We start from the raw sequence: 72,089 nt of genomic DNA, 5'->3' as shown, positions 1-72,089 counted from the left end.
TTCCTTTACAAAAATTCATGAGTAAACTGAAGAGTGGCTATTACCAGTAAATCAGTAATATAACAATAGACCTGTTGTCATCTTGAGTTAATCGGTTTAAATTTTCACATAGCTTTTAGTTGTCTCATAGTTTTTTAGTTGTGGTTTGTTAATTAAACTGTAAAATTTAAAACTTTATACCTGATGGGAGTGGTGTAGTGCAGGCTATTTCTGGAGAACTTTATTTCTGATATTTTGCTCTATTCCTTTCTTTAACATATTTACTTTGTTGGTCCACTTCTCCTTTATATGTCGCTTGTTTCTTAAAGAAAGAAACAATACATACTTCTATGAACCTCGATGCTAATTCATAGGCACAACTGTGTTATTGTTTCCTCTTAAGACTACAAAAGGAACTTCATTGGTTAGATTTCTCCAAGAGCATTGTGGAAGCTGTATCACAAGATGAATGACATTCTTTTGAAAAAGAGTGACCAGCTTCTTTTTAAGAAAGCACCAACATTTTAAGTGGAATTTATGGCTGGGCACACTATTAGGATACAACGCTGCATCAATATGTATCTTAAAACAGCGGCGCGTGTCCCGCCTTTTCTCAAGTATGCTTAGCCATCCCTCTGCTTTTGTGGTTATTATGGATTCTGTCTTCACTCTATTTTACCCTGTTTCAAATCGTCCTCAGGTTATTAGCTCATTCATATTTATTGGGAGAGAATGAATTGTGCTTCCGGGGTGAGTTTAGTTCATACTAATTCGATTCCATATATTTTCCTTTTGGTTTTCTGCTGCGTTTGATTTATGTAATAGTGAAGTTTTATACTTTAAAACCTCATAGCATAATAATAATTCCATTTAAAAAGATTTGTGCTTTTGCCGATTAAATTTTAGAATAAAAAGGGTTCGGCATCATGTTTTAGACAATTTACCTGTAGTTCAGCAGCTGCTCTAATAAAATACATCTTTTCCCTGAACCAAATAATTTAACATGCTAATTATAAAGTCATTTATACCTATTTGGCACTTTCTGTTTCAGTAATTGTTACTGCTGATGGTTTAGGTGCACTATTTGATGGAGAATTTGTGATGTTTGTAGCAAAAGTACTCAAGTAAGAACTCTAAGAGGCAACAGCTGAAAGAACGATGATTTTGGTCAATTCGATAATTTTCTACGTAGAAAACTACTTGGTTCTTCGTGAAATAAGAAAGCCTGTGAAAAAATGAATTATGGTTTCTCTGATGTCTAGAGTTATTAGTTAGCTCTGCCCTGTCCTACTATTATATCCTCTGTTGCTCACATTATTGGTAGCGGATTTTTCTCATTTATGTTTCTTCTGACATATTGCTCCAGTGCCATCCACACCACTTTTGATTTTTTTTCCTATGTTTTATCCCTCCTTTCAGTATTTGCTGCTCAAGATGATTATGCTAACTTGCCAATCTAAAGGTGCTTAAACAGTTTCATCTATGGCACAACATAAATTATCATTTGGAGTCGAGATATCCATCAGTTCAACAACACAACCATGAAGGTAAGTGTCCCTGTTAGAAGTTAGAATTGTATACTCATGCTTTCTAACTTTTGAGAGGGTTATAATTTCTTCATTAGTTTAAACGAGGAATTTTTCTCTGTTCTTCCCTTGAACAAATAATTTTGTTAAAAACAAGGTTTGGTTTCGACCATATAACCATTAGTAAATATGGCCCTTCTAGATTACATCTCATCAGACAAATTGAAGTATGTTTGGATCTCGATGACCACCTTGATGACATCAGCAAGTAAGAGTGCTATAATATAATCGGACTGAACTCTCTAATATCCCCATTCTTTCTAAAAGTCACATGCTTTTCTGCTTTTGCTCATCTATTGATAGGGACCGGGTGAATATAATGCTCTTCAATTGAAGTTTCTGTGTGGAATTGGCTATTGTCCTGTTGGTGCCCTCTCATGGGAGGTGAAAACAACTTCAGGAAAACTGGTACTCGTTTCAAGACTTCTCACATGGACATATCTGCTATCTCACCTTAGACCAAGTATTAGGTGATTAAAACCCAAATGTTTTTATTTCTTACATTCTTTTCCTTTTCTTAACATTTGAATATTCACATTCTTGGTATATAGGTTGTAGTTTGTGATTCTGCTGGTGTTGTGACAACATTTTATGTAAGCTTACAAAACTTTGTGCATAAAATAAAATATCAATACATATAAATGGGTGTAATGGGGATTTTAATTTGCATTGGGTGCAGATGTGCTCGGAAGTTGATGCAGCGCCTTTGAGAGATGAGATAGATTTTGAATTCTTGGGAAACAGAATAGGATTGCTTTATCTTATTCAAAAGCTAGAGCCCTATTTTTGTAGACATGATCAAATTAATAAAACAAATCATGTTGTATCCTCTTTTATCTTCTATTTGCTGTTGTATTGGTTTACATTTATGGTTCAGTATACAAGGCTAGACACTTGTGCTATTTTTGCCTCAATTATTTCAAAGCTTCAAGATTTCAGTTTCAACTTAGGAGAAAATTTGGCAGTGAATTGACCATTACTTTAGACTTTAAATTGTTAGAGAATAAGCAATATCATGTGGTTATAATCTTTACTACAAATGAAGAGAACTTTAGACTGCAAATTGTTGGGCCCATGCGAAGCATGGGCAAGATCATCTAGTATACTAACAGAAGGCAACTCTACAAGTCAAGGGCGTGTTCTCTCCTTAGGCCTCTTCAACCTTTACCTCATTTTTGGTTCTCAAAATAAAGATTTTCTTATTTTGGGGATAATTTATTCCAACTATTTTCCTATTTTTCCCCCAAACCTTTTTATATTCTTCTCTTTCTTCTATATTATATTATTATCTTTCATTTCAATTTTATTTTTAAATTTTTATTAAATAAATTCCATCTTTTATTTTTATTAATTTATAATTTCCATTAAAACAATTCCACAAAATTTTAAATAATATAATTTCGAAGAAATTATTATAGATTAACTAATAATTCAAATAAAGGTGAAATCATTGCGATACAAAATTAATTAAATCCATATTACATAACGATAAAATTCATTCGAAATACTACATAAATATTCAACTTCAACCTCTAATAAATTTAACTTACAATATTACATAAAAATAATAAATGCACGAAAATTAATTTATCAAAATTATACGCCAAAGTTAAGATGTAAAATTAATATTATAAAGATATTACATAAACATAATTAGGTATATATAAAGAGATAAATTAAAATATTAAATAATAAAATAATAATAAAAAATACATAAATAGTAATGGGGGAGATGAATAGTGTACCCCCATATTTGAGGAAACACTATTCATCCCCCATTTCGGGGACAAAAATAGGGGAGGGTTGGAGTTTCATTACCCCAAAAAATTGCCCCCATTATGGGGAAATGGGATAACGACCTTAGAACCGACCCGATCGTGATGGCGCCTATCGTGAAACTAGGTCAGCCGACACAGCTCCTGAATTAACCATTTATCAATAAAAGTCATTTTTTAAGTCTTTAATTAATCAAATATCTCATAATGAGAGTCTAAATGAACAGTGCAGAATAAAATACACAAGCCCGACATCGGAGTGTCACAAGTCACGAGCATCTACGAATATCTGAATACAACGAATAGTCTAAAAATATCCTAAATACAATGTAAGGAAGACAAGAGGGAGAAAGGCAATGCTGCAAACATCGGGTAGCTACCTTGCTAACTCCGATGACTCTGCCACTGAACAATCAGCACCCGCTATCATGTTCAGAATTTTCCCGAATCTGCACACAAGGTGCAGGGAGTAATGTGAGTACGCCAACTCAGTAAGTAATAAAGGTAAATAAAAGTTGAGCAGTAAGAAAACACGTAAAATACAGCACAACGCTACAGCAAATGTAGTACCTTTCTAAAACAGTACAGAAATCATTTTCTTCGTAAATCAAGCTCAGTTTCGGTAAAAACCTTTTAAAACAACTTTAAATAGTTTCGAATGAGTGATAAAAATAGTGAGTAAAAATGATAGAAACGTAAACAGCCCCTCGGGCAAAGTATGTACCATAAACCGCCCCTCGGGCATAATATCAACAGAACCAACCCCTCGGGCTACCTTACAATCACTCGTAATGAGCCTCTCGGGAATAATATGAATCAAGAACAGCCCCTCGGGCATCAATATGAAACAACAACAGCCCCTCGGGCTACAACATATCACTCACACTGGGTACCCGCACTCATTGGAGGTGTAACGACTCCGGGAGGGGCTCCTTACAGCCCAAGATCAATATCAAGCCATCTCGTGGCATATTCAATATATCACTCACTCAGGGTACCCGCGCTCACTGAGGGTGTACAGACTCCGGGAGGGGCCCCTTACGGCCCAAGCGCAATAACAAGCTATCTCGTGGCATAATCAAACAGGCTCTCAGCCTCATACCAAGCCACCTCATGGCGTAACAACTCAGGCCCTCGGCCTCATAATCATGAATCAGTATAATATCATTGTAGCACACATCCCGATCCCATAATACCCTCACAACACAGGCCCTCGGCCTCACTCAGTCAGAAATCTCTTAAAGCCACTCGGGCACAGTAAAATATGATGCTCAGCCCAAGATATCATTTATGATGTCAAAACAGAGTAAATATGGCTAAGTGATGAATACAGTAGAATATAGCATGACTAAGTACAAATGTGAAGTTTTAGGAATAGTAGTAAAAATCCTCTAAGGGCCCAAAACAGTTGGCACAAAGTCCAAATATGGCATTCAGCCCAAAACATGATGATATCAAACAGTTTTCAATCAAATACACAGTAAAACAGTCATACAGGACGGACAAGTCATAATCTCCAACGGTGCATGACCTCACATTCGTCATCTAGCGTGTGCGTCACCTCAAAGTGGCATAACGATGTGAAGTTCGGGGTTTCATACCCTCAGGATAGACATTTACAATCATTACTTACCTCAATCCGGTCCAAACTCTAGGATGCGATGCCTTTGCCTCTCGACTCGGCCTCCGATTGCTCCAAATCTAGCCCGTGATGCCTTTGCCTCTCGACTCGGCCTCTGAATGCTCCAAATCTAGCCAAAAGCATATTCATACCATCAAAATATGCTAAGGGAACAAAGCCCACTCGAAAATATCCAATTTACATAAAACAATTCCGGAATTGGCCAAACCCGACCCCCGGTCCCACACCTCGAAATCCAATAAAAAATACATCAATACACTCCTTATTCCGCCACGAGTTCATGCATATCAAAAGTACCAAAATCGGACCTCAAATGATCCCTCAAATCACCACTCAAAGCTCTCCAATTAACCAAGCCCTAATCCCCAAATTTACAACTGATTTCCCTTAAATTTCATGCTAACAACTATTAAAATCACCATAATAATGAGCTTAGGGACCAAGGACCTTACCTCAATGAATCCCTCTGAAAATCTTCCTTGAAATGGCTCCCAAAAGCTTCACCCCGAATGAAAAATTGAGAAAAATGGCCAAAAATCGTGAAGGGTGAAATATGTACCTTCTGACCTAGGGATTCCGCACCTACGGTCATTTTCCGCTTCTGTGGTACCGCTTCTGCGATCTAACCCACCGCACCTACGGTTTTCACTTAAAGGTCTGGGACCGCACCTGCGATCACTCTCTCGCACCTGCGCCATCGCAGATGTGGCCAGATGTCCGTTTCTGCGGCTCTGCCTGACTCACCTCTTGGCCGCTTCTGCGGCTTGCTTCTGCATCTGCGGTAGTCGTACCTGCGGCCTCCCAACCGCAGATGCGGTTATGACAGCAACCATAAATCTTCAGCTGTCAAACTCAACTCCAAAACCTCCCGTCAACCATCCGAAATCAACCCGAGGCCCCCGGGACCTCAACCAAAAGCACGAACAAGTCATATACAAATATCCAAACTTATACCCATCTTCAAAACACCTCAAACAACATTGAATCAACCAAATAACATCGGATTCAAGCATAAGGTTCCAAAAATCTTTCAAATTCCGCTTTTGATCAAAAGGTCTATCAAACCACGTCCGAATGATCTGAAATTTTGCGTCCCAAATGACACAATGGACCTACTACAACTCCCGGAATTCCATTCCGGCCCCTATATCAAAATCTCACCTATCAACCAGAAAATGCCAAAATTTCATTTTCGCCAATTTAAGCCTAAATCTACTCCGGACATCCAAAACACATTCCGATTATGCTCCTAAGTCCCAAATCACCTAACGCAGCTAACCAAATCATAAAAATTCCAATCCGAGATCATATACTAACAAGTCAAAACTTGGTCAAACCTTTCAAATTTTAAGCTTCAAACTGAGAACTGTTCTTCCAAATCCGTTCCGATTACCCTGAAAACCAAGAACGACGAACCAGTCGGGTCGTTACACCCCCCCCCCCACACTTAAACATGTGTTCGTCCTCGAACGTGCCCAGAGTTGTTCCAAAAGCCAACCAATCGCTGAATAACCTTACCATGCACATACCCGGGGGTGATCCCACCTCACCCTATCTCATATAGGTCCGATAACACAATGTAACTGAGATTTCACAATCCAACCTAGCCCATAAACCTTAGAACCACATTTCCACTTCTGAAATCATCCATAAGACACAAATCTCACATCCATACTCTGAATAAGCCCGAACAAGCTATAACAAACCATACCTGCAACCTCAGATGCAATTACATGATATACCACATATCTCAAACACTCGTAGCGATAACTTCTAACCACAACAGTTGCTCAAAATAACCGAATATCAATAATAAGCCTCTTGTCCAATAAATCCCCATTCCAACACTTCCGTATACTGCCAATATAAATGAAACACGTAGAAATTCATAACCATTCCTCATATCAACCCTTCGTGAAGCCACTTCTCCTTTGGCAAGGACCATAGCAAATATCTAAGCCGAACATCGATATTATCCTTCCAACACACTGAAACCGAATCCATCTGTATTCATTCTAGATCCCTGCAATGTCACCTAATCCAACACAACTACTCTGGTGACATGACACATCAATACCATCTAAAGCCATAACTCGTGCAATTTGTGCACCAATAAGCAACAATCCGAACATACTCAAATCATGAGAATGACTCAAATGAGAGAGTTGTATCGCAAGATCACCATTACCACCACAACACAATACTGAGAACCCCTCACACGTCGTAGAAACATAATACACAAATCCAACCCAAAGGGTTATACCTCCACATAACTTCGCTGCAATGCGTGACCCTATCCAAATACTGGTCCACATGAAGCACCTCTAGTCACTATGCTCAAAATCGACCACCACGCACAATTTGACGTCTGGAACCACATTTCCACTTCTGAAATCATCCATAAGACCAGAATCTCACATCCATACTCTGAATAAGCCCGAACAAGATGTAACAAACCATACCTACAAGCTCAGATGCAATTACATGATATATCACATAACTCAAACACTCGTAGCGATAACTTCTATTCACAGCAGTTGCTCAAAACAACCGAATATCGATAATAAGCCTCTTATCCAATAAAGCCACATTCCAACACTTCCGTATACTGCCAATGATAAATGAAACACGTAGAAAGTCATAATCATTCCTCAGATCAACCCTTCGTGAAGCCACTTCTCCTTTGGCAAGGACCATAGCAAATCTCTGAGTCGAACATCGATATTATCCTTCCAACACACTAAAACTGAATCCATTTGTATTCATTCTAGATCCCCACGATCTCATCTAATTCAACACAACTACTCTGGTGACATGACATATCAATACCATCTAAAGCCACAATTCGTGCAATCCGCGCACCAATAAGCAACAATCCAAGCATACTCAAATCATGAGAATGACTCAAATGAGAGAGCTGTATTGCAAGATCACCAGTACCACCACAACACAATGCTGAGAACCCATCACATGTCAAAGAAACATAAACACGAATCCAACCTGAAGGGTTATACCGCTACATAACTTCGTTGCAATACGCGACCCTATCAAAATACTGGTCCATATGAAGCACCTCCAGCCACAATGCTCAAAATCGACCACCACGCGAAATTTGATATCTGAAACCAAAGAAAATCATCATAACCACAGCGAAGCAATTGGCATAACATTACACAAACCCGAAAGGACACAACCGATATGCCCTCCGCCGAACAATACCCAATACTCTTTCCGCTCGAATTCCATTAAGAGACCCCAATAAAACTGCACCACATGTGCCTATAACCAACAAATTCCAATGCCTCGCAACACGAATAGGTAACTCATAGATCTCCCAAGATCACCAATAAGCTCATTAACAATCGACTCAACTCATCCCTCAACAATACAACTCGGAGTCAACCAAACCGACTCGATGCAGGACACACCTCCATATTGGCCTACCAATGAACCCCTTATCAAGGAGTTCCTGAAGCTGCTCCTTCAACTCCTTTAACTTTGTCGGTGCCATACGATACGGTACCCGGCACCAAATTAATACCAAAATCAACAACCCTATTCGGGGACATGCCTAGCAGCAAGAAATACATCCAGAAAAATCCCTTACCACCGGAGCTAGATCAATGGTAGAAGTCTCTGCACTGACATCCATCACGATGGCCAAATGAGAAAAAAAAACCTTCCCAGCCATCCGATGGGTCTTCAAAAATGAAACCTCCCTACTGAAAGCATAATCCATCGAACCTCGCCACTCAATCCGTGGCATCCTTGGCATAGGCAACGCTACCGTCTTAGCGTAACAGTCCAGAATAGCACGACACGGAAAACAACTAGTCCATACCTAATACCACACCAAAATCCAGTATACTAAGTAACAAGGATCCAATCGGGTCTCCAAACCTCCAATAGTCACCACATAAGACTGATATACGCGGTCCACAACCACGACCTAACCTGTTTATGAGAACTCCAAGTCTCCAAATCCATACAGCACGCGAATCATCATATCCGATCCCAACTCCACCATCCGAATATACAACACACCTCTAATATCCAATCATCCCATGAGAGGTACTCCTATAATTCTTCTGTGCCACCAAGCAAACTCGAATATTAGTAGTCGATCCAACAAGAAAGTGTCGTAATACTAATAAAGTATCATTAACTCGATCACATTGCCCTTTTTCTGAAACGTATACCCTCATCAAGACACACCAATTAGTAATATCATTTTCCTAATCATCTGAAGCTGCTCGTGCTGCCTAAGAATTTTATGACCTTCCTTTCAGAACTGAACCGCAACCTTACACACGTAAATCTCAATCCTACACAACATACCGCATATACCATACCAACCAAGGATAACTATGAGAACTTGATATCCCTCCCGAGCCACAAGCAACTATGTACTCAACTAACCAAGAACTTCCCATTGATCCGATTTAAAAGAAAATCACTATACATCCCATGCTCCTCACGCTCGTAGAAAATACGCATCTATAACCGTGGTAGAAACCATCAAGACCTCTCCAAATTCCATTTGCACAAAACTAAACCGTCAGGACTGACCCCTTCTAACTCAACCAAGCTACACAAGCCATCAAAACCTAAGAGCATTGCCACAAAACAGATGTAGAAACTCATTACCTCATAAGCACCCAAAGAACTTAATCATATCATTACCATACCGATCCGACCTAATACCAAGCTATCCCATCTATCCAAGTTCCTTCTGATTTACCTTCAACTTGATACTTCTTCTCGCCACAACACCATAATTTCTCAATCCAGACACACCACACGAGACCCAAGAATAAACCACACCGTCTAAGGCGCATAAGTTATTGGATACTCTCTTGAATATCCCAAACGCACCACATTCACAATACCTACCCTGAAGTGACTCTCGGCAAACCCAAAGCCATTACCTTCACCTTCCTGATACTGATATATAGAATCCCCTAATGATATAGAAATACCACGAGTCTTGACACCCTCCAATGCAAACCTCAATTTCTAGCCAATTATACAACTTGAAAATCTCCAATTATTACATGTAAAATCTTGAACCCATTAGAACCATTCTCGAGAGTCTCCCACTCTACTCAAACCGCAATTAGACTGATCGAACGGGCCGATGACCTGTGCTCCATTAGCACCCCGACACCGCAGAATGTAACCTCACCTTAATGCAACCAAGCAACTTCCTGTTCTATGCACCGCACATCCTTTACCAATAACCACTCAAGACATTCCGCGATTCTCATACACCTATGAAGCATAACATAACCTTTGTCAAAATTTTCCTTTACTCGAGCCATCCTCAATCTCAAATCTCCATAAGCCATACTGATTCACCCGTACGCCTCAAATTGGAACCAACATAGCACATAACCGTGCAATCGACTAATCAATAGTAGACTCCCCCACTTGGCTCAAAGCCATAGATCAAAACGCACAATAACTCATAATACATATACTCTATTACTGCCATAATACCATAGTGAGATTGAACTCAATTCTTCATAAGCTCATGCAACACAGACCATCTACTACTTCAAATCTTCTGCAATCTCGCATTCACCCTTGTAACAGTCAAGCCCACTCTCTTAAGCGATCAAAATTCAAATTGTAACACATATGTTTCACTGGTAAAAGAGGTCTTCCAATAAACATCATAAGGGTCACACAAACTTCAGAACAATCTGCAGGAGATAACCCACTTGCCTCGCCTCAAACTAATATCTCCTTATACTCTTTCATCGTCATAAACATTACACAGTCACTTAATCTTCTGAGTCTTAACTCATATCACAACGTGAAATCTACTTCACTTCCCCACTAGGCAACATGAAAAGGTCCTTCAACACACCCACAACTCGGGCTAAACATCAAATCACGATGGAAACCAAGTACCAAATAGTTCTTTCCACCTTCAAGTGGCCCCTTCTCGTCACATTCAAATCATATGGACACCTCTCGCCGTCACATCATACTCATCACATATCCATATGATCATCCCTTCCCTTAATAGGGACATAATTGAACATATAGATCCAAAAACATGCGCTCGCATAATCAACAGCTCAGGGCTCAAGCTATAGGAAAAATCTGGCCTCAAGTCTTCCATACTGGCCCAACATCATCACACAGAGATCACATCTCGCCCCTCGATCAGGGAATCACAAGACATCGATGTATATTTGACACTGAGCGCTCATGTGCGCATACAAACACGTGAAAGGAATTCAAAGAGTTACATTTCAAGTTGAATCAAGGATGCACAATCAGAATTCAAGAATGTGAAGTTTTTCCTAAAGGTTCTGCAGCCTCCCGAGGATAAGTACAGATGTCGCCGTACTGATCCGCGAGACTCTACTAAACCTGCTCATGACTCGCGAGACCTATGTAACCTAGGCTCTGATACCAACTTGTCACGACCCTAGAATTGACCTGGTTGTGATGGCACATATCGTGGAATTAGGCCAGCCGACACAGCTCCCAAATTAACCATTTATCAATAAAAGTCATTTTTAAGTCTTTAATTAATCAAATATTTCATAATGAGAGTCTAAATGAAAAGTGCAGAATAAATACACAAGCCTGACATCGGGGTGTCACAAGTCACGAGCATCTACTAATATCAGAATACAATGAAGAGTCTAAAAATATCCTAAATACAATGTAAGGAAGACAAGAGGGAGAAAGGCAGTACTGCAAACGTCGGGCACCTACCTTGCTAAATCCGATGACTCTGCCACTGAGCAATCAGCACCCGCTACCGGGTTTAGAATTTTTTTGAATCTGCAAACAAGATGCAGGGAGTAATGTGAGTACGCCAACTTAATAAGTAATAAAGGTAAATGAAAGCTGAGCAGTAAGAAAACACGTAAAATACAGCACAATGCTATAGCAAATGCAGTACCTTTCCAAAACAGTACAGAAATCATTTTCTTCGTAAATCAAGCTCAGTTTCAGTAAAAACATGTTAAAACAACTTTCAATAGTTTCGAACGAGTAATAAAAATAGTGAGTAAAAACAAAAGAAATATAAACAGCCCCTCGGGCAAAGTATGTACCATAAACCGCCCTTCGGGCATAATATCAACAGAACCAGCCCCTCGGGCTACCTCACAATCACTCATAATCAGCCCCTTGGGAATAACATGAATCAAGAACTGCCCCTCGAGCAAACATGGACCAAGAACAGCCCCTTAGGCATCAATATGAAACAACAACAACCCCTCGGGCTACAACATATCACTCACACTGGGTACCCGCTCTCACTAGGGGTGTACAGACTCCGGGAGGGGCCCCTTACGGCCCATGCGCAATATCAAGTCATTTCGTGGCATAATCAATATATCACTCACTCAGGGTACCCGCGCTCACTAGGGGTGTACAGACTCCGGGAGGGGCCCCTTACGGCCCAAGCGCATTAACAAGCCATCTCGTGGCATAATCAAATAGGATCTCGGCCTCATACCAAGCCACCTCATGGCGTAACAACTCAGGCCCTCGGCCTCATAATCATGAATCAATACAATATCGCTGCGGCGTGCAGCCCGATCCCATAATACCCTCACAACACAGGCCCTCGGCCTCACTTAGTCAGAAATCTCTCAAAGCCACTCGGGCACAGTAAAATATGATGCTCAGCCCAAAATATCATTTAAGATGTCAAAATAGAGTAAATATGGCTGTGTTATGAAAATAGTAGAATACAACATGACTGAGTGCAAATATGAAGTTAAACAGTGAGGAATAGTAGTAAAAATCCCCTAAGGGTCCAAAACAGTTGGCACAAGGTCCAGATATGGCATTCAGCCTAAAGCATGATGATAGCAAATAGTTTTCAATCAAATACATAGTAAAACAGTCATATGGGATGGACTAAGTCACAATCCCCAACAGTGCACGACCACACGCTCGTCATCTAGCATGTGTGTTACCTCAAAGTAGCACAATGATGTGATGTCCGGGGTTTCATACCCTCAGGATAGACATTTACAACCATTACTTACCTCAATCCGGTCCAAACTCTAGCCCGCAATGCCTGCCTCTCGACTCGGTCTCCGAATGCTCCAAATCTAGCCCACGATGCCTTTGCCTCTCGACTCGGCCTTTGAATTCTCCAAATCTAGCCAAAAGCAGATTCATACCATCAAAATATGCTAAGGGAACAAAGCCCACTCGAAAATATCCAATTTACATCAAAAATCCTGAAATTGGCCAAACCCGACCTACGGGCCCACGTCTCAGAATTCGATAAAAACCACAAAACTAGAATCCTTATTCCCTCACGAGTCTATACATACCAAAATCATCAAAATCCAACATCAAATGATCCCTCAAATCACCACTCAAAACTCTCCAATTAACTAAGCCTTAATCCCCAAATTCACCACTGATTTCCCTTAAATTTCATGCTAACAACGATAAAAATACCATAATAACGAGCTTAGGGACCAAGGACCTTACCTCAATGAATCCCTCTGAAAATCTCCCTTGAAAAGGCTCCCAAAAGCTTCACCCCGAATGAAAAATTGAGAAAAATGGCCAAAATCGCGAAGGGTGAAATATATACCTTCTGACCCAGGGATTCCGCACCTGCGGTCATTTCCTATTTCTGCGGTACCGCTTCTGCGGTCTAACCCACTGCACCTGCATTTTTCACTTAAAGGTATGGGACTGCACCTGCGGTCACTCTCTCGCACCTGCGCCATCGCAGATGCATCCAGATGTCCGCTTTTGCGGCTCCGCCTGACTCACCTCTTGGCTTCTTCAGCGGCTTGCTTCCGCATTTGCAGGAGTCGTACTTACAGCCTCCCAACCGCAGATGCGGTTATGACAGCAACCATAAATCTTCAGCTGCCAAACTCAACACCAAAACCTCCCGTCAACCATCCGAATCACCCCGAGGCCCCCCGGACCTCAACCAAAAGCACGAACAAGTCATATACCAATATCCAAACTTATACCCATCTTCAAAACACCTCAAACAACATCGAATCAACCAAATAACATCGGATTCAAGCCTAAGGTTCCGAAAATCTTCCAAATTTCGCTTTTGATCAAAAAGTCTTTCAAACCACGTCCGAATGATCTGAAATTTTGCGCTTACATCCCAAATGACACAACGGACCTACTGCAACTCCCAGAATTCCATTCCGACCCCTATATCAAAATCTCACCTTTCAACCGGAAAATGCCAAAATTCCATTTTCGCCAATTCAAGCCTAAATCTACTCCGGACATCCAAAACACATTCCGATCACGCTCCTAAGTCCCAAATCACCTAACGCAGCTAACCAAATCATAAAAATTCCAATCCGAGATCATATAATAACAAGTCAAAACTTGGTCAAACCTTTCAAATTTTAAGTTTCAAACTGAGAACTGTTGTTCCAAATCCGTTCCGATTACCCTGAAAACCAAGACCGATAATTCACATAAGTCATAATACATCACATGGGTCTAGTCATGCTCGAGAACTGGCGAGCAAAGTGCAAAAGTTCAGAACGATCGGTCGGGTCGTTACATGGGGTTAGGTTGGAGATGGCCTTAACCTGCTGTTTGATGAACTGTTTATGTTTCTGTGCTTAATATTAATGACAATGCAAGTGGATTTCTTATTCGGCTAAATTCAATAATTTTGGTTCACTAAGTTTGAGGTAGGTTATTATATGGGTTACTCTCTCTCATATACAATAAGTGACCAATTTACTTTTTTATTTTGGTTCAAAATAACTGTCCATTTATATAATCAAGAAAAAAATTCAATTTATTTTTTCCAAAATTACCTTTATTTACGTATTTCTAAAAAGTCTCTTACTCCTCACATTAAATTATACTACAATATTTAATTAAGGGTAGTTTATCATACTAACTATTTTTGTCTAAAATTTAGTATTTTCTTAATGGTGTGCCCAAGGCAAATTGGTCACTTATTATGGACTGGGGGGAGTAAAAATTATCATAATTATATGTGGGTCAAGTTAACATTAAGAGAGCCTTTGAAGGCTACCACACGTCATCGATGTGCTTTTAATAGAGGCCGAAGGCGAGGTCGAAGTGACCTAACAAAGGATGAAGGTGAGGTCGAGTTGACTCAATAGAGGATAAGGACGAGGATGAGCACCCCCTTAGCAGGGATGTAACGGCTAGGTTTAGAGTTAAGACCATATAGAGAATATTCTCAGGAATATTCCTCCCATTTGTATAATTAGGGTTTTTGTGGCCCATGTGCCCTTATAAATAGAAAGAGAGAGGATTGTAGAGGGGATTGAATACTCATTATAAAAAAATAATACATTGATATTCTCTGAAGATTCTTTCTTTATCATTAACATATAAAATACACCTTTTCTTCAGATCTGTGACTATCTTTCCTCCCACGATCCAAGGAGGATCTGAATATTCTAAGGCTTATCGTCGTCCGTCTTTGTCAAAGGAAATATCAAAGAACCTCACCCTTCTTGGGTGACTCACTTACATTTATTTACATAAGTGTCATTTATTATTATTTACTGATATTTAATGCTATCCTCTTTGTTCTTGAGCCATTGAATATTGATTTATTGTTGCTATTTATTGCTACTCGAATAAAGTAGTGACATCTTGCTGCAAAATCAGTTAAACAATCTCTTGGATATTAATTAATATTGACTAAGATTAATTTTATCCTATTAGAAAATCTAATTATTTAAACCCAGATTTAAATTTTGGGTCTAACAGTTTAGCGCCGTCTGTGGGAATTTTCTCAGCCAATCTTTTAGTTTCCATTAGATCTACAACTCATGTGACTTGTTAATCTAACAAACCACAAAGTTTATCTCTCCTCTCTATGCGTACAAAAATTTCCTTGGCGGGTAACTAAGGAAACGGAATGAGGTAACAGATAACGTTCTGATACTCTAGTCAGTGTACTTAGTAAACAAGCTCCATGCACAACCACAAAAACCACGAGAATCCATGCAGCACAATGTGGGAATGAACAGGACGACTAACCAGACCCTCCGACTCCAGGTAAAGAACACTATTACTGACAATGTAGGTAACAATGTCCTCGCTGCCGTGCTGAAAAGAATGGAGGAAATGGAAAACGAGAAAAAGGCGCTCAAAGACCAAATGAAAGAGCACCAGGAACGGGTAGACAAAATACCTGGTTCCCCTAAATTACTACCAAAAAGAGACACGAGCAGGTTTGTGGAATAGTCGTACGAGGAAGCGGCTCCACACATACCAAACACCTTCAAGGTGCCCCATATCTCATAATCTACGATGGAACGACCGACCCTAAAGATCATGTGACTCACTACATTACTGCTGTGAAAGGCAACGACCTCACCAAAGAGTAGGTGTCCTCTATCTTGCTAAATTTTTTTGGTGAAACCCTTATTGGAGGAGCGTTGATATGGCATTCACAATTACCATTCTGTTCCATAGAAACATTTGAAGACATGGTCAACAATTTCGTGACGGCGTACCCCGGGGCCAAGAAAGCTGAAATAAGAGTAAATGACATCTTTGCCATTAAGTAATCCCCAGGAAAAGGACTTCCTAGCCCGATTCAACAGGGTGAGGATGACCTTACCAAATGTTTCTGAAGGGATGGCCGTGGCAGCCTTTCAGAATGGGTTGAGTAGAGAAGGTTCGAGGGCGACCAAAAAGCTTCTAAGTCGGTTGATGAAGTATCCATTGGCCACTTGGTATGAAATCCATAATGCCTACTGTGCCGAGGGCAGAGAAGGCGACGACGACCTCAATGGACAAACTTGACGACTCACCTCGGTACAATCTGAGCCCAGGAAAGAACACAGAGATAATACGAGGAGAGGCCACCCAGTGTTGCGGCCAGGTAGGGAACAACACCAACCCTATGTTAGGACACCCATTCACTCCTTCCGTTATGGATATGGCCCATCTAGGCCGAGATCAGGCACTCACAGGAAATATCAAGGTATGCCTCATTGTTATCTACTCATAATTTTTGTGTATCGCCTACAGAAGTAGTCTACGCTCTTGAGAAGCTTGGAAAAAAAGTCAAATGGCCACCAAAGATGAGGTCAGACCAAACATAAGGAAATCTGACGTCCTATGCGAGTTCCACCAAGAATGTGGACACAAAACAGAAAATTGTGTCACCTTGGGTCTAGAGGTGGAAAACTTGTTGCAGCAAGGGTACCTCAAAGAACTACTCAACGGTAAAGGCAGGAACACCTTGGCAAGGGGTCGAGAATGTCTAGGCCCACCAAAGCCCCATTCATCAGCTCGTACCATCAATATGATTATTGGTGGCAATCATGACGCCTCTATCAACAGCATCAAATTCACCGTCATCCACAAGCTCAAAAGATCAATAACCCACGAACGGTATGACAGACTCGAAGAAAGTATCATCTTCGATAAGTCAGATGCCGACGGTTTGACTTTCCCTTATAATGATGTGCTTGTCATTACTTTATGAATTTTAGACAATGAAGTTAAGAGAATTATGGTACATGACGGAAGTGGAGCATGCATCATCCATCCCCGAGTCCTCGCACAGATGAGACTCGAGGATAAGATAGTGCCACGTTGCATTACACTAACCGATTTTAACAACGCAGTTGAAAGGAATTCGGGAGAAATTGCACTCCCTGTTCTCGCCACCGGAGTAACTCTTGAGACAACATTCCATATCATGGACCAGGACACCGCAGACAATGCCATTATGGGACGACCATGGATACACCCCATGAGAGCCGTCCCCTCTAGCTTATACCAAGTGATCAAATTCCCAACACCTTGGAGAATATTTAGCATATGAGGGGAAGAACGTACGTCCCGGGAATGCTACCGAATGGGCATGGACAGCGCGATGACTTAACAAAAGAAAGAAAAGGAAAAAGAAGCATATCAATCAGCAAGGTTGAGGTCGCCACAAGGCGAAGCCAAGTAAGTCATTATGGACCCCCAAAACGGTCGAAGCCGCTCAATCAACCATAGAAAAACTCGACCCCGTTCAACTAGATCATAACGACCCCAGCAAAAAGGCCTACATCGGCTGCAGACTCCGGGAACCAGGTAAATTTAGCCAATTTTTAATAATTAACGCAAATTTTTTTGCCTTCAGTCATGCAGACATGCCAGGCATAAATTGCCACACACAAGCTGAATGTCGACCCCTTTTACCCCATGGTAAGGCAGGTCCTACGAAAGTTCAACCCCGCCATTAATGAAGCCGTCCACGGAGAAGTGGAAAAGTTATTGGCAAACTGCTCCATCAGGGAGGCGAAGCACCCCAAATGGATCACCAATGTAGTGATGGTCAAAGAGAAAAATGGAAAATAGAGAATGTGCGTCGACTTCACAGACCTAAACAAAGCATGCCCAAAAGATTCATTCCCACTACCACACATCGACCAACTCATCGACGCAACGGCCGATCATGAGCTGTTAAGTTTTCCGGATGCCTACTCAGGTTACAACCAAATACTCATGGAGGAAGAAGACCAAGAGAAAACCACGGTCATCACCAACAGGGGAACATATTATTATAGGGTCATTCCATTAGGGTTGAAGAACATAAGGGCTACCTATCAAAGGTTGGTCATAAAACTTTTCAAAGATCAACACGCCAAAACTATGGAGGTATATATCGATGACATATTTGTCAAGTTCGTGAAGTTAGAGGATCATATAGACTACCTAAAAGAAGCTTTCGATATTCTGAGGAAGTACAAAATGAAATTAAACCCCGAGAAATGCGAGTTTGGCGTAGCCTCAGGAAAGTTTTTGGGTTTCTTGGTATCACAGTGAGGGATTGAGGTCAACCCAGATCAAATTAAGGCTATCGAAGGGATATAAGAATAATTGACTACTAAAAAGCAAATCTATAGATTGACCGATCGAATTGCCGTCCTATCCAAATTAATCTTGCGGTCGTTTGCTAGATGTCACAAGTTTTTCAACATACTCAAAAAGGATAACAGCCTCGAGTGGATGCCCGAGTGTGTACAATCACTAAAAGAATTAAAGGCGTACTGGTCATCACCTCCCTTGCTCTCGAAACTCGAGCCTGGGGAGTGCCTCATCATTTACCTCGCCATCTCAGAAGTAGCAGTAAATGCGGTCTTGGTTTGAGAAAATAAAGGTACACAATCTCTAATTTATTATATCAGTAAAACACTTGACGACGCTGAGATGAGGTGCCCTCACCTTAGCCTTGGCCCTGGTCGTAGCTTCACAAAAGCTTAGACTCTATTTTCAGTGTCACCCTATCTCGGTCGTCACCACTTTCCTTTAAGAAGCATATTACACAAACCCGAGCTGTTAGAGAGGCTGGCCGAATGGGTCATCGAGTTAAGTAAGCAGGATATCACTTATCAGCCTCGCACACTTTAGTGCAAAAGTAATGCCCGGGGCTGAAAAGGAAGCCACTCAAGCTTTCCTTCAGACACATGACCTTTAGGTCCTGCACACCAATGGTACATCCGATACATGCAGGTCTGGGATGGGACTCGTACTTGAGGTTTCCACCGGTGAGATAATTCGCCAATCTATAAGATGCCCGGATATGACTAACAACGAGGCCAGTATGACGCTGTAATTGTAGGATTAAGATTAGTACTCAAGTTTGGAGCGAAGCGATTAAAGCTTTGTTGTGACTCTCAGATCGTAGTCAACCAAGTTACTCGGACTTTCCAAATTAAAGAGCAGAGGTTCCAAAATATCAGACCGAGATGTGCAGATTATTACCTAGTTTCGACGAGTACCAGCTCGACCAGATTCCATGAAATGAGAATGTTGAAGCAGACGGTCTCGCCAAGTTGGCCACCGCCACCAAAAGTATACCTCTTGGGATAAGAGTGTAGTTCACCTCCTCAGCTCGCATTGGACCATGTCAAGGTAAAATCAATAAATCTAACTTGGACTGGCGCAATTGTATTATAAACTATTTCTAGGACGGAACCCTCCCAAACAACAAAAAGGAAGCCAAAAAGGTAAGAATGCAAGCTGACAGGTACAACCTCCTTCACAACAACTTATACAAGAGAACGTATGGCGGCCCCTTGGCAAAATGCTTAGGCCCAAACCAAAACCAACGCGTCCTCGAGGAAGTCCATGAAGGTCATTGTGGCAGTCACCCCAGTGACCGAGCACTCGTCAGGTGCCTCATAATGACCGAGTATTATTGTCCCACCATGAAAAAAATGCTCTAGCATTTGTGAAGAAATGCGAGCAGTGTCAAAAATATGCCCCGATTATTCGACAAGCAGGCGAGCACCTCCACTTTGTCACTTCTCTGTGGCCTTTCATTAAATGGGGAATGGACATCGTGGGACCGCTTCCACTAGGACGAGGTAACGTAAAATTCTTTTTAGTTTTAACTAACTATTTCTCCAAGTAGGTAGAAGCAGGAGCATTCACCCAAGTCCGTGAGCTAGAGGTAATCGCCTTCATATGGAAAATTATCATTTGCCAATTCGACCTACCTAAAGAGATAAGTTATGACAACGGGCCCCAGTTCATGGGAAGAAAACCACCAAGTTCTTCGAAAAATGGCATATTAAAAGGATACTTTCAACTCCTTACCACCCAACTGGCAACGGACAAGCAGAATTCTCCAATAAGTCTATAGACAACATCATGAAGAAGAAACTCGAAGATGATATGGGTCTGTGGCCGGACGTACTCCCAGAGGTATTATAGGTGCACAGAACTACCCTGACGACGAGCACAGGAGAGACACCTTATTCTCTAGTCTACGAAATAGAAGCAGTTATACCAGTCAAGGTCGAAGAACCCAACCTGAGGTACATGAAATAGGGGTAGGAGGCTAGATCTCGACGAGGTCAAAGAGCGAAGAGATATGACGTACATAAGGATGGTCACTCAGAAACAACAAGCAGAGTGTTACTACAACAAAAAGGCAAAGGTTCGGTTACTCGAGGTCAAGGTACGTACTTAAAGCCAAAACCCAAGAAAATAGGGATCCACGAGAGGCAAGTTGGGAACAACCTAGGACGGACCATATAAAATTCTAAGCAAAGCAGACAAGGGTTCGTTCCAACTGGAAGGCTTGGAAGGGAAACAACAATTGGAATATAAGCCACCTCAAGTATTTCAACTTCTTAAAACCAAGAAATACCCTGTGAGTCGTACTCTTTTTTCCCTCACTTGAGTTTTGTCTCAATAGGGTTTTCTCAATGAGGTTTTTAATGAGGCGACGAGTGGGACACTTCAAGTTGGAGTATTCGAGAGCAGATAGATTTGTCATTGCCAGACTCCTTAAGATTCTCCAAGTCTAACAACTAGGACTGGGATTGGAAAGCCAGCCAACACCCAAAACTTGTAATTTTCTTCAAAAATTCCCAATGGCAAAATGATGTAATCAGATCACCGACTTCAAAATAATAGAAATATGCATTTATCGAAACTGATATCTTTAATAGTTAAGTTCGAACAACATCCATCAGCCCTCAGCCGCAACTTAATGAAAAGTTAAGTTCGACCAAGCTCGAACAACACCTATCGGCCCTCGTCCATGACTTATTTAAAGGTATGACTCGACCATCTCGAACAATACCTCCCGGCCCTCGGCGCGATTTATTTTAAAAGTATGTTCAACTGACTTGAATAAAGGCCGATACACCTACGGTCGCTCAACACCATGGCTATCGCAACTTAAAAATTAACAACAAAGAAAACAAGTACAGAAACAAAGGTAAGAAAGGTGCGTATGAAACAAGAACAAACTTTGATATTCAGATAAAGAGTCTTTACAAGGGTGCTTGAAGACGCCAACAAAAAATATACAAATTAAACAAAAAATAGTGGCCATCACCACCCCCGCCTCCAACGCCCTCTCCATCCTCGCATTGACCGTAAGCGTAGTCATACCAAGCTCTATCCACAAGCCGGTCCACACCTTCTTTCTCATCCTCCTCAGAATCAGGCTGAGGCATGGCGGGCCTTTTGTCACGACCCAAACCATTGGGCCGCGAGGGGGCACCCGGTACCTTACTCAATCGTATACCAATGTAACGTATCTTTCTTATTACATCATCATGGGTAAGTGGGCCAGAAAGGGTGTCATGATATAACCAGAGTAAACATAAGGGACATAAAGCGACCCAACCTGATATAGAAACTCATACCTATGACATACGGGCCTGTAAGGCCAACGTGGTCCTTTATATACTCAAAACATAGGCCGATAAGGCCATACAAGTATCCGTATACATGACATCTGTCTACAAGCCTCTAAGAGTACATAATATCATAAAGGTCAAGACAGAGCCCCGCCATACCAATCAATGCATGTACTAATTATACTGACCAAATAAGCAACTCCGGAGCAAATAAAGCGTATCAACACCTTCCGCTGAGCTAATAGCCTACTTGGAGGACTCTCAACCTATCTATCGGGACCTGCGGGTATGAAACGCAGCATCCACAAGCAAAAGGGATGTCAGTACAAATAATGTACCAAGTATGTAAGGAATGAAAATCAGTAAATAATAGACATGAGAGAAACATGGAGTAAAAGACTCGACATGTAAGTCTGAATAGCTCTGTGAATCATTTAATATTTAAAATGTCATGCATATGCATATAAATGTCATATCAGTGCGTGTGTGCATAACATCATCAAGCCTCTGAGGGCATCCCATCATATCATCTCGGCCACTGTAGGCAAAATCATCAACATATACCAGCTGATCAGGTAGTGGTGCGTATATAACGCTGTAACCTTTTTCCATATCCCATATACATATATATATATATATATATATATATATATATATAAATATACATATATACGCGTATATAACGTCATCTGGTCATGGGTCAATGTATATATATAAATGAATGCAATACATGAGAAGTACGCTAATAAAATCTCTCGGAATGTCACAAGACCATTATGCCTTTGATTAATATCATGAAATAACATTTATCAACTTACGTATTTTCTGAGACCCATGAACAAATGATAGAATAATAGGACACATGAGGAGTCAAGAACATAAGCATCTCTTGCATTTCTATGAATAGAGTCATTTATGGAAGTTGTGCATTTGCTCGTTTTGTTTGTATCGTATGGATCATGCCAAAAAGAAAGAAGGGATATCCATAACATATCTGAGCCGATTCTCTTGACAATTCTTCTAACATACGTCAATTGCGACAACACGTAACGGCGAATTGAAGTAGGGGAAAATCTGTATGATATTCTTGAGAAAGATTGTGTTGTACTCCCTTAGAATCGCGACCTCACGCTGCTATAGTTTCATACGAATTGTTGAGCTCCATTTTTTTACTTAGCAAATCTTAGCATCATACTTTAATAATATTAGAAGATCTCTTTAAAGTTGTGAGCTCTATCCATACTTGGTATCTAGTATGAGCATCATTCGTTGATTTCGAGAAGTCTTATTATATGGGTGGGGCCCACTTTGCGAGATGACTAAGCCACTAAATTCACCAATTCTTGCCACCTTGAAATGTGACTTAAGAGTCACAAATTGGGCTTCCACGTTAAGGTTTTATCCAAAAGCCTTAATTAATCACCACCAATTCTTAATTAACTAGTTAATCTCTCATTAACCAATAATTAACCAATTACCCATATAATTGAGAATTATCTTAAATTATTTAAAATACTACTTACTTTTAACACACTTTATGTACCCTACTTATCGTGGTTATGGGGTACCTTGTATGACACTAGTCCATAAATACCGGGTATTATAGCTTAGACCGTATTTTATCCCATCTTGACAAACTTCGACGAAACTTACTTTCTTTTATTCGTTTACCCTTTAACCTTCACGACACTTACTCATCCCTTGTTATGAATTGCATAAATGCTTATAACCTCAAAATAATCTCATTCCCAAGCTTACGTTGATTAATTTATGACAAAACTTTAACGTACGAAAATGCGGGATGTAACATCTCATTTCCAAACTTTCATTAATGTACTTATGGCGTACTTTCAGGTAAGAAAACATGGGGTGTAACATCATTTCCCCCTTTGGAACATTCGTCCTTGCTTGCGAGCTTTAACTCAAGCATCCTCAAGGGTCGCCTCAGAAATAGAGCCCACCTTATTCAAATCGCGTATCACGTCCAGCCGGGCTTCACCATGGATCCACTCCTCATACTGCTCTCGAGGAATATTAGGATACTCAGAGGCAGTAGACGTAGAAGGTTGCGCAAGCAGTTGGGCATTCCCATCCTCAAGAGCAGCAACTCGATCATACAACTCAGAGTTCTCCTTACCTAATTCCCCAACTCTCTCCGCGAGCCTGAACTCCATAGCTTCAGCCACAGATAGAATATTATCCCACTTATAACAGAGAGCCCTGTTCACCAACTCCAAAAATGCCATCTCACTTCGAGCCTCCTATTGAGAGGACTCTACCTCTTCAAGCATCCGCTGCTTCTCGGTGACTTCCAACCTGAGAGTGTACATTTCGAGCTAGCATCCGTCCAACTAGCTTCGAAGTTAAATCAGCTGATACTGAAGGTCGCTACATTGAGCCCCCTGCCCTTTCTCATCTTGAGCTCTTCTTCTTTTCTCTTCAATGGTCCCTCGAGATGTTGAATCTCTCCATGACCGCCATGAACTCCTCATTTTTTTTCTTCAACTCTTTTCTCAAGGTCATCACGTTGCCCTTCTCGTAAAGCAACCTCCAAAGGTTCCAGTACTTCCCATGGTACTCCTCGTACTTACCCTTCAACTTCACATAAATTTCTTTTCGTCTCTTCTCCCTCTAAGCACTCTCAATTTCCAGAATGACCATCTGTAAATCAAAGAAAAGGCAAAAGCTAAAACTTGAGAACAAGTTAATAAAAAGGAAAAAAGAATGAAAAATGACCACACTTACCCTGAGAGCAAGATCGGCAATGTTCTTTGACAAGGTACTATTATTTATCATCTTGCGAGTCTCACGCTTAGCCTCAGAGAAAAGAGGACCGAGGGCGGGAACCACCTCCTCGGTATTTCTCAACAAATTATGATCCATTAGAACCGTGATGTTCCTTGAGACATTCTCCATCCTCACCTCGATCTAAGTGAGCCTCTTATCGATCATCCTGAGATTGTCAGGGTCCATGTCGGAACCTGACTCATCACCCTCGTTGACAACGTCTTTTCCTTTGTTCTTATCAGTCAGGGAAGCATCAGCTGTCGGCCTGGAAGATGAAGCGTCATCTTGCCTTGCAGACACGGAGCTATCACCAAGTGTCCTTTCCACGACCATCTCCCCCTCGGGACGCAAAGTCACTCCCTCATTAGCCTCTTCCTGCTATGGGGCCTCGGAGGTCGCCCCTACATCGTCTACAATATGTATCATTGTCATCTCCTGAAGCATGAATTCACCTTCTACTGAATCGACGGCCAAGAGAACTCCCCTCTGAAGTCCACAACCTTCCTCTTGAAGGGCCTTATGGTCCCCATCACTGGGAGAGACTTCATCATCTTCATCGATGAGTGAAAATGTTTGAGGAGCGGGAGTAGCAGCTGAGATGGTGGCAGAGGCAAAAGGCGCAATAGCCGAGATGGGGGCGGAAGGCGTAGTAGCCCTTCTCCTCCTAAACGTGGGCATGAGCGCCTTGTTCTATCTTGTAATCCCCCAGAGTGAACCTAAAAAGAATGAGGAGATTACCAATCGAAGAGAGGGCTGGTTTGAACTTTTGAAAGAAGCTCGTCCAATCACGAATCCCCATGGTGTTGGGGAAAACCTACCTAACCCAGTCAGCAAGACGTGTCGCCAAAGGACGAGGATGACTGGTAGCTGCAGAAGAAGAAGGATTATTCGACCGACTTGGAATATACAAAGTACTTGAAAGGGAAAAATCTAAAAATGCAAACACTTACATGTATGGTTCAAGGCCTCAAGGAAAACATTAGCATTGGCCGCAACGGCCTCAGTTTTGACAAAGTAGTAGTCGATCCAGAACTGTCGACTACCCTTATTGTCCATCTTGACCACCAAACATTTGCCTCCATGATGTCGAAGATTCAACATCGTCCCTATGTAGAAGTAAGGCGCGAACAGATGCACTAAGTGTCGCACTATGACCTCGACCTCAGGAAGCTTAGAAAACTTCGATACTATCTTGATGACCTTGTAAACATAAGGGGCGAGCTAAATAGGGCAAACGCCATAATGGAGGCAAGACTTCTCCACCAACGGGAGAAAGGGGAATGAGTAGCCAATGGTAAATGGGCAGGCATAGAGAGCACAATACCTAGGATGGTGAACGTGCACTTCGTCCTTACCAGTGGGGATCAATTCTACATGGTTGGGAAGGCCAAACTTGGCTTTGAATTCAGCCAAGTGCCTAGACACCATCGGCAATTGAAAATTTCTTGTCATCATGTCCGGTGATAGATGAAAATCGGATATATCATCAGGGTTACGAGCGATAATCTCTTCCACTGAAGTAAGAGCTTTATCCTCAACAACGACGATAACGTCCTCCCCATGAACAGGGAACACAACAGTCAAAGGAATGGCGTGGCTCTCTTCATCAACATTAGAAGGAAGATTAGACATGGTTATGAAGTTTATACGAAGATGAGAGTATGAAAGAAAGTTAAGGTTCAGAAGGCAAAGAAAACTCAAGAAAAAATGTAATTTATGTAGAGCAAGGATGGTATGAAAGGAAGTAAAGTTTTAATAATGAGGAAACAATCCCTATTTATAGAGATTAAGGCATTGAACCCAAAACGGTTTATCATAATTGGCACTAGAATCGAAAAGGCAGAGACAATCAAAGGTCATGCGTGAATCAAGGTCATGCATTAGGAATTAGCATCATCATGACGCATGACATCATGATGTCACTTCTTTTCTTAGACTAGATGGTTCCAATAAATCACCCGGAAAATTTAGGGGTTTGAAATATGTGGTCCACAAAGAGCTACATCGCTTGTTTGTCACAACGATTACGATCGTTGTTATCCGCTCAGCAAACTCGCCCATGAAGATGACCATGGACGTTGTTATCTGCTCATTGAACTCGCCCACGCAGACAACCTCAATAAGCAGAGGGACTAACTGTATGGGTTAAAAATAATCATAATTATATGTGGGCCAGGTCAACATTAAGAGAGCCTTCGAAGGCTGCCACGCGTCATCGATATGCTTTCACCAGAGGACGAAAGCTAGGTTGAAGTGAATTAACAAAGGACGAATGTGAGGTTGAGTTGACTCAATAGAGGATAAGGACGAGGATGAGCACTCCCTTTAACAGGGCTAGAGTTAGAGATAAGACCTTATAAAGAATATTCTCGGGAATTGTAACGATCCGACCATTCGTTTTGAGCTTTTGCACGTCGCTCGCTAGTTCTCGGGCATGTCTAGCCCCATGTTATGTATTATGACTTATGTAAATCATCGGGTTTGGCTTTCAAGTTAATCAAAATGAATTTTGAAGAACAGTTCTCAGTTTGAAGCTTAAAATTTGAAAGGTTTGACCAAGTTTTGACTTATTAGTATATGATCTCGGATTGGAATTCTTATGATTTGGTTAGCTCCACGAGGTGATTTGGGACTTAGGAGCATGATCGAAATGTACTTTGGAGGTCCGTGGAAGGTTTAGGCTTGAATTAGCGAAATTGGGATTTTGGCGTTTTCCGGTTGATAGGTGAGATTTTGATATAGGGGTCGGAATGGAATTTCGGAAGTTGAAGTAGGTTCGTTGTGTCATTTGTGACATGTGTGAAAAATTTTAGTTCATTCAGACAGGGTTTGATAGACTTTTTGATCGAAAACGGAATTTGAAAGTTTTTGGAATTCTTAGGCTTGAATCCGATACAAATTTGGTGTATTAATGTTGTTTTGAGCGTTCTGAAGGTTGGAACAAGTTTTAATGAGATTATGGGATATGTTGGCATGTTTGGTTGAGGTTCCGAGGGCCTTGGATGAGTTTCGGGTGGTTAAACAGTTGATGGAAATTGCAGAAATACTGTTGTTTGTGTTGCAGGTTTTTGACCTTCGCGCTTGCGATGCATGTCCCGCGTTCACGAAGGATTAGGGTGTAAGGCTGTGGAGTTGGCCTTTGCGTTCGCGAAGGGCTGAGGTCAATGGCCACCGCATTCGCGAGGCTTATGCCGCGTTCGCGTAGGGAAAGAAGAATAGCTGGGTCCCCAAGGCAATTGTTCTACACGTTCGCATAGTAGAGGTCGCGTTCGTGAAGAGTTGAGTCAGTTGTGCATCGAGTTCGCTAGAGGGTTCTCACGTTCGCATAGAAGGAATTCTGGTCAGTGAAGCTGTGTGCTTCGCGAACGCGTGGGAGCTGTCGCGTTCACGATGGAGAAAAATCTGGGCAGACAGTTTGTATTTTAAAAATGAGAGTTTAAGTCCAATATCACAAAAACCATTGGAGAGCTCGGGAGAAGGTGAAATTTGAGGAGATTTTCAGTGGATCAATTGGGGTAAGTACTCTTCATTCATATTTGGTTTAATTCCATGATTTAGTCTTGAATTTCATCATTTAATTTGAGAAATTAGAGTGAAAATTGGGGAAAATGGAAGAAAAGTTTGAGAATTCTTTTAGGGATTTGAATGGCCAATTGAGGTCGGATTTTGATGAATTTGATATGGGTAGACTCGTGAGAGTATGAGAATTCTATTGATGTAATTTTTATCGGATTGGGGGCCAGGTTTGAGCTATTTCGGAATTTTTTATGTAAATTGGATATTTTCGAGTGGGCTTTATTCCCTTAGCATATTTTAATGGTTATGTACTGATTTTGGTTAGATTTGGAGCATCCGGAGGTCGATTCGAGAGGGCAAAGGCATCGCGGGCTAGAGTTTGGACCGGATAGAGGTAAGTAATGATTGTAAATGTCTGTCCTGAGGGTATAAAACCCCGGACTTCACATAGTTGTGCTATTATGAGGTGACGCAAACGCTAGATGACGAGCGTGGGATAGTGCACCGTTGGGGATTGTGACTTGGTCCGTCCGGTATGACTATTTAGTCGCGTATTTGACTGAAAACTATTTGATATTATTGTGTTTTGGAAAGTATTATCATGTTTTGGGCTGATTGCCATATCTGGGCCTCATGCCAACTATTTTGGACCCGTATGGGGGGATTTTTACTACTATTCCTCACTATTTTGACTTTATACGTGTACTCAGTCATGATGTATCCTACTGTTTCATAACTCATCCATATTTACTCGATTTTGACATCTTAAATGATACTTTTAGCTGAGCATCATATTTTTACTGTGCCCGAGTAGCTTTTAGAGATTTTTGACTGAGTAGGGTCGAGGGCCTGTGTTGTGAGGTTATTATGGGATCGGGCTACGCGCCGCAGCGGTATTGTGTTGATTTATGATTATGAGGCCGAGGACCAATTTGTATGCCACAAGGTGGCTTGATATGAGGCCGAGAGCCTGTTTGATTATGCCACGAGATGGCTTGATATTCTGCTTGGGCCGTAAGGGGCCCCTCCCGAAGTCTGTACACCCACAGTAAGCGCGGGTACCCTTAGTGACTGATATATTGATTATGTCACAAGATGGCTTGTTACTGCTCTTGGGTCGTAAGGGGCCCCTCCCGGAGTCGGTACACCCCTAGTGAGCGCGAGTACCCAGTATGAGATGTGATATAGCCCGAGAGGCTGATGTTGTTCTATGGTCTTGCCCGAGGGCCGATTCTTGATTTATGTTATGCCCGAGGGGCTGATTACGAGTGATTGTGAGGTAGCCTGAGGGGCTGGTTTTGTTGATATTATGCCTGAGGGGCGATTTATGGTACATATTTTTCCCGAGAGGCTGTTTATGTTTCCATCCTTTTTACTCACTATTTTATCACTCATTTGAAACTACTGAAAGTTTTTTTAAAAAGTTTTTATGGAAATTGAGCTTGAGTTACGAAATAAATGATTTCTGTACTGTTTCGGAAAGGTACTGCATTTGCTGCAGTGTTACGCTATGTTTTACGTGTTTTCTTACTGCTCAGCTTTCATTTACCTTTATTACTTACTGAGTTGGAGTACTCACATTACTCCCTGTACCTTGTGTGCAGATTCAGGTATTTCTGAACCCAGTAGTGAGTGTTTATTGCTCAGAGGCAGAGTCATCGGAGTTTAAAGGTAGCTGTCTGGCGTTCGTAGCACAGCTCTTCTCCCTCTTGTTTTCATTAGACTGTATTTAGTACATTTTCGGACTTTTGGTTGTATTCAGACCTTAGTAAATGCTCGTGAGTTGTGACACCCCGATGTCGGGCTTGTATATTATTTCCGCACTGTTCATTCAGACTTATATTATGAAACATTTGTTTAAATTAAAGGCTTAAACAGGATTCTTATTGATAAATGGTTAATTTGGGAGTTGTGTCAGCTGGCCTAGTTTCACAATAGGCGCCATCACGATCAGGTCGGTTTTAGGGTCGTGACAAATTGGTATTAGAGCCTAGGTTACATAGATCTCACGAGTCATGAGCAGGTTTAGTAGAGTCTCGCGGATCGGTACGGAGACGCCTGTACTTATCCACGGGAGGCTGCAGAACCTTTAGGAAAAACTTCACATTCTTGAATTCTTATCATGCGTCCTTGATTCAGCTTGAAATGTAACTCCTTAAATTTCTTCCACGCATTTGTATGCGCGCATGAGCGCTAGGTATCAGCTGTACATTAACGGCTTGTGATTCCCTAATCGAGGGGCGAGATGTGATATCTGTGTGTTGATGTTGGGCCAGTTTGGAGGACTTGAGGCCGAATTTTGCTTATAGCTTGAGCTCTGAGGCGTGGATCGTGTGAGCATGTGCTTTTAGATCTATATGTCCAATAGTGTCCCTATTAGTGGGAGTGATGACTGGATAGCTACGTGACGAGTATGATGTGACTGCGAGATGTGTTCATATGAATTGAACGAGATAAGAAAGGTCTGCTTGGGGGTAGTAAGAACTATCTGGTGCTTGGTTTCCATCGTGATTTGATGTTTAGCCCGAGTTGTAGGCATGTTGAAGGACCTTTTCATGTTGCCTAGTTGGGAAGTGAAGTGGATTTCACGTAGTGATATGAGTTCAGACTCCAGAAGATTAAGTAATTGTGTAATGTTTATGACAGCAGAAGGGTATAAAGAGATGTTAGTTTGAGGCGAGGCAGGTGGGCTATCTCTTGCGGATTGTTCTGAAGTTTGTGTGATCCTTTATGTCGTTTATTGGAAGATCTCTATTACCAGGGAAATATATATGTTGCAATTTGAATTTGGGTCGCTTAAGAGAGTAGGTTTAACTGTTACGAGGGTGAATGCGAGATCGGCAGAAGATTTGAGGTGCTAGATGGTCTGTGTTGTACGAGCTTATGAAGGATTGAGTTTAATCTTACTATGGTGTTATGGCAGTGATAGAGTATACGCATTATGAGTTATTATATGTTTTGATCTGTGGCTTTGAGCCAAGTGGGGGAGTCTGCTATTGTTTAGTTGATTATACGGTTATGTGCTATGTTGGTTCCAGTTTGAGGCGTATTGGTGAATCAATTATGGCTTACAGAGGTTGAGACCGAGGATGGCTTGAGTAAAGGAAGTTTCAATAAAGGTTATGTTATGCTTTATGGGTATAAAAGAATCACAAAATGACTTGAGTTGTTATGAGCAAAAGGTGTATGGTGCATAGCACAGGAAGTTGCTTGGTTGCTTTAAGGTGAGGTTACATTCTGCGATGTTGGATTTCTATTGAAACACATGTCGTTCGGTCCGTTTGATCGGTCTAATTGCAGTTTGAGTAGAGGGGATGACTCTCAGGAATGGTTCTAATGAGTTCAAGATTTTACATGTAGTAATTGGAGATTTTCAAGTTGTATATTTGGCTAGAAACTGAGATTTTCATTTGAGGGTGTCAAGACTCGTGGTATTTTTATATCGTCATGGGATTATATATATCAATATCAGGAAGGTGAAGGAAACGACTTTGGGATCGCAGGAAATCCCTCCAGGGTAGGTATTTTGAATGTGGTGCTTTTGGGAATACTTAAGAGAGTATTCAGCGGCTTATGAGCCTTAGACGATGTGGTTTTATGCTTGGGTCTCGTGTCGTGAGTCTGGGTTGAGTAACTATGGTGTTATAGCAAGAAGAAGTATCAAGTTGAAGGTAAATCAGAAGGAACTTGGATAGATGGGATAGCTTGGTAGTAGGCCGGATCGGCATGGTAAGGATATGATTAGTTCTTTGGATACGTCTGAAGTAATGAGTTTCTACAAGTGTTTCGCGGAAATTCTCTTGAGTTTTAGTGACTGCGTAGCTTGGTTGAGTTAGAAGGATTCAGTCCTGCTGATTTAGTTTTGTGCAAATGGAATTCGGAGAGTTCTTGATGGTTTCTACCATGGTTAGAGTTGCGTATTTTCTATGAGTGTGAGAAGTATAGGATGTGTAGTGATTTTCTTCTAGATAGGATCAATGGAAAGTTCTTGGCTAGTTGAGTATGTAGTTGCTTGTGGCCCGAAGGGGATATGATGCTCTCATGTTTATCCTAGGATGGTATGGTATATGCAGTATGTTGTGTAGGATTAAGATTTGCATGTGTAAGGTCACGGTTCATATTTGAAAGGAAGGTCACAAATTCTTAGATAGCATGGGCAGTTTCAGATGACTAGATAAATGAGATCACAGATTGGTGTGGCTTGATGAGGGTATACATTTTAGAAAGGGAGATGTGTTTGAGTTGAGGATACATCATTAGTATAGCACACACTCTTGTTGGGTCGACTGCTGATATTCGAGTTTTCTTGGTGGCACAGAAGAATTATAGGGGTACCTCTCGTGGGATGATTGGGTATTAGAAGTGTGTTGTATATTCGGACAACGAAGTTGGGATCAGATATGGTGATTCGCATGCTGTATGGATTTGGAGACTAGGAGTTCGCATAGACAGGTTAGGTCGTGGTTGTGGACCGCGTATATCGGTCTTGTATGGTAACTATGGGAGGTTTGGAGACCCAAGTGGATCTTTGTTGCTTAGTATTCTAGATTTTGGTGTGATATTAGGTATGGACTGGTTGTATCCATGTCGTATTATTCTGGGATGTTGCGCTAAGTCGGCGGCATTGGCTATGATAGGGATGCCACGTATTGAGTGGCGAGGTTCGACGGATATGTTCCCAGTATGGTGGTTTCATTTTTGAAGACCCGGCGGATGGCTGGGAAGGGTTGTCTTTCTTATTTGGCCTTCGTGATGGATGTCAGTGTAGAGACTCCTACCATCGATTCAGTTTCAGTGGTGAGGCATTTTTCGGATGTGTTTTCAGTTGTCGGGCATGTCTCTGGACAGGGTTGTTGATTTCGGTATTGATATGGTGCCGGGCACCGTATCGTATGGCACCGGCGGAGTTAAAGGAGTTGAAGGAGCAGGTTCAGGAACTACTTGATAAGGGGTTCATTGGCATACCAATATGGATATGTGTTCTATATCGAGCCGGATTGGTTGACTCCGAGTTGTATTGTAGCGGGATGTGTTGATTCAATTGTTATTGAGCTTATTAGTGATCGGGAGAGATCTATGAGTTACCTTTCCGTGTTGCGAGGCATTGGGATTTGTTGGTTATAGGCATGTGTGGTGCGGTCTTATTGGGGTCTCTTAGTGGAATTCGAGCGGGAGGAGTATTGGGTATGGTTCAGCGGATGGCATATCGGTTGTGTCCTTTCGGGTTTGTGTAATGTTATGTCAATTTCTTCGCAGTGGTTATGATGATTGCTTTGGTTCGAGACATCAAATTGCACGTGTTTGTCGGCTTGAGCATAGTGACTTGAGATGTTTCATGTGGACTAGTGATTGGATAGGGTCGCGTATTGCAGCGAAGTTATGTGGAGGTATGACCCTTCGGGTTAAATTCGTTGTTCTGTTTCTACGATGTGTGATGGGTTCCCAGCATTATGTTGTGGTGGTACTGGTGAGCTTGCGGTACGGCTCTCTCATTTGAGTCATTTTCAGGATTTGAGTGTGTTCGGATTGTTGCTTATTGGTGCGCAGATTGCACGAGTTGTGGCTTTAGTTTGTATTGATGTGTCATGTCACCAGAGTAGTGGTGTTGGATTAGATGAGATCGTTGGGATCTATAATGAATACAAACGGATTCGATTTCAACATGTTGGAAGGATAATATCGATGTTCGGCTTAGAAATTTCCATGGTCCTTGCCAAAAAAGAAGTGGCTTCACGAATGGTTGGTCTGAGGAGTGGTTATGACTTTCTAAGTGTTTCATTTATCATTGGCAATATACGGAAGTGTTGGAATGAGGTTTTATTTGATAAAAGGCTTATTATCGAAATTCGGATGTTTTGAGAAACTACTGTGATTAGAAGTTATCGCTATGAGTGTTTGAGTTATGTGGTATATCATGTAATTGCATCTGAGGTTACAGGTATGGTTTGTTACAGCTTGTTCGGGCTTATTCAGAGTATAAATGTGAGATTCTAATCTTGTAGATGATTTCAGAAGTGGAAATGTGGTTCTAAGGTTTATGGGCTTGTTTAGATTGCAAAATTTCAGTTACATTGTGTTATCGGACCTATATGAGATAGGGGGATGTGGGATCACCCCCGGGTATGTGCATGGTAAGGTTTCACAGCGATTTGATTGTTTTCGGAACAACTCTGGGCACGTTCGAGGACAACGTATGTTTAAGTGGGGGAGAATGTAACGACCCGACTGGTCGTTTTGAGCTTTTGCACGTCGCTCGCCAGTTCTCGGGCATTTCTAGCCCCGTGTTATGTATTATTACTTATGTAAATCGTCGGTTTTAGCTTTCAGGTTAATCAGAATGAATTTTGAAGAACAGTTCTCAGTTTGAAGCTTAAAATTTGAAAGGTTTGACCAAGTTTTGACTTTTTAGTATTTGATCTCAGATTGGAATTCTTATGATTTGGTTAGCTCTATGAGGTTATTTGGGACTTAGGAGCGTGATCGAAATGTATTTTGGAGGTCCGTGGAAGGTTTAGGCTTGAATTGGTGAAATTGGGATTTTGGCGTTTTCCGTTGATAGGTGAGATTTTGATATATGGGTCGGAATGGAATTCCGGAAGTTGGAGTAGGTCCGTTGTGTCATTTGTGACATGTGTGCAAAATTTCAGGTCATTCGGACGAGGTTTGATAGACTTTTTGATCGAAAGCGAAATTTAGAAGTTTATGGAATTCTTAGGCTTGAATTTGATGCAAATTTGGTGTTTTAATATTGTTTTGAGTGTTTTGAAGGTTGGAACAAGATTGAATGAGGTTATGGGATATGTTGGCATGTTTGGTTGAGGTCCCGAGGGCCTCGAATGAATTTCGGGTGGTTAAACTGATCATTTCATGTTGATGGAAATTGCAGAAATACTGTTGTTGGTGTTGCAGGTTTTTGACCTTCGCGTTCGCGATGCATGTCCCGCGTTCGCAAAGGGTTAGGGTGTGAGGTTGTGGAGTTGGCCTTCACGTTTGCGAAGATGTACCCGCATTCGCGAAGGGCTGAGGTCAATGACCACCGCGTTCGTGAGGCTTATGCAGCGTTCGCGTAGGGGGAGAAGAATAGTTGGGTCCCCAAGGCAATTGTTCTACGCGTTCACGTAGTAGAGGTCGCATTCGCTAAGAGTTGAGTCAGTTGTGCATCGTGTTCACTAGAGGGTTCTCGTGTTCGCGTAGAAGGAATTCTGGTCAGTGAAGCTGTGTGCTTCGCGAACGCGAGGGAGCTGTCGCGTTCGCGATGAAGAAAAATCTGGGCAGACAGTTTATATTTTAAAAATGAGGGTTTAAGTCCAATATCACAAAAACCATTGGAGAGCTCGGGAGAAGGTGAAATTTGAGGAGATTTTCAGTAGAGCAATTGGGTTAAGTACTCTTCATTCATATTTGGTTTAATTCTATGATTTAGTCTTGAATTTCATCATTTAATTTGAGTAATTAGAGTGAAAATTAGGAAAAAATGGAAGAAAAGTTTAAGAATTCTTTTGGGGATTTGAATGGGCAATTAAGGTCGGATTTTGATGAATTTGATATGGGTAGACTCATGAGAGGATGAGGATTCTATTGAAGTGATTTTTATCGGATTTCGAGATGGGGGCTCGGGGGCCAGGTTTGAGCAATTTCGAGATTTTTTATGTAAATTGAATATTTTCGAGTGGGCTTTGTTTCCTTAGCATATTTTAATGGTTATGTACTGATTTTTGTTATATTTGGAGCATCCAGAGGTCGATTCGAGAGGGAAAAGGCATTGCGGGCTAGTGTTTGGACCGGATAGAGGTAAGTAATGATTGTAAATGTCTGTCCTGAGGGTATGAAACCCCGGACTTCACATCGTTATGCTATTATGAGGTGACGCGCACGCTAGATGATGAGCGTGGGATCGTGCACCGTTGGAGATTGTGACTTGTTCCGTCCCGTATGACTATTTAGTCGCGTATTTGACAGAAAAATATTTGATATCATTGTGTTTTGGAAATTATTATCATGTTGTGGGCTGAATGCCATATTTGGGCCTCGTGCCAATTGTTTTGGACCCTTAGGGGATTTTTACTACTATTCCTCACTGTTTTGACTTTATACTTGTACTTAGTCATGCTATATCCTACTGTTTTCATAACTCAGCCATGTTTACTCTGTTTTGACATCTTAAATGATATTTTGAGCTGAACATCATATTTTACTATGCCCAAGTAGCTTTTAGAGATTTCTGACTGAGTAGGGCCGAGGGCCTGTGTTGTAAGGTTATTATGGGATCGGGCTGCACGTCGCAGCGGTATTAAGCTGATTCATGATTATGAGGTTGAGGGCTTGAGTTGTACGCCACAAGGTGGCTTGATATGAGGCAGAGTGCCTGTCTAATTATGCCATGAGATGACTTGATATTGCGTTTTGGCTGTAAGGGGGCCCTCCCGGAGTCTGTATACCCCCAGTGAGCGCGGGTACCCTGAGTGAGTGATATATTGATTATGCCACGAGATGACTTTTTATTGCGCTTGGTCCGTAAGGGGCCTCTCCCGGAGTCTGTACACCCCTCAGTGAGCGCGAGTACCTTGTATGAGATGTGATATAGTCCGAGGGGCTGATGTTGTTTCATGTTCTTGCCTGAGGGGCTAATTACGAGTGATTGTGAGGTAGCCCGAGGGGCTGGTTCTGTTGATATTATGTCTGAGGGGCGGTTTATGGTACATATTTTGCCCGAGAGACTGTTTATGTTTCCATCCTTTTTACTCATTGTTTTATCACTCATTTGAAACTATTGAAAGTTGTTTTAAAAAGATTTTACGGAAACTGAGCTTGATTTACGAAATAAATGATTTCTGTACTATTTTGGAAAGGTACTGCATTTGCTGTAGTGTTATGTTGTGTTTTACGTGTTTTCTTACTGCTCAGCTTTCATTTACCTTTATTACTTATTGAGTTGGAGTACTCACATTACTCTCTGCACCTTGTGTGCAGATTCAAGTATTTCTGAATCCGGTAGCGGGTGTTGATTGCTTAGAGGCAGAGTCATCGGAGTTTTTAGCAAGGCAGCTATTCGGCGTTCGCAGCCCAGCTTTTCTCCCTCTTGTTTTCATTAGACTGTATTTAGTACATTTTCAGACTTTTCGTCGTATTCACACCTTAGTAGATGCTCGTGACTTGTGACACCCCGATGTCGGGCTTGTATATTATTTTCGCACTGTTCATTTAGACTTATATTATGAAACATTTATTTAAATTAAAGGCTTAAACATGATTCTTATTGATAAATGGTTAATTTGGGAGTTGTGTCGGCTGGCTTAGTTTCACGATAAGCGCCATAACGACCGGGTCGGTTTTAGAGTCGTGATAGGAATATTCCTCTAATTTGTATTATTAGGGTTTTTGTGGCCTTTATAAATAGAAATAGAGGATAGTAAAGGTGATTGGACACTCATTGTAAAACACAATACATTGACATTCTCTGAAAATTCTTGCTTTATGATTAACATACAATACACATTTTTTTAGATCTGTGTCTATCTTTTCTCCCACGATCCAAGGAAGATCTAAATATTCTAAGGATTATCGTCATCCATCTTTGTCAGAGGAAATATCAAAGAATCTCACCATTTTCGGGTGACTCACTTGCATTTATTTACATTAGTTCCATTTATTATCATTTACTGCTATTTAATGATATTCTCTTTTTTCATGGGCCATTGAATATTACTTTATTTTTGCTATTTGTTGCTACTCGAATAATACTAGTGACATCTTGCTATAAAATCAGTTAAACAATCTCTTGAATATTAATATTGGCTAAAATTAATTTTATCCTATTAGAAAATCTAAATGTTTAAACCTAGATTTAAGTTTTGGGTCAAACAATAATAACATATCGTTAGATGGTTTTAGCATGAGGCGTTTATCTAGATGAAGTAGGTGAATGGATAAGGGTAGGGTTGTACATAATTTGATAAATATCGAATATCGAAACAAAAAAATTATGATATTTGATATGATATTTAATCAATTGTTTTTTAAAAACTTGCTATTATTTATATTCGGTACTTTATAAAAAAAATATCAGTATACTAATATCGTATCGAAATATATATATTATATTACACAATATACATATTACTGATTATAGCATAAATATAAACTTTTTAAAATTTTATTTACTTTCTTTTATTCTCTAAGTTTAGAAATGAACTCTAAGCAAATAACAACATATTTTCTTATTTCTTTATGTACTACTTTCTTTCTATGTGTTATATTTACTAATTTTGGACAAAAAAATTTTCAACCAACATTATTATTTTGTTTTTTAATAGTATTCAACCGAACAAACTAAAGTTACCGGATCGAATAATCCGAAATCAAAATAAATAAAGTCGAATCATACCGAATTTAATTAATTTGATATTGGTATAACATTTTAAGAAACCGAATAAAAAAAATATCGAACGAACTATCTAAATATTGTATTGTACCCAGAAGGGAAGATCAAGGTGAAAAGGAAAGAAACGGAGATCCGCATGGAGGAGGAAAATATAAAAGACGAAAAGACATCTGGAGTAATGGAACCTAATGGCAGAATGATTTTTTATGCCTTTTAATGAATTGTGTTTTGTTTTATCAGCTACCTACAGACATTTAACAGAGACTTTATTTATTTTTTTATTTTTTTTACTCTACTGTCCTTCAGACAGATACGACAGAAGAGATGACATTTCATATTTGCACTATTTTTCCATAATTATACTCCCCAGACGACTGCAACTTCAATCCAAGAAGTGATAGTATCATCAAAGCTCAATTACTCCTACTTGACAAGTTTTATTGTGTCTCATACTTGTACTAGACTCTTTTTGTTTCACAAATTTATGGACCTCAATCTTACACTTTTGGGTCCATAAAAATCTGGATCCACAAGTGAGATAAAAAAATTACCCCATACAACTAGGGTCGGTTGTATGAGACACAAAATAAAATTTTCCCTCTACTTTGGTTTGGTTGAGATACTGATTGTACAATGCAGTTTAATCATCCGAATGTGATTACTCACTTGGTTTGGCTTTTCTGCTTTTACTTTTGTTACAGTTGGTATTTCGAAGAAAGGCAAGATCAAGTGATCTTGCACCTGATTTGAGTTACATGATTTTGTATATACATGATAGTAAGCTAGTATCATTTACTTCTATGGAAGAAACAACTTAGAAAAAAGCATTATTGGATAAATAAAGGAAAAGTTGAGAAGTCATCAATCTTTTTCTTATTTCCAAAGAGGAGAAAAAGAGACAACAAAATCAAAGTACCTACTCTAGGAAGATGACACAAAAAGCTTCTGCCTAACCTTACTCTCCTCTTTATCAACACAATCCAATCCACATCCACACTGTGGGCATTCCTCAAAGTTGTCAATCGGAAAATTCGCCGATGTAAGCCCAACTGAGAACGCAAGATTCTCACCTTTACGCCTAACTTCAACAATATTAAGCCATAGCAACACCACTTTAACACTTACACCACTCAGTTTTGTAAGCCTGCCTTTTGATATAACACCCTTTATAACAGGCTTGTAATTTAGCTGATACGAGTTTTCCAATCTGAAGCTGCATGTAGAATTAAGATAAGCTGAAAATTCACCTGTTTTGGTGTTTAATTCATAGTCTTTTACCCCTTTTGGAAGAATGCCCATTGGGAAGTCATAACGCTGTAGGTCTTCATAGGCTGATGGCTTCTCATTTCTTGAAGCTGCTGTAGCTGAAAATAAGAGATAGAGGAAGCAGAGAATGCTTGTTAAAGACATTGGCATTATATTTCTCAGAAAAAAAATGAAGTTTTAGGTTGTTACAGAGTACACCGTCATATAAACGAGATGGTCTGACATATATCAAATGGAGATGCTCGATATTGACACATGTTTGCTTCATATGTATGACAAATTAGTTTGTTACTCTGACCAGTTGTCCACGTGCAGATTGATGCACTTACTCTATATACCAATTTCTTTTTTCCGCTATCCATAATTTGGATATACAATTCATTAGATTGGAACTTTATTTTTTTTTTATAGGTTCTTTAAATTGGAACTTGGAAGATGTGTAGACAATGAACACTTTATTAGTTGATGATTGAATGGTTTTTAAAGTTAAATTATTTTTAGTTATAAAAATATTTTATTCCTTTTTAAATGAAATAATAAAGAAAATTATATTTATATTATATAAATTAAAACAGAAAAAGTAACATAATCTCATGAAAGAGGCTTTACAGGTGGATTTTCTAATTATTTTGAGTTAGCTACCATTCTGTCTTGTCCTGGTAATTACATTTCTCATAATGAAATGATTCCAGTAGAACACAATAAATATAGAACACTAAAAATAAAGCACTCGATCACAAACTTTTAGATTGAGGATAGTTGACCAATTGATAAAAATACAGGGGTATAGCCATTTAACACATGGTTAAACGTATTGAGCCTAGTGTAACGTAATGGTTTAAGAAGCTGGAAGCACAAGGGAAAAAAATCATATAGACAGAGGCAAAGTCAGAATTTAAATTTTATGAGTTTTAAATTGTAGGATAACAAAATCAGGTATTAGTAATTGAATTCTAAATTTAATTTTTATACGTATTCGATGAACTTTTTAATATAAATATAGGATTTGAAATAAAGTTACTCGATTTGGACTAAAGTTACTCATCATGTGGCTCCGCCCTTGCATATACGGCATCTGTGTTTCTGCGATTTTAATTTTTAAGGGTATCATCATCGAGGTTTACATCAATCAACATTTCAGTTACTCCCAATGCTAAAGGGAAACTATCAGGAAATTATTAGAAATATGTACTAATTTCTCCAGCCTAACGAGAAAAGTGAGATTCTATTATGTTTACTGTTGAAGTAGTGAATATCGTCGTGTTTTATGGTCAACAAGGGCGGATCTACTCCTTGAATTTGGGTGCTCGAGCACCCATTAATCTCGGCTCCGAGTATATATAATTGTGTAGAAAATTTGAGAAAACAAATATAAAAAAAACAGAAAGCACCCAGGAGACAAATAGTCTAGTGGATTCTTTGGTTAAGGGAGGGTGCTGGAAGTTTACAAAAATTGAATGGGTAAGGGTTCAAATCCTTCTCCCGACAAGCCTTTTAAAACAAACAAATTATTCCCTTTTTTCTCCTCATGTTATCAAGCTACTTTCCCTTTTTTCATTCTTTCCGATTTTCACCCACTGCTTTTTTACCCAATACTACTTTTTAGAATTCCTTTCTGTTGACTTTGTTTTATCTCTTCTTATTTTATAAAATGTAATTCACTATAAAGAAAGAAGAAGAAAAAAGACCTAAAGTTCGACCCTTCTAAAGACGAGCAATTCCTCCCGAAGGGACAAAACCATCAATCTCTATCCATCACAATTTTACGGCATTCATAATATTAATACTATGAGTTTTCTCGTTAACTTTTTTCATCATCGTGTTACAATAGTTATGCATTTATATAATGTGATTGCTAATAACTTTATGTTAGAAAAAGCTAAGCACCCACGAACTTAAATTCCTAGATCCGCCACTGATGGTCAACCATATCCCCCACTAAAATCACCTTATCAGCAATGCTACTTTTTCACAAAGCGATTAATAAGTCAAGATACATTCTTTCCCAGTATCAACATTTTGCTTCAACATTATCTTCTGCTTCATCCCACAACTCCTTCTATCATTAAAGAAAGCAGCTTCCCAATGATTTGCAGTATAGCCTCTTCTTTTTTTTTTTCTTTTTTTTTTTGGAAAAGGTAACAAGTATAGCCTCTTCTTTCTTCCCTCTCATTTCCTGTACTCGATTCAATCACTCAGCAGTGACTCTTTCCAGGTGAAGTGGTCTTATCGCCAGTAACTAAAGAACTACTAATCACCTTTTTCCCCCTTCCTTCTCTGTTCATTACTGCCTGTGTGCTTATTCTCTGTCCAATTCAATATACAAGAGGATCACACGCATGCTGAAGTCTTGCATAGCTAAGCAGAAGGCTTTTGTCAACACACAAGGAACGGCAATAAGGAAATGACTGAAATTTATAGATACAACAAAGAAAATAAGCAAATTAACAAAAGATATATTCAACAAAAAGAACCCACAGGAGAACTTCATGTGTCTGTTGAATAACACTATAGACTAACTAATGCAAGAAAGTACTAGTTTGCGAGAAGAACAAATTATATCTAAGTTGCAAAAGAATATGACAATTAACATTGAAAATAAATGTTCTCTGAAGAATGAATACAGCAATCAATGTGGAACTATTGGAATAAAAAATACACAAATGGTAGGCAATTTTGAAGAGGAAGCTATGATACCAGCAAGTAACCAACACAACTACAGTATGGAGATCTCTCAAGGAACAAAACATACAGAGATATGCTGATTCAGTTAACATCCTTCAGTCTTTTTATCAATGCATCAAGAGATTTCTTCTTAGTGTTCGTCTTAGATCCCCTTGTGCCAAAAGACCCAAAAAGCCTATCAGATTGATCCCTTAACTTCTCCGAAATCGTCACAACTTTGCGGTAGTCCAAAGCATTATAACTTCTCTCTCTAATAACTGGATTCAGGAAATTTTCTGGATGGTTGCTCAAGAGTAGATTAACCAACTGCCTGGACTCAGCCAAGGCTGCTTTCAACTGGCTAGCATCTGCCTCAGATAACAGAGTAGCTTGGGATTCGGCAAATGATTCCAACATTTTGACATCAGCTTCAAGACCCATAATAGCATTCACGTTGAACCTTTTAACCGACTCCCCAAGTAAAGCCCCGACAATCATCTCTGATATATGAAATAGAACATCTTGCAAAACTCTTTTCAGAACTTGAACAGGCAAGATCTGCTGGGCAGTAGAAACTAGAGTTTCAAGAAATATAGTCACCTCATGCACATACTCATTTCCACCCTGCGGAGGATCATCCACCATCCAATTCACATTCTCAATCAGCAAAAGGAACCCGTCAACCTTTTGCTTAAGCAGGCCAGAAAGCATCTCTTCAGCAGCATCACGGGCTTTAGTCAAAGGAAACAGTCTCCTCCCCCTCTCTGCCATTCTCAATGGGATCCCTGAAAGCTGTGCAGCATGACGAAAGAAAAAGTCACATGCACGTTCAAACACAGCCATATTAGCTGCCATCTGCATTGCTTGGGTAACACCACCAATAGATGTATTAATGAGCTTCAACAAGGCTCCATCCAGGACCTCAGTCAAAAGCCGATCCAGGTATTTCTTCACCACATCATAGAAATCAAGCTGACCACCATATGACATGAAACTCACCGAGTCCTCAATAAACGACCGTACAATTCTACAGCAATCAGGCACAGTACAAGAAAATGGTGCAACATAAGGAAACGCAGGCATAATATTCGACGTCTGTAACTGAAATGACAACACATTCATGTTATACTCGTATTCCTTTTTCATATACATTTGCTCAAATTTATCTGCAGCAAGGACCTCAGTTATCTGCTTTCGACAATCAGATAAAAGGAGTTCATGATACTTATCCCTGTGCTTGCTCAACACATCTAGCAAAGCCTCCACGGGGTATCCATATCTACGCAATGTAACACCAAGCAAACTCACATAGTCTTTAATCAGTAACAAATGATTCGCAGTTTGCATTCTAGAAAATTGATCTTCCAAAACAGAACACATTTTACTCATAGCAGTATCCCATAAATTCTCCACTTCCAATTTCGAAACCAACCCACCACCAGTCCTCAAAACTCTATCTTCCACAATGAAAAATCCAGCAATTTGCGCGAAAAATGTCTGATGAGATTCAAGAAAGGGCGTCATTGAAGATACCTGAAAATCTGAAGTCAATTGAAGCTTGCGATTCTCGAAATAGTACTGCTTGAATCTATCTTCAAGTCCTAGAGTTTGGTTTATGTGATAAGCCCTATACAACGGCGTCAAATCGAACCCTAATATTCCATTACCATCCTTCGCGTCATCACTGATACCGTCAAATCCGTCATCGTCTTCTTCTTCGAGAGCATAAACACAATCCCTAAGACTGAGTCTACTCTGTTCCTCAGCTTGTCTTTGCTTGATTCTGAGCTCTTCTTCTCTCTGCCTCGATGCTGAGGCTTGTCCGATAGCTAATTGCCCTAAGTTCCGGCTAACTACACGGATCTCGACAAGCCAATCGCCGAACTCTTTGTTGATTTTCCGTTCAATATGCGAACGGATCGCAGGGATCTGCTTCTCAAGCATTCGTTTGAGAGTAGAAGACGGTGTTTTGTTCACAAACTCTCTCTCAATCGAGTCCACACACTTCAACGCCATGTAGAAATTGTTCTCTGAGAGGTGACGATTGGCGCGTGAGCAAAGCTCGACTAGCTGTACACACGTGCGGAGGGATTGGATAGCGAGAGTTATGTTTGTGCATTTGTTTCGAGCTTCGACGAAGGAATCGAGCGTCGTTAGCAAAGGCACGGAGACGGACTGGAGTTGAGAGTTGGAGTTGGAGAGTGAAGATTTGAGAGAATCGACGTCGGATAGAAGAGATCGGAGATCGTCGACGGCTGTGATGAAGTCTTCGTAGTGTGCTCTACAAACATCCTCGATTTCGGATTCCTTTGATCGAGTGAAGTGCCGGAGGTGATGAAGGAGGGTTTCGGGCTTGCCGGAAGCAAAAGCCTTTCGAACGAAGGGCCCGACGTCTTCTCCGTTGCAGATGGAGGCGGAGAGGAGTAGCTGGTCAAGTTTGTCGGCTGAGTCGCCGTTATCTACCGCCGCCGGAACAACTTTCCGGCGCATCTTCGACGTGTTCATCGCCAGCTGTGTTCCTCCGTTATCTATTCCGCTCACAATTATAGTGGTAACTGCTAGAGTGACGGAGCCGTTACAGACGGAGGGGATTTAGGAATTAGGACACAGAAAATGAATACTGGAGAAAATTATGGACACGAAGATATAGTTGAGACATTGAAATGAGAAAGTAATGATAAATGGTCTTTATTTGACTATTTTACCCCCTTGGTTTTAGCCTGATGCCTCCAATGGCAAGTCCAGAATATAGGGGTATGATAGTAACTATAATTGAAAGGGCCAGCCTTCTGTAATAATTAGATTAGAGGCAAGTATTATTTTTTTGGGTAATAATTAGAGGCAAGTATTTGGTGATTTATGGAGTAATTATTTGAGCAAATGACATCATTTACCTTCCAGTTTAACTACGGTAATTACACAAAGTGAATACAACTAAAATCAAATGATTCCTTTTGACAAACATGTTTGTTCATGTGGAATAAAAACAAATAAAAAGTTGAAAATCCAAAAAAGGAAAGGAAAAAAAAAAGAGTCAGAACTTTTCCTAAGTTTTATGTTACGAGCTTAAGTCTAGTATTATTTTGTGGTAGTTGAAATATTAACTTAGTACTAAAGTATTTCCTTTAGGAGCAGTAGCGCAATAGACAGGAGCTTGTTATCTTTTGTACTACTATTATGCATCGTCTGGATGCCGATCATTGAATTAATTGCTTTACTTCGTCAAAAGAAAAGTTAGTCCGTAAATAAAACAAAAGTTTAAATTTTATCTATTAAATAAAATCAAATTTTTTAAAATAGTGAAAGTTGTATAGAATACTATTTTAGTGGTAGTTGTTTTGGAGAGCAACTTTGAGAGGAGAAAAAGTAATACTACTAGTACACCAAAAAAGTCAATACGCTTACTTGGTCTTTGTTATAAATCGAATTTTAATTATGGTGAATATCTATATTTTAAGACATTTTAGGGTTTATTACTTGGTGGCTAAGTCACTCTCTCCTTATAAATAGAGAGTTCTAGTCCATTGTAAATCATCCCAAAATCAATAAGAATCCTCTCTTTCTACTTTTCTCTGCAATACTCTTCTCCTTCTTTTATTGTTTTATAACACGCTATCAGCACGAAACTCTAACCAATTGAGTAGAAGCTTTGGAATTGAGCATATGATTGTCAATTGTTCCATGAACTTCTTTCATGATTAAATTCTAGATTAAAGGTAAGTATTTTACCGTATTTTTCTCTTTTATTCTATATTTTGATTTTAAATACAAGCAAAGACGATAAATTTTGATTGTAACTCTAATAGAGTTTGAAAGAAACTATAACCACCCAAAGTGGTAAAATTTCTATGCCTTGCCATGATCAAATTCATGTATGATTGTGGGCACAGAATTGAAAACCCGTCCCATTGAATCTGCTTCATTCTCATTCGCTTAAGAGAATAAGATAGCAGTATGTGATAAGTCTGAAAGAAGACAAAATTATTATCGTGAAGGTATCAATGGATGTGGACGTGGTAATAGACAAAATTATAATCGTCATCATTGTGGTAATGAGAACAATAAGGATTCATATTTGTCATCGATTTGACATGAGATTTTGTACATATAGATGATTATGGTCCATTCATGATATGAATGTGACAACATGTGATTTATGAATACATATTCATTTTTAGAAGAATATGAACGTGCTAGTGGTAGTGAATATACCACACTACCTATATAGGGAGGTTTGAGGAAAAATAAGAAAATAATTTTACTATTATGGCATGAATGGTGATTGGTGTAGACACCGGATTTTTGACCCTCCCCGAGAATTTTCACATTTTTAGCGTGAATATGTGAAATTAGGTCTAATATAGCCATTTTAACTATTTTTACTTTATTTCGTTGCAAAAAGAAAAAATCACAAAAAATATATATATAAATTTTAGTTTATGTATTTCTCATAAACTTGAAAAAATACAAAAATTGCACTTTATTTTTGTACTTTATATAATTTCGAAAATAACCAAAAAATATAGTTCTATTAATGTTTTGTAGTCATTTTAATTTCTTAAAAATACAAAAAATATTACTTTATATTTTTTACCTTTATATAAAAACGAAAATTAAAAAATAGTTTTATTGATATTTTGTAGCTATTTTAAATCTTGAAAAAAATATTAAAAAAGATATAGTTTTGTTTTAAATATTAGTCTTATTTTTGTAGTTATTTTGCTTACATAGGATTAGTAAGCAACGTCGTGTTCTTATTCTCGGATCCGGGCAAAAGAATAAAATTCGGGTTCAAACTACCCGCTTTTAGGCCTAATTTTCGGACCTAGCCCATAATAATCCGAGTCCGCCACACGTGGGGAACACGGACGGAATCCCATACACGGGGAATCCCACCACGCATGGGGAACACAAGCCTCGAACCCCACCACGCGTGGGGCTCATTTGTCTTGGCCAAAGGGATCAAATAGACGGACACACATTTTAGAAGAAGGGGGGACTTTGAAAATTTTGAACTGGGGACTTCAGGGAGATTTTGAGTCCACTGTTCATCTTCTTCAACAAGAAGAAGGAGCAAAACTCTACGAAAAACAAAAAAAAACCAGTGACCCCCTCGTACCCAAACGACCCGTTCCTGCTTCATCTTTCTCGCAGCGACCAACCGGCCCCTCTCCGTCTCGCCATCTCCGTCAAACAACCAAACAGGCTCGTCGTCACTGTCCAACCAACGACCAAACAACCAGTCTGAACCCTACCCAAACACCACCTCCAGCCATAACCAGTCGACGACCAAACAGCCCAACTCCCTCGTCGTCATTTTCCGGTTGACAACTACCCAACCTAGCTCCGTCCATCCCGTCCAGTTCACTCCGTCGATCACTGCTCGTCGACCACTGTCCAAACCAACCAGTCCTACACCCTAAACCATCGCCAAACCTACCCAACACCATCACGACCCCTCCAGCAAACCACCAGCCTCGTCGTCACCCCCACCAAACAGACCACCAAATAGGCCCGTCGACAACCACCCAATCCAGCTCCTTCCATCGCGTCGTCACTGCCCCCTCGCCGGAACGCGAGCAGCTGTTGCTGCGTTGTCAAGCTCTCCATCACGTCCGGCGACCATAACCCAAAACCAATCACTCTCTTACGTCCGAGCTCCAGCCATTAACCACCACCCAAACGACCCTCCATAACCTGTTTCCTCCTCATATCCGAACGACCCCCTTTGCTTATCTTCACGTACCTGCTGCGTCGAGAAAATCCAGCAGCAGCCGATATCTCGTGCGTTGATAGTTTTGGCCGAGCTCTCTGCTTTCATCGAGGTCGTCGTTGTTCAGTGAGGTTCGGCTTGAGTTCTGTCGGAGTCGTGTTTGTCGTTCTGAGGTGGTCGAGGTTCGTTTTCTAATCTTTGTTTGAGTTGCTATCGGTCACTATAGTGTCCGAGTTTGAATAAATGTTATGTTGAAGATCTTGTTTAAATCTGTCGAGTTTTAGTTTTGTGCTTACGTTATTGCTATCTCAAAATTGGCATGCTAGACGAAAGTTGTACAAAAGTCTTCATGTTCGTGACTAGCTCGCCGAATTGGTAGTCGGATTGATTTAATAAGTTCTACCATAATTTTATTAGTCATTGTTCTGTTGTTTACCATATGGGTTAGTTCTAAATGTAAGTTCATGTTTAATTATAATTCGTCAAGCTCGAGATACTCTTCATTAGCCGTGTATCCTACTAGTTTCCATTGTTTAATTAATAAATTAGGATTTTCTTTTTAGAGACGAACTTAATAGAGAAATGTAGTCACTGTAGGTTTATCCTTAAAAATAAAAATGAGACGAGCCTCGCCAAATAAAAATGCAAATCGCGGGGCCCTCAATAATTAGTCATAATATACTATTAATCTGGGATGGACCGTTTAGTGAATTTCACTGTCTTCCCCAAAGATAATAACGCATTAGCCTCTTTAGACGCGATTTAATTAAATTACTTCCTTAAACTCGGGTGCACATTTATGTGACCCAAATCCAAGTCTCAACGAAATCGAAATGTTTCTCTAATCACGGGTACATTGATTGTGACGTGGCATGAGATGCATTTCCATGACGTTGTAAATCCTTTTAATAATGAAGGAGACGAGCCTCGACAAACAAAAAATGCACAAGTCGCGGGGCCCTCTAAATGTATATATATTAAAACACTTAGAATTCGGGACAGGCCGTTTAGCGAATTTTACGGCCTTCCCCAAAATAACAATACGCTAGTTGCGTTAGGCACGTCTTTAATAATTTATCTTCCGTAATTCGGGTGCACATTTATGTGACCCAAATCCAAATCTCAACCAAGTCGAGATATGTCAAACAACCATGGGTGCATTGATGTAACGTGGTTCGAGGTATGTTTCCACGACGTTGCAATTCTCGTAAAATAATAACAATAATTGATAAAGCGGTTAAAAGTTAAAATTTGCACATAAGTTCATATTTGTATAAAATCAGATAATCAAGCCAAATATAACAGTTGAGCGACCGTGCTAGAACCATGGAACTCGGGAATGCCTAACACCTTCTCCCGGGTTAATAGAATTCCTTAACCGGATTTCTGGTACGCAGACTGTAATATGGAGTCATTCTTTTCCTCGATTCGGGATTAAAATTGGTGACTTGGGATACCCTAAATCTCCCAAGTGGCGACTCTGAAATAAATAAACCAATCCCGTTTCGATTGTTCTTTAATTGGAAAAAACTCCCTTGTACCCCCTCGGGTACGGAAAAAGGAGGTGTGACAGCTCTGGCGACTCTGCTGGGGATGCCTTGACCCAGAACCACTGGTTCAGGGTTAAGAATTCGAGCTTAGAATAATTGTTATTATTTGGCTTTATTTATTATCTGATTATTACATGTTTTGAGCCTAATGTGCTAAATGTTGCTTTTACCGCTTTGATATTATTTGAACTGTATATAAACTGTGCCGAAACCTTTCTCTTCTTACCTCCGGGGATGTGCTTACTGGTTGAGACTCCCTATTCTGTTAGTGTCATACCCTGAATAAAAGAGGCTCGGAAAGTTTCTAAGCCGGCTGGCCTTTTGGTTCCCGGAAAGGAGCTCCTTCCTCAGCTCGAGTTGTCCGCTCGGGTACACCGTCTAGAACACCGACCCAGGTTTTTGAACCTAGTATAACAAAGCCACATGTCGGATCCCTAGTAGGAACGTTTATTTGCATCATGTGCATTTGACTTAGGGGACTCAACATAGGGGTTAGGTCCGTCTAGGACAAGCAACCTGAAAATAATAGACCATTTTTGGCATCCTGAGTGCTACATGTTGTATTTATTCAAGGGTGAATGGGTCATTTGGTGGACCAATGATACTTGCGGACAAATGACACTCCTTATCATGCTGATCACGTTAAATAAGAAAGTTGCACGATTTTTTATTAAGCATGCTATTATATTAATTAAGCACATGGGGAACATTGTGGAATTCAAGAAGCCTTGGTATTCCACATTTTCCCCACATTTCATTTTTGGGAAAAAGCGCATGGGGAACATTTGCGAAATCCAAGATGTCTTGGAAATCCTTATGTTTCCCATGCCACATTTTTGAAAATAATAATAAATATAAAAAATAAAAATACATATAAAAACAAAGCATGAAAATTCAAAAGATTTTGTATGTTTCCATCATTTTCCACGGATTAAAAAAAACGGAAAAAATGAGAAAATAACAGTGTAGAGATATAACTACTTATTTTTATAAGAAAAAAAAACGAATGTCCGAGTAGTATCGAAACTCTGCCGAAATTTTGAAAATGAAAAAAAATGTCTTATTAGTTTGTTATATTAAAAGCAAAGGAAAAATAGAAAAAAAATCATCATTGTTCTGTCAAAAAATATAGAAAAGAAAATAGTTTGTTTTGCCATGAAAATGAAAATGAAAAAGAGTCTGGTTTTTAAAATGTTTTATTTTATTTTATTTGTCTATGAAAATGCCAAAAATAAAATAAAAAGAGTCAGGCGTTGAACGTGATTTTATTATTTGTTCCAAAATAAATATGTATATAATCCAAAAAAAAATCAAAAATATTTTGATTCTTCTTTAAAAATTCAAGCATTTCTTTTATTAAAGGAAAAAATTCCAAAAAAAAAACATTTTCTTTAGAATAAGAAAAACAAATGAAAAAGAAGGAATGTTTTATGTTTTACGTTAGTTAGTTTGTTTGTTATGAACGAAAAATAATAGTTTGGTTGTTTGCTATATAAAAAAAAGAGAATAGAAAATGGAAAAGGGTCTTCTCCAAAATAGTTTATTTGCCCGAACTACGCTGGTTTGATTCTCACCGGATGTGAGATATGTAGGCAACCCTCATCGGGTCCAACCCCCTTTTTTGCTAAAAAGCCAAAAACAAATAAAAAAAACAAAAAAAAAACATGTCAAAGATTTTTAATTTTGTCGTAAATAAGTCTAGTGATGTGACTTCCCCCTTTTACAAAAAAAATAGCAAAAACAAATATGTCAAATTTTAATTGTCATAAAGAAGTCGGGTGCCGCTGTTTTATCAAGACATAGCCGAATGTTCCCGAAAGGGACGCCGGAAGGCTGACTTTGCATAAACTGCCACCTTCGGGTCATTTTTTTAAAAGATTTGGTCCAGTTGACCCACACAGCCTTAAATATCTTCGTCCCCGAGGCGCTGAAGGGCCGTGTTTGCAACACCAGGTTTTTTGTAATTTTGAAAAGAAAAAAAAACAAAGAGCCAGCGGTCAGGTGAATACCGTTTGAATTTTGTCATAATAAGCCGAGCCAGCTTAGGCCGCGTCTTAAACCGTTCTTGCCGAAATAGCCTTAGAGTATCTTTCAGTTGTCGAAAGGTTATTTTCGTAAAAAAATGAGCAAGTTTGTAAAGTGTCAAAATAATCCTCCCCGGCCTCAAAATTCATGTGAAATCTGGAAGGGGTCACATTTGCAAAAATAACCATTTGGTTGCATTTGTCGAACAGAAAAAGGGAGCTAGCCTTTTGTTTTTGAGTTTATAAATCTCTTGTTTAGAATATATGGGTTGTTTGATTTTCGAGTTCGCAGGTCATCTTTAAACATTTGAAACCCAGTTTGTTTTATTGTGAAAATTGATAAAAAAAATGTGTCTCATTGTTGTTACCTTTCATTTGGTCCGAACTACGCAAGGTCTGATTCATGCGGGGTCATGATACGTAGGCAATCTCCATAAGATTCGACCGCCATTAATAAAGAAAAAGAAAATACAAAATAGAATAAATACAGGGGTTCCCAAAGTACTTCAAAGGGGCAAATAAGCAAGCCGGGGTGACGCATGTTGTTTGAAGCAAAACATGTTAGAAACGGTTAACTGCCTAGGGGCATTGCATCCTCGATGTGTTGTTATCAAATCTGTTAAACTCTAAACGCTAACAAGTTTGTTGTTTTCCGAGTCTCAAACAGTTAGTTGGTAAAGAATTCTGGCAACACACCCTTACCAAACTAGATCCAAAGGACCGATAACAACAAGCATGACTACTTCAGAGAATAGTACCGAGGAAGAAAGGCCGATGAGCCAGTTGTTAAAGGAAGCGATGGGAAAGATAGAAAGGATGGGACTAGAGATGAATGCAATGCAGCTAGCTCTAGCCAAAGCACAAAAGAGCCCTGAGCCATTGGGGCACATGCCGGAATACCCTCACTCCGGCCCTTCAACAAGCCTCCCAAATCCCCGTTACCATCAGGAGAGAAGCCCCCATGATTCCCAAGCTCCACCATCCCATCAACCTCTCCCAACACCAAATGTTCCCACTTTTATGGGACCCATATCAGCCACCCTGCAAAGATTAAACAGCGAGCCATTGCTTCAGGCTCCCGATACGCAATACTATCCCCCTGAGCCTACATTCCATGCCCCCGAACCACATGCTTACAATCCACACTTAGAGGTACCGGCAGAGATCGAAAAGCCGGTTAAAGCCCCTGAACAGGATGAGGTGTTGAGAAAGTTCAAAATCCTGGAGCAGTCCTTCAGGAACCTGCACGGTTTGGGCAACCAGGTCAGCGTAGCATACAAAGATCTATGCCTTTTCCCAGACGTCCAACTCCCGGCTGGGTTCAAGATGCCTAAGTTTGATTTATATGAAGGGCACGGTGATGCCATGGCACATTTGCGGGGATTCTGTAGCAAAATGAGAGGGGCAGGCGGCAAGGATGAGCTGCTAATAGCTTATTTTGGCCAGAGTCTGAGCGGATCTGCACTAGAATGGTATACCAGGCAAGATTCCAGTAGGTGGTATACTTGGGATGATTTGGCGCAGGCTTTCGCAGGTCATTTCCAGTACAATCTCAAGATAGTCCCTGACCGTCTCACATTTCTGAGGACTGGAAAGAAGCCTAGGGAAAGTTTTCGTGAGTTTGGTTTCCGCTGGAGAGAACAAGCGGCCAGAGTTGATCCTCCCATGAAAGAGGGAGAATTGGTGGACTACTTCTTGCAAACACTTGATCCACCTTACTTTGGTCACTCGGTGACAACGGTTGGGAAATCCTTCAATGAAGTGGTAAAGATAGGGGTCATGATAGAGGAGGGCCTAAGGTCTAACAAGATCCTAAATTACTCAGCGCTCAAGGCAACGACCCAGGCTATTCAGAGCGGCACGGGAGGTGCGCGCGAGGTCGCATCAGTCGAAGCAGGTACTAGGTCCAAATTCAGAGGTCCTTCCTCTCACTACCAGCCCAAACCCAGTCATCCAAATTATCCACGCACTCCATACAACCTTCCACAACCCTACTACCCACCATCAGAGCCACTCTTTTCAGCCTATCATGCCCAAGCCTGCCCCCGAGCTCCATATAATCCGCCTCAATATTATCCTCCAAACAAGGTCCGATCGCAGGGTCAACCATCAGGTTACCCCCGCTGGCGAGAGCCAGCACCACGTAATGCATTCTTGCCTTCACATCGTTTCCAAGCACCCAACGACCCTAGAAAACAGGGGCATGGGGGAAAACAAAGGCAAGGAAACAATTTCACGCCAATTGGGGAGTCCTACGCAAGTTTGTTTGAAAAGCTAAAGCTTTCAGGACTGATTGAGCCGCTCCTTGGCTATACTCCAGATCCATATGCAAAAGGGTTCAATCCTGTTGTACGATTCATGTACCACTCTAATGTCCAAGGACATAGCATTGAAGACTGTCGTTCTTTGAAAAAGGAAATCGAAAGAATGATTCAGGAAGGGGCAATTGTGATCGACGACAGTGACAGGGAGCAGGCGAATCATCTTGAGAACTTGTTGATTGATGTTGATAATACTGAAGTTGGGGATGGTCTTGGCAATGTTGATATAGAGCTCAATGGCTAAAATGTCATGCTTTGCAGTTGGAAGATACTCCATTTTGGGTCAGCCGGAGATGCCGTGCTTGGATAGTTGGAAAGACACTCCATTTTGGGTCAACCGGAGAGGATCTTTGATGGTCTATTTTGTTGTCATTTCCGTTGTTCGGATTATTAGGATTGTAATTCGGATTTGTTTTGTGTCAGTATCTTTCCGCTTATCTTTCCGTTTTGTCATAGCGGTTTGTTTAAGTTTTGTCCAAGTTGTTTAGGATTTTATTCCGGTTTGCTTTGTTTTTAAAACCATTTGTTCAGTCCAATGCAAAAAAATTCAGTCTTGGATTATTCCCAGTCATCTTTCTGTTTAGTCATTTTATCATTTTTATTCAACACCGATTCTAGTGACATGACATGCGTGCACAGTTTGGGCCTAGCATTTAAAGTTAATCATAAAACCCCGAAAAGGTGATCAGACCATTTAAAGAAAATAAGAACGGTTTGAGATTATTCAGAGCCCGAGTCATGTGAAACTGGGGCAAGTGAAACACAAATAAAAACCGTTAAAAGCAAGATTCGCCAAATTGGCATGAGAGCCGTTCATGATAATGAGAGTGTCGTCCAACGGTGCTTTAGAAATGACAAAGGAAAAATAAAATGTTTAACATAATTGTCAAAATCCAGCACCATCGAAAGAGACTGCAAATCTTTGTTTAATTGTGTTGTTTGCACTTGGCATGTTTTGAAGACTGGAAGGACGAAGGCATTTTGTTCAGCTACCTAAACACTTTATCCTTCGTTACCCCTTTTGAGCCTTATTTATTTTCTTTCATACCCCTCGTTCGGAATTAGTAGCAACGAATAGAATACGCAAGCATGGCAGGTAAGAGAAAAGAAAGAAAAGAAAACAACAAAACGAAAAAAAAAAGAATAAAAGAAAAAAGAGAGAAAGAAAAGAAAAACGACAAAAAGAAAGGAGAAATGAGAAAAGAAAAAGGGAAAAGAAAAATGATAACGAAAAAAAAAGAAAGTTAGAAGAAAATAGAGGAATTGGGAACTACGTTTGACCTGATTCCTCAAAGAGGATACGTAGGCGCTTCACGGCTCGGTCATAGTTTTGAAAAATGAAAAAAATCAATTAAAATATCCCCAAGCAAGAAACTGGGGCAGAGGTTGCGTTCGTTGTAAATAAATCTGGTTCCGAAGGTTGTAATTAATAACCCAGAATCGATGCACTTTTGAGCCTTTAATACCCTTTCTTTCTAACCCTATCCAAAACCCACATTACGGTCCAAAGAAAGACCTTCTGACCAGTCTTCAAAAGATGCCAAGTCAGACAAATGAGAGTCTTACCGGCGAACATAACATTCTGTTCCACAGCAGAAATGACTCTAATCTCCAGCAGAAAGAGTCATACCGGCGACACTCCAAACCCCCAGCTAGAAAGTGATACAAATGAGAGAGTCTTATTGGTGAAAACCTTCACAGGCACCATAAGGCGATGAAAGCTGAGAGAAACCAAAATGAGAGAGACTTGATAGTGAAAACCCTTCGGGCACTACAAGTCGAACAAGATTGAGAAGCGAGTGGGAATTGCCAATTGAAGAATGATTGACGGTAAAGGATAGGCCACATACGCATGTCATGGCCATTAGAGTCGGTATCTGCATTGGATAGGTTTTTATTTATAGTTTCTTTTGTTAAAGAGTCATTTTTCCTTTGTCTTTTCATTCTGTTCCCTTTTATCTTTTTCCTTCCATAGAAAAATTCCCCAATAGAGTCTGTCTGGTCAGAACAAGTATGAAATGACTTCGAATTATGCCAGATGAGATCTGACTAGTGCACCCAAATGGTATAGTCGTCAAGGAACAAGCGTGAGGCCAGTGTCAAAAAGATATCCCCAAAAGGGAGTTGACAAAAAGATTGACAAGTGTCAAGAGGGATACCATCCCCTTTACCAAAAGTTATAAACCTCAAGGCCAAGTCCCATGAACAAAGCAAGGAAAGCAGTGTGCATGATTTGGGGAAATTCATCCTAGACTAAAAGGTCGGGGAAATGCCAGTTTCCGAGCTATGCCATGAAAGAAGAGGGATATCCCCAGCAGGAAGGGATTATCCCCAGCACATAATATCATCCCCAACAAGTTGTGGAGCACAGAGTAAGGAAGAGAGAAAGGGAAAGCCATCCCAGTAGGAGTATCACAACCAACCACCGCGTTTTAAACTAACAAAATTTTGTTTGATTTGAAGCAGGTAACGGAAATGGCATTGATGCCAGAACTGCATGCCACAAGGTATATTATCAAACTGGGCAGAAAATTTTCCTTCCATTTAGAAAAATTTTCTGGAAGTCAGGTACCCCCAGCTGATAACATTTTATCCCCCAGTAGGTAAGTAAATAATCCCCAGCAAGTGTTAAGGTAAGACATTTTCAAGCCTTAAGGATATTTTGGGTTCATCCGCTCTCGAATAGGATATTTTGGGTTCATCCGCCCTCGAATAGGATATTTTGGGTTCATCCGCCCTCGAATAGGATATTTTGGGTTCATCCGCCCTCGAATAGGATATTTTGGGTTCATCCGCCCTCGAATAGGATATTTTGGGTTCATCCGCCCTCGAATAGGATATGTTGGGTTCATCCGCCCTCGAATAGGATATGTTGGGTTCATCCGCCCTCGAATAGGATATGTTGGGTTCATCCGCCCTCGAATAGGATATGTTGGGTTCATCCGCCCTCAAATAGGATATTTTGGGTTCATCCGCCCTCAAACAGGATATGTCGGGTTCATCCGCCCTCAAATAGGATATGTCGGGTACATCCGCCCTCAAATAGGATATGTTGGGTTTATCCGCCCTCAAATAGGATATGTTGGGTTCAGTCTTTATATTTCCAGAGTTGAAGTTGGGAGCCCGCCCAGATAACAGAGGCATACATTTAGTCTTTTTACTTTTAAGTGTTGAAATTGGGAGCCCGCCCATAATAACAGAGGAATACATTCAGTCTTTACTTTTAAGTGTTGAAGTTGGGAGCCCGCCCATAATAACAGAGGAATACATTCAGTCTTTACTTTCAAGTGTTGAAATTGGGAGCCCGCCCAGATAACAGAGGCATACATTCAGTCTTTACGTTTCAAGTATTGAAGTTGGGAGCCCGCCCAGATAACAGAGGCATACATTCCACGTCTTTACCCATAGGAGATGTATTTCCTCCTAAAGTTCAGTTTTACCATAGGAGACGCACTTCCTAAGTTCAGTTTATCATAGGAGACGCACTTCCTAAGTTCAGTTTTACCATAGGAGACGCACATCCTAAGTTTAGTTTCACCAATAGGAGACGCACTTCCTAAGGAGACGCACATCCTAAGATAAGATTCACCAAGAGGAGACGCACTTCCTAAGAATAATTTCACCAATAGGAGACGCACTTCCTAAGGAGACGCACATCCTAAGATAAGATTCACCAAGAGGAGACGCACATCCTAAGTTTAGTTTCACCAATAGGAGACGCACTTCCTAAGGAGACGCACATCCTAAGTAAGTTTCACCGATAGGAGACGCATTTCCTACGCACTTCCTAAGGAGACGCACATCCTAAGTAAGTTTCACCAATAGGAGACGCACTTCCTAAGTTTAGTTTCACCAATAGGAGACGCACTTCCTAAGGAGACGCACATCCTAAGTAAGTTTCACCAATAGGAGAAGCACTTCCTAAGTTTAGTTTCACCAATAGGAGACGCACTTCCTAAGGAGACGCACATCCTAAGTAGTTTCACCAAGAGGAGACGCACATCCTAAGTTTAGTTTCACCAATAGGAGACGCACATCCTAAGTTAAATTTCACCAATAGGAGACGCACTTCCTAAGTAAGTTTTACCGATAGGAGACGCACTTCCTAAGGACAGTTTTTCCCAATAGGAGACGCACTTCCTAAGTTTATTGTATCCAATAGGAGACGCACTTCCTTAAGTTTAGTTTTGCCCATAGGAGACACACTTCCTAAGTTTACTTTTACCCCATAGGAGACGCACTTCCTAAAATATTTTTTCACGCATAGGAGACGCACTTCCTAAATTAAGATTTCATTCATAGGAGACGCACTTCCTAGTTCAAAATCATTAAGGTTTCGCCCATAGGAGACGCACTTCCTAAGACTATTTTACCCCTAGGAGACGCACTTCCTAAGTTTAATTCCATGCACAGGAAACGCACTTCCTGAATTAAGTTTTCATTATTAGGAGACACACTTCCTAGTCTGGTTCGCTCAGGTTATACTTTTGCTTTAGGAGACGCACTTCTTAGTTTGGCTTTTAGATTATATTTTATTTCAGGAGACGCACTTCCTAATCGAGGTCTTTCAAGTTTTTTAGGAGACACACTTCCTAAATCGAAATTTTATTCATAGGAGACGCACTTCCTAGTTCTAGTCACTGAAGTTTGCACCCTTAGGAGACGCACTTCCTAGTTTAGCTCATTCCGATTCAACCATAGAAGAAGCACTTTCTAGTTTGAGTCATCGAGGTTTTAGCAGACGCATTTTCTAGCAAGAGTTTTGGTTTTACTCGTAGGAGATGCACATCCTAGCCTAGTCTTTAGTTTACTCTCATCATTGCATCAGTAGTGTAAGTGAGTTACAATTTTGCTAACGACTCACAAATCTTCCCAGTACAAACTGGGTTAGGAAATTTTGTTTGTTTTGTTTGTTTTGGTTGTCAGGGACCCGCCTGTAGAATGGAGTTTGTGGTATGTCAAAGATCGAAGAAGTCAGGAGTCCGCCTGTAGAACGGAGAAACATTTTTCATGATCAAGCAGTGACCCACTGGAAAGCAGAAGGTTGCAACAAAAATCCCCAGCACTCAATCCAAGATAGAAGCAACAAGAAGCTCACCCCAAGAATGCAAGCCAACAGTCTGGGATGATCAACAGAAGCTGGTCACAAAAAACAAAAACAAGAAGAAAAAAAAAGAGAAAAAAAGAAAAAGAAAAAGAACCCAAATTACGGAAGTGGAGAACAGATGTGGTCTGCTCAAGAACTAACACCTACAACTAGCAAGTCAAGGTTGAAATCCAAAGTCTGTATGAAGCACCATTCAAGACTCAAGACCAAGTTTCAGAAGACTTAAAGATAGGAATCCTTGTAACTAGTAGCTGATAGGCTTAGTTAGTCTTTTTCAGTTTTCATTTTTGTTGTAATGACAGGACCGCGGACCGGAACCTCGACGGAACGGCACCTCGATCGGCTCTTCACCTCGGTACACTCTACCATCTCTCTCTCATTTCCGAACTACACGTGGCCTGATTCCTGTAAAACCAAGGATATGTAGGCAGCTCAGATACCAGGGCTCGGTCACATTCCCTTCCCTTCCTTAGTGTAGTCCGTCCAAGTAATGGTCGGGTCAAAAACATGTCTAGTCGTTCTTTGTCGGAAAACTCTTCGTGTTTCCAGTCAAAGAGGGGCAGCTGTAGACACCGGATTTTTGACCCTCCCCGAGAATTTTCACATTTTTAGCGTGAATATGTGAAATTAGGTCTAATATAGCCATTTTAACTATTTTTACTTTATTTCGTTGCAAAAAGAAAAAATCACAAAAAATATATATATAAATTTTAGTTTATGTATTTCTCATAAACTTGAAAAAATACAAAAATTGCACTTTATTTTTGTACTTTATATAATTTCGAAAATAACCAAAAAATATAGTTCTATTAATGTTTTGTAGTCATTTTAATTTCTTAAAAATACAAAAAATATTACTTTATATTTTTTACCTTTATATAAAAACGAAAATTAAAAAATAGTTTTATTGATATTTTGTAGCTATTTTAAATCTTGAAAAAAATATTAAAAAAGATATAGTTTTGTTTTAAATATTAGTCTTATTTTTGTAGTTATTTTGCTTACATAGGATTAGTAAGCAACGTCGTGTTCTTATTCTCGGATCCGGGCAAAAGAATAAAATTCGGGTTCAAACTACCCGCTTTTAGGCCTAATTTTCGGACCTAGCCCATAATAATCCGAGTCCGCCACACGTGGGGAACACGGACGGAATCCCATACACGGGGAATCCCACCACGCATGGGGAACACAAGCCTCGAACCCCACCACGCGTGGGGCTCATTTGTCTTGGCCAAAGGGATCAAATAGACGGACACACATTTTAGAAGAAGGGGGGACTTTGAAAATTTTGAACTGGGGACTTCAGGGAGATTTTGAGTCCACTGTTCATCTTCTTCAACAAGAAGAAGGAGCAAAACTCTACGAAAAACAAAAAAAAAACAGTGACCCCCTCGTACCCAAACGACCCGTTCCTGCTTCATCTTCCTCGCAGCGACCAACCGGCCCCTCTCCGTCTCGCCATCTCCGTCAAACAACCAAACAGGCTCGTCGTCACTGTCCAACCAACGACCAAACAACCAGTCTGAACCCTACCCAAACACCACCTCCAGCCATAACCAGTCGACGACCAAACAGCCCAACTCCCTCGTCATCATTTTCCGGTCGACAACTACCCAACCTAGCTCCGTCCATCCCGTCCAGTTCACTCCGTCGATCACTGCTCGTCGACCACTGTCCAAACCAACCAGTCCTACACCCTAAACCATCGCCAAACCTACCCAACACCATCACGACCCCTCCAGCAAACCACCAGCCTCGTCGTCACCCCCACCAAACAGACCACCAAACAGGCCCGTCGACAACCACCCAACCCAGCTCCTTCCATCGCGTCGTCACTGCCCCCTCGCCGGAACGCGAGCAGCTGTTGCTGCGTTGTCAAGCTCTCCATCACGTCCGGCGACCATAACCCAAAACCAATCACTCTCTTACGTCCGAGCTCCAGCCATTAACCACCACCCAAACGACCCTCCATAACCTGTTTCCTCCTCATATCCGAACGACCCCCTTTGCTTATCTTCACGTACCTGCTGCGTCGAGAAAATCTAGCAGCAGCCGATATCTCGTGCGTTGATAGTTTTGGCCGAGCTCTCTGCTTCTATCGAGGTCGTCGTTGTTCAGTGAGGTTCGGCTTGAGTTCTGTCGGAGTCGTGTTTGTCGTTCTGAGGTGGTCGAGGTTCGTTTTCTAATCTTTGTTTGAGTTGCTATCGGTCACTATAGTGTCCGAGCTTGAATAAATGTTATGTTGAAGATCTTGTTTAAATCTGTCGAGTTTTAGTTTTGTGCTTACGTTATTGCTATCTCAAAATTGGCATGCTAGACGAAAGTTGTACAAAAGTCTTCATGTTCGTGACTAGCTCGCCGAATTGGTAGTCGGATTGATTTAATAAGTTCTACCATAATTTTATTAGTCATTGTTCTGTTGTTTACCATATGGGTTAGTTCTAAATGTAAGTTGATGTTTAATTATAATTCGTCAAGCTCGAGATACTCTTCATTAGCCGTGTATCCTACTAGTTTCCATTGTTTAATTAATAAATTAGGATTTTCTTTTTAGAGACGAACTTAATAGAGAAATGTAGTCACTGTAGGTTTATCCTTAAAAATAAAAATGAGACGAGCCTCGCCAAATAAAAATGCAAATCGCGGGGCCCTCAATAATTAGTCATAATAAATACTATTAATCTGGGATGGACCGTTTAGTGAATTTCACTGCCTTCCCCAAAGATAATAACGCATTAGCCTCTTTAGACACGATTTAATTAAATTACTTCCTTAAACTCGGGTGTACATTTATGTGACCCAAATCCAAGTCTCAACGAAATCGAAATGTGTATCTAATCACGGGTACATTGATTGTGACGTGGCATGAGATGCATTTCCATGACGTTGTATATATATTGCGTTAGGCCGTTTAGCGAATTTTACGGCCTTCCCCAAAATAACAATACGCTAGTTGCGTTAGGCACGTCTTTAATAATTTATCTTCCGTAATTCGGGTGCACATTTATGTGACCCAAATCCAAATCTCAACCAAGTCGAGATATGTCAAACAACCATGGGTGCATTGATGTAACATGGTTCGAGGTATGTTTCAACGACGTTGCAATTCTCGTAAAATAATAACAATAATTGATAAAGCGGTTAAAAGTTAAAATTTTCACATAAGTTCATATTTGTATAAAATCAGATAATCAAGCCAAATATAACAGTTGAGCGACCGTGCTAGAACCACGGAACTCGGGAATGCCTAACACCTTCTCCCGGGTTAATAGAATTCCTTAACCGGATTTCTGGTACGCAGACTGTAATATGGAGTCATTCTTTTCCTCGATTCGGGATTAAAATTGGTGACTTGGGACACCCTAAATCTCCCAAGTGGCGACTCTGAAATAAATAAACCAATCCCGTTTCGATTGTCCTTTAATTGGAAAAAACTCCCTTGTACCCCCTCGGGTACGAAAAAAGGAGGTGTGACAATTGGTCACGTACCTATTGTACGCCAAAATATTTTGGCGATGTGATTATTAAATGACAACAATAATGCAAGGAACAGATCTTGTATAGAGTTCTGACCATGACCATAATGGTATAACTTTCTTTGTAAAAAGGATATTCACCATATGGATGTTGATGAATATGTGGTAGTACCAAATTAATTGAGAGCTCTGGAAGAGCCAATTATTATTATTTTGGAGGAATAAAATCGATTATCAATAAGGCATTGTGTTGTAGTAAGTCTTAAAGAAACTTAATTGAGTTTCTAAAGTATTCGCGAAAGCGGCTGGTCATACTAAGACTATAAATAAAGGAAAGATTTAATATCTCCTATTACTACAACTTGTAGCGGGGTAATATGTATGTAAAAAGCTACCCGCTTTATTTTCCAGTTTGTACTACACAAACAAAAGAATGTCACAATAAAGTAGAAGTTTATTGATATTAAAACTCATATCATAATAAACTTGAAGTTTATTGATAATTGCACATGTCATGGTGTAAATTTGAAGTTTATCAATATTGATAATTTATTCAGTTGGCATTTAGTTTAGCCATATCAATTTAAGTATGATGTGCAAAAATAATAGAGAATTCACATGGGTAAATATTAAAGAATTGGAAAGTTCTTTATGAATTCTCTTATGTTGCATGTTCTCATTAATTAATATACCAACTAAAATTGGGATTGAATCCCATGAATGCTGGAAATATCAAAGGTGAATATGAGCTCATTCACCTGCCATGTATACCACATAAGATGCATCTATGAGATGGTTACATGTGCGATTATTACTAACCCGCAACCTGGTGTTTGCGAGATAACTTGCTCAATAATTTAATTTAGAGCATATTCCAGATTTTTTATTCAAGATCGTTCATCTTGATAAGTTGGTTTACATCACAGTTGGTTTAGCAAAATGATTTATTGAATGCCTCCACTTAATAGCTAAACAATTGCTTATGAGAACAAAATTATCTATATCAATTTGATATACGTTATATACCAAAGTATATTATTTTCTCCCCTCACAAGTGGTTCAGGATCAGGAACTAAATAATTCCATCTTATTATTATTGATGTGCGGATTATATTTTGATTAATACCATAACGCACAAAGATGAGTTCTCAAAATTGAGGAAGCAAGTTAGTTTTTCTAACATGAGGGGGAGACATGATAAAGAGTTGAGAAAAAGTTGCGCGGAATGAATTATCATGTTTATATCTTGATCCACGAATAAGATAATATGAATTTGAAGTTCATAAAAAGGATAATTCATTTGCAATATATTGCAAACCATGCCAAAAGCATTTGCTGACCCAAAGAAAGTTACTATATTCTCACTGAAAATGCTCCTATTAAGTCCTAGAAGGACAAAGTCTATGGTACTCTTAAAGCGTATAGACAAATCAGTTTAAAATAAACTTCTTGATAAAGAAGATGATCAAATGATCATAATAAATGAGGCAAGTGATCTAGAAGATCACATGACACTTCATAAAATCTCAAGAGAGGTTCAGGTACCTGAATATATGAATAAAGAGATCTCTATGTTATGTCTTTATGAAAAAAATATTGAAACCGATATAAAATGTTTGTTGACGACATCTATAATAGCACTAAACATATATGAGGATCTTAAGTCTGGAGACACAATTCAAGTAGAATTTGGTTTCATATGAAATACATGTAGTTTTGGACATGTAGTTCAAACACTCGAAAGTATAACGTCAATGGTGTGTGCAATCACTTTCATGTATCTTAGGCATGACATGAAAACTTGATGCAAATCTAAAGTATATTTAAATGGCTTATTTGACTATACTTATATGATAATCCCTGAAGGATTTAAATTGCTTAAAGCATGTACAATTCTTGGTCCTGAAGTACTACATCCTAAGTGCAAGTTGTGCACATATGTATCTTGTTATAATTATAAGCATGATAATGTGATAGCGAGAATACCTCTATGGAGATATTGAAAAGTCTATTCCACGACATTATATGAAGACATTACATTTCTATCAAGAATGATAGTTTCAAGGTGCAACATATTCATACAAGTTGATATGACTGATTTGTTTATTGAATCACTACTAATGATCTTTGAAGATGGTGCACAAGATTGGAATACAAATACTTAAAGATGTGAATTGATGCTCTCATCAGGAGGAGTTGATCCACGTTGTACTCTTTTTTCCTTACAAGGTTTTGTCCCAATGGGTTTCCTTGCAAGGTTTTTAACGAGGCAGCCAAAAGACATATTGTTAGATATGTGTACTCTTTCCTTCTCTAGAATTTTTTTCCCATTGGATTTTATTTATTTAAGGTTTTAACGAGGCACATTATCTGTTGAATAGACATTCAAGGGGGAATGTTATAAATAGAATTTTAATTATGGCGAATGTCATATTTTGAGAGATTCTAGGGTTTATTACTTGGTGGCTAAGTCACCCTCTCCCTATAAATAGAGGGTTCTATTCCATTGTAAATTATCTCAAAATTAATAAGAATCCTCTCTCTCTATTTTACTCTGCAATACTCTTCTTCTTCTTTTATTGTTTTATAACAGTCTTCACAATTTCTAGCATCTCTTACTTTGTCTATGGCAAAGTGCCTCACATCTACATGGGAAAAATTCTTTTCATAAATACAAGGTTAAATAAATTCCTCCTGACATAGATAAATTTAAAATTAATACTGAAAGATCTTGTCTAAGCAACCCTAGGGTTGGGGGGATTGGAGGTTGAATCGGAAATAAGAATGGAGATTGGATTATTAAGTCTGAACTAAGAGCTTTTATGGAGGGATTAAAATTATTTGAGCACAACATGACACTACTTGAAATCTTCAGTGACTCAACTGAGATAATTAATATGATCCAAAACGGAAATAGTAATACTTATGAACCATTGTTCATGATTGTAGAATAGAGTGGGAAATTCGAAGATCAAGCATACCTTCGGGGAGCAGAATAGAGTTGTGAATGCACTCGCCAAGGAGGGTGCTTGTGTATGGATAAAATCGAGGATAGAGTTATTCCCGATTTCCCATTGAAGAAATAAGGAACAACGTTATTCGTTACAAGCTTGAATGAGACCGAATGTGGCCACTAATTGGGCCCAGAGGTGGATGAATGACACATCGAGAATCGAGCATGGCTGAACCTGGAGAGATTCCAGCTCAAGCAATACGAAGAACCGAGGGTAAAAGAAGAAGCATTAAAGAAGACAAATAGAGAGTCGAAATATCATCCATCAGCTGGATATTGCGATACGGATCACGATCGGTATTGGTTGTAGATTGTGTTTTCATGAGATAAAATGAAGGAAAGGATTTTTACCTTATTTAGGCTTGTATTAAGATTAAAACTCTTCTACTATATAAAGTGGAGAAACTTTTCATTTCTGGGATACTGTTGGCACGTATATCAAAGTAATAAAGTTTTATTTTGGCTTATAGCAATTATTCAAGTGTTCTTCAGCTGTTCATCTATTTAGTTGCAACTGAGCTCTATTCCGAGGACTCGATTGGAACTAATCTCTAGCATTCGAATCTAACGTCAGGATTAATAATCACATTTTGTTTGATCGTATTATCTCCTTTTAATTCAATTAATTACCGTAATTATTTATGTTAAATTAAACCATATATCCTTTGAACTGTGTACAAATTCAATTATTTTCCAATTTAAGGATAAACAGTTTGGTGCCCACCGTGGGGCTAAGGATAATAGTGGTGATTTAATACGAATCTTGATAACACACTCTATTTTATACCTGGTCTTTGAAGTTTGATTTCAGGATTATTTAATATGTCAAACTCTCAATCTGCTCACTTAAGTGTTGATGCCGAATCAGGCTACCACGGCGAAAATAACAACGCGGTACCAAGAAATAACGTACCCCATATAGACCCCAATGGTGCTCTGATTGCTAACATAGTCGATGCCCATTCACATGTTACTATCAATGTCAACTTACCAACTGATCCCGATAACAGTATTCACGGGGCACCTCGGTCATCGGCTCGCAAGGTACCCGAAGGAGGAGGTGATGGAGTTAGCTTGCATCTGATTTTCTAGATGTTGCAAGCTCAGCAAGTTGCCATAGCACAACTACAGAGTCAAAATCACGCACACAATATGGCTGAACCAGAATGGGTTTATTAAGATACTCGAAGGGAAAACCGGATTGTTACAGAATCCGATGGGTCAAGACCCGCGGAAACTTTTGAGGTGATGAAAATGCTCGAGGCACTAACAAAATAGGTGGAATCTGGAGAAAAGAAGATAGAGGTGAACGATAAGAAAGTGGAAACTTACAACTTGATGGTCGATCAGATCCCGGGAGCACCTCCGATATTGAAGGAACAGATTCTAAAAAGTTCATTCAGAAACCATTCCCCCTGAGCGCAACACCAAAGCCAATTCCGAAAAGGTTACGAATGCCCGATATTCCCAAATACAATAGGACCACAGACCCAAACGAGCATGTGACCTCCTACACGTGTGCAATAAAAGGCAATGACCTCGAGGTTGACGAGATTGAGTTAGTATTGCTGAAGATATTTAGGGAAACCTTGTCCAATGGGGCAATGATATGGTATCACAGCTTACCTCCAAATTTTATTGATTCATTTTCTATGCTTGCAGATGCCTTCGTTAAAGCCCACATCGGCGTTATTAAAGTTAAGACGAGGAAATTGGACATGTTCAAAGTCAATCAAAGGGATAACGAAATGCTTAGAGAATTCGTGTCGAGATTCCAAATGGAATGAATGGACCTGCTCCCCGGTTGTAGACAATTGGGCCATTCAGGAGTTTACGCAGGGGCTCAACCCCCGTATTTTGGTGGCATCTTAACAATTGAAGCAAAATTTGATAGAATACCCAGCGGTTACCTGGGTTGATGTCCATAATGGGTGTCAGTCAAAGATCAGAGTTGAGGACGACCAACTAGGGGCTCCCTTAGGGTCGATTTATCTCAATAGAGCAAATAACAAACCCAAGAAATAGTGGATCAGGAGTTGAGGCCGCCCCGAGACCGATACCAGCCTTACAACTCAAATAGAAGGGGGAATGGACCTAGTCACCATCCGACTAGGAATGATAGAAGAAATGATCAGGTTCCAAGCAATCGAGGGTTGGTGAATAGAAACAGTTTCGACAGATCACTCGGGGCCAGAGATGTCTCAAGGCTATCATAATATAACTTCAATGTGGATGCAGCGAGTATAGTGTCAGTCATCGATCGTATAAAGGAGACCAAGTGGCCGAGGCCACTCCAGTCCGACCCTACATAGAGGGATCACATTTGATAAGCAAGTATCACGGTACTCATGGGCACAGAACCAAGGATTGTCGATGGCTAAGGGAAGAAGTGGCTCGTTTGTTCAATAATGGGCATCTTAGGGAATTCCTAAGTGAGCGGGCCAAAACCCATTTTAAAATCAGGGACGCCAACAAGCAGATCGAGCAGGAAGAACATCAACATGTGATTAACATGATTATCGGGGAAGTGGACATTCCATAAGGAGCAGTGATAAAATGCACCAAAGTTTCTATCACTTGGGAAAAATGAACTCGAGATTATATTCTGGGAGGATCCATCTCGTTTAGTGATGAGGATGCCGAGGGCGTCATTCAACCTTACAACGAGCACTTGTAATATATGTACTTATTAATAAATCTCAAGTTAAGCATGTGTTAATCGATCCAGGTAACTTGGCCAACATCATCTGATGGAGAGTCGTGGAACAACTGGGCTATTGGATCAAATCATACCAGCAGTTCGAGTATTGAACGGGTTCAATATGGCTTGCGAGACAACGAAGGGTGAGATAACCCTACCGGAACCACTCAACAAACAATTTTCTATGTAATCTATGGGGATATAAGGTACAACACCTTGTTGGAAAGACTGTGGGTTCACAGCATGAGGGCGGTACTGTCGACCTTGCATCAAGCACTGAAATTTCCAACCCTAAGTGGAATCAAAACGCTCTACGGGGAACAACCGACCGCAAAGGAGATGTTCGCTGTCGAGGAAGTGATACTAGTACCCGCGATCACGACATCAAAAGGTAAGGGACTGATCGAAGAGAAAAGCACCAAATAGTAATCATAGGTCTTGGCCTCGACTAGGCCAGAAAAATAGGAGGAACGTCCAACAGATAAGGAAGATGACTTTGGGGTCCCGTGGTCCTTTCTAGCACGTGATGACACTGTATCACTAAGTCAACAATCGAAGAACTGGAACAAGTCATATTGTTCGAGCACTTGCCGGATAGAAAGGTATACCTAGGCATGGGGTTAACCCTAGCACTCAGGAAAAAAATCATTGATTTTCTTAAAGCTAATGCCGATTGTTTTTCCTGGTCGCACTTAGATATGACAGGAATCCACTAGAGATAACTACTCAAAAATTGAGTTTGGATCCGAATTTCCATCATATTAAACATAAGATGAGGCCAAAATTCGAAGTCAAGCACGCGTTCATCAAAGACGAGGTATCTAAACTCTTAAAAATAGGTTTCATTTCGGAAGTTAAATTCCGGATTGACTAGCTAACGTAGTCATTATACCTAAAAAGGGAAACAAACTTAGACTATGTGTAGATTAAAAGGATTTGAATAAGACATGCCTAAATGACTCATTTTCTTTGCCTAATATCGACCAAATGATCAATGCAACGGAAAGGCACGAGACACTGAGCTTTCTCGACGCCTATTCTAGGTACAACCAAATACAGATGGACCCGGGGGACCAAGAGAAAACTTCTTTTATAACCAAGTTCGGCACTTATTGCAACTTCTTTTATAACCAAGTTCGGCACTTATTGCTATAACATGATACCGTTTGGGTTAATAATTATCGATATCACGTATCAACGCCTAGTTAACTGAATGTTCGAGTAACAAATAGGGAAATCAACTGAGGTTTATATTGACGATATGTTAGTCAAGTCCCTACGAGCAGAGGACCATTTGAAATATTTGCAGGGAACCTTCGACATAGAGGGAATACAATATGAAGCTGAACCCGGAGAAGTGTGCCTTCGGAGTCAGCTCGGGCAAGTTCCTCGGCTTCATGGTATCTAACCGGGGAATAGAGATCAACCAGGATAAGATAAAAGCCATACAAGATATCAACATGGTCAACAACATCAAGGAAGTGCAAAGGCTGACCAGGCGAATAGCCGTATTGGGCCAATTCATTTCCAGGTTGTCGGACAAAAGCTATCAATTTTTCTTGTTGCTAAAGAAAAAGAGCAAATTCGCTTGGACCTCGGAGTGCCAAAAGGCTTTCGAGGAACTCAAACAGTACTTATCAAGACATCCTTTGCTGCAAACCTCAAAGGAAAACGAGTAATTGTACCTTTTTCTGCAGTGTCTGAGGTAGCGGTAAGTGGAGTCCTGGTCCAGAAAGAAGAAGGTATATAATTTCCCATTTATTATGTTAGTAGAACCCTAGGTAATGCCGAAATGAGGTATCCCCATCTAGAGAAATTAGTGCTTGCCATGCTAAGCGCACCTAGGAAACTAAAACCATATTTTCAATATCACCATATATGTGTCGTGACCTCGTAGCCACTAAGTATTGTTATGCATAAACCCGAGCTCTTAGGCCAGCTGGAAAAATGGGCCACAGCTACCTTGCTAAAAAGGTACTAAATATAGTCTAATGAGAACAAGAGGGAGAAAAACTGTGTTGCGAACGCCGGGCAGCTACCTTGCTAAACTCCGATGACTCTGCCTCTGAGCGATCAACACTCGCTACTGGGTTCAGAAATACCTGAGCAGCAAGAAATGTGAGTAAATAAGAGTAAATAAAATCTGAGCAGCAAGAAATCACGTAAACCACAACATGGAACCACAGAGGATACCACATGTTTCCAAAACAAGATACAAATCAAATCATCTGTTCAACTCCCTTTTTGGAAAAATCCTTTAAAAATGCCTTTCTAACAATTTTCAGTAGAAGTTCAGTGATATTTATAGTGAAGTGATGAAAATCATAATCGGCCCCTCGGCCATAACATAATTTGTATACAACCTCTCGGGCAAACAGAAATTCATAACCGTTTCATAACTTAAAAACCTCAGTGGAAGTAACAAAGCCAAGTCAGTGACTAAATTCTGAATACCTTGTAAAACTTCAATTTAAAGGGAAGTTGTTTCGAAACATTTGTTGAAAATTTTCAATAGAGGCTCAGTTTAAAGATGAGTGAAAGCAGTAATTAAATCAACATATTCAATAGAAACTCACCTTAAGGAGGAGTGGAACCAGTAAGTTCATAAACAGGCCCCTCAGGCAAAGCATCACTCGTATACATTGTATATATATAGCCACTCGGGGAAGCCTCTCAGTCACTCATGACTCAACTCTTATCAATCAGCGCTCACACTCAGCACTCACGCTCAATAGGTACCATATAATAACCGTTGCGGCGTGTAGCCCGATCCATATATCGCTGCGGCGTGCAGCCCGATCCATATATATAGTCGACTGCGCTCACTGGGGGTGTGCAGACTCTGGAGGGGCTCCTACAGCCCAAGCGCTATATCGCTGCGGCGTGCAGCCCGATCCAACATATCGTTGTGGTGTACAGCCCGATCCATATATATATATATATATATATTGCTGCGGCGTGCAGCCCGATCCATAAATATATAATCCTCACAACCAGGCCCTCGACCTCTCTCAGTCATTAACCTCGCAATCAGACCCTCGGTCTATCTCAGTCATCAACCTACAATCAGGCCTTCGGCCTCTCTCATCCATCAACCTCACAAGCCACTCGGACTATCAGTAAAATAGGGCGTTCAGCTCAAGTATCATTTATAGTGTAAAAATTGAGTAAATAAGGCTGAGTTAGGAAATTACAAAAAAATGCAGCATGACCGAGTACAATTATTAAGTCAAAACAGTGAGGAAAAGTAGTAAAAGTCCCACAAGAGTCCAAAACAGTCGGCACGAGGCCCGAACATAGCATTTAGCCCAAAACATGATAATAACAAACAATTTTCAATCAAATACGCAATTAAACAGTCATATGAGACGGACTAAGTCACAATCCCTAATGGTGTACGACCCCACGCTTGTCATCTAGCATGTGCGTCACCTCAAAATAGCACAACGA

At 40.2% G+C, this 72,089-nt stretch overlaps 3 protein-coding genes across 49 annotated transcripts in view; 1 reads left to right on the top strand and 2 right to left on the bottom strand.

Moving 5' to 3' along the window:
- The window catches only part of LOC107831713 (uncharacterized), a 14,745-nt gene extending 12,278 nt beyond the window's left edge, over positions 1-2,467 (top strand). For 23 of the 47 annotated variants that reach the window (XM_075242656.1, XM_075242635.1, XM_075242653.1 and 20 more), the window contains 5 exons: positions 383-596; positions 680-729; positions 1,399-2,035; positions 2,117-2,158; positions 2,245-2,467. The gene's annotated coding sequence lies outside the window, so the exon portion shown is untranslated. Of the gene's footprint in view, positions 1-353; positions 597-679; positions 730-1,398; positions 2,036-2,116; positions 2,159-2,244 lie in introns of all 47 variants that reach the window. The other 24 variants (XM_075242658.1, XM_075242633.1, XM_075242646.1 and 21 more) reach the window with 18 other exon arrangements.
- Positions 2,468-39,725: 37,258 nt separating this feature from the next.
- Positions 39,726-40,220, bottom strand: LOC107783642 (uncharacterized protein At5g01610-like). Its single transcript, XM_016604632.2, has one exon. It carries the CDS (start codon positions 40,218-40,220, stop codon positions 39,726-39,728), a length of 495 nt encoding a protein of 164 aa, XP_016460118.1.
- Positions 40,221-42,609: 2,389 nt separating this feature from the next.
- On the bottom strand, positions 42,610-45,381 carry LOC107783643 (exocyst complex component SEC15B-like). Its single transcript, XM_016604636.2, has one exon. The coding sequence runs from the start codon at positions 45,237-45,239 to the stop codon at positions 42,837-42,839; it is 2,403 nt and encodes an 800-aa protein (XP_016460122.1). The 5' UTR covers positions 45,240-45,381; the 3' UTR covers positions 42,610-42,836.
- Positions 45,382-72,089: the final 26,708 nt, after the last annotated feature.

This window comes from Nicotiana tabacum, chromosome 22 (assembly GCF_000715075.1).
Source record: "Nicotiana tabacum cultivar K326 chromosome 22, ASM71507v2, whole genome shotgun sequence".
In the NCBI taxonomy this organism is placed as follows: domain Eukaryota; kingdom Viridiplantae; phylum Streptophyta; class Magnoliopsida; order Solanales; family Solanaceae; genus Nicotiana; species Nicotiana tabacum.
The sequence above is the reverse complement of the archived record's forward strand: the minus strand, read 5'-3'. Positions and strand labels throughout refer to the sequence as shown.

Coding starts and splice junctions, on each gene's coding strand:
- LOC107783642 (XM_016604632.2), bottom strand. CDS start 40,220: ATGCCAATGTCTTTAACAAGCATTCTCTGCTTCCTCTATCTCTTATTT.
- LOC107783643 (XM_016604636.2), bottom strand. CDS start 45,239: ATGAACACGTCGAAGATGCGCCGGAAAGTTGTTCCGGCGGCGGTAGAT.